At 41.1% G+C, this 72,089-nt stretch overlaps 2 protein-coding genes and 1 long non-coding RNA gene across 7 annotated transcripts in view; 2 read left to right on the forward strand and 1 right to left on the reverse strand.

The window, feature by feature from the left end:
- The first annotated feature begins 16,381 nt into the window (after nt 1-16,381).
- On the forward strand, nt 16,382-59,513 carry hs3st1l1 (heparan sulfate (glucosamine) 3-O-sulfotransferase 1-like1). Of its 4 annotated transcripts, XM_034681291.1 has the most exons (3): nt 51,021-51,222; nt 51,316-51,407; nt 58,016-59,480. In XM_034681291.1, exon 3 carries the CDS (start codon nt 58,200-58,202, stop codon nt 59,139-59,141), a length of 942 nt encoding a protein of 313 aa, XP_034537182.1. In that variant the 5' UTR covers nt 51,021-51,222; nt 51,316-51,407; nt 58,016-58,199; the 3' UTR covers nt 59,142-59,480. The 4 variants fall into 4 exon arrangements, with proteins under 4 accessions (XP_034537181.1, XP_034537183.1, XP_034537182.1 ...); XM_034681290.1 differs by lacking the exons at nt 51,021-51,222; nt 51,316-51,407 and adding an exon at nt 16,382-16,709 and having other exon boundaries at nt 58,016-59,513; XM_034681292.1 differs by lacking the exon at nt 51,316-51,407 and having other exon boundaries at nt 50,946-51,033.
- Nucleotides 59,514-70,754: 11,241 nt separating this feature from the next.
- On the forward strand, nt 70,755-71,535 carry LOC117811779. Of its 2 annotated transcripts, none has more exons than XR_004631063.1 (5): nt 70,755-70,895; nt 70,967-71,032; nt 71,154-71,215; nt 71,301-71,432; nt 71,513-71,535. It is a non-coding gene; the product is annotated as an uncharacterized LOC117811779 (long non-coding RNA). The 2 variants fall into 2 exon arrangements; XR_004631064.1 differs by having other exon boundaries at nt 71,154-71,210.
- Nucleotides 71,531-72,089, reverse strand: part of LOC117811778 (putative nuclease HARBI1) — a 1,381-nt gene continuing 822 nt past the window's right edge. The window contains exons 3-4 of the mRNA XM_034682246.1: nt 72,058-72,089; nt 71,531-71,974 (exon numbers count right to left, since the gene is read on the reverse strand). The exon at nt 72,058-72,089 is cut by the window's right edge and continues 80 nt beyond it. Coding sequence (XP_034538137.1) covers nt 71,718-71,974; nt 72,058-72,089 — 289 coding nt within the window. The 3' untranslated portion in view covers nt 71,531-71,717. The remainder of the gene's footprint in view (nt 71,975-72,057) is intronic.

Below are 72,089 nucleotides of genomic sequence, written 5' to 3' on the forward strand. Positions count from 1 at the left end.
CCAAGACAATGTCAAGAGCAAGAGTGTGTATAGATTGAAATGAGGCAAAGGATTTTAGGGATTAAGACTAATACCAGACCCAGACAATGTAACAGCAAATGCAGGTAGAAATCAAGTCTTGAACAAGACAGGATTGTGTTGAGAAAGTTAAGGGACCTAAATCATGGTAGGGCCAGACCAGGGAAACCAAGGACAGAGACAGTCCCGCCTTCAAATTGATCTAAAAAAAATCGACCAATCAGGAGTCCTTTTAATACACCACTTCCATTGGCTTACAGCGTGTAGTGTTTTACTTTTTAGTAGCTGAGGCTTCAATAAGGAACTTAAACAGATGTCTTATGATATCAATTTTTTTTAAATCTAATCACATCAAAAGCAACAACTGGTAATTCAAAATAAAATTACTTCCTGTTAACACAGAAAATGTGACTCAAATGAATACCTTAAGCTGGTTATCACATGAATTGCTGTAAACCATGTAAATAGTGTTTCAACATTTCTTCATAGTTCGTTACACTATGTAACAAAGAAACACAGTACATTGTAACCTCTCTAACAAAACAATTCACAAAAATTACATTTACAGCGTGAAATGCTTGAACTTCATTTTTGCTTTCTTTTTCCTATATTGTAAAAACGGTTCGCTCTGTTTTGTTGTGGAGTAACTTAAAATTAGGGTCAGATAGTGAAACAACTTCTTTAATCAAATGATTCAATATATCTCCAATCATTAAGCATTTCTTTTTAAAGTTCAAAGGATGTATTATCTTGGAGCCCAGGTAAGTATATGAGTATAATTCTGTCTTTTAAGGTGTAATTACTTAGCTTCTTGCTGTCACTTTGAGTTTGTTGTTTTTCACTGACTCAACTGATTAATTCTCATCATCCCAGGTACTGCCATCAGGTATCCCAGCACTAATTCACCACTTCTTTTGATGTCCTCCATTATTTTGAAGAGCCTGACAGATTAATTGTGATTCAGCCGTTCAAAAAGAGTGTAGGCATCTGGCATGCTAGTACCATAGGACACAACTCTATCTGCCAAGTTTTTCAGGACACCGTCCACTCCATCAGGAGCACCTTTTCCATGAGATGCCTCCGTGAAATCTCACGTTATATGATTAAATCCTTGCATGAACGGCACTGTTGAGGATAAAAGTTGGTTCTGCTGTGATATTTAGATGTAGGCCCGTCTGTGACAAAGCTGATTTTCTTAGCATTTGGGTGCTCCTCTTGTATGCTCATGAACCACATCATCATCAAGGTCACGGTCGATGTTTCAGTATATACTTTTGGTTGATGTAATGTGTCCAGAGAACTTTGAGAGGTGATACAGTGTGAGCTCTACCAGCTAGTGGGCCCATCATTGCATTTCTTTGGTACATATTTGGTGACGCACTCCTCCCATATGATGTTTCCTTTTGTTGACAGATCCAGTGTTGTGTGAAATGTTGTATGCTTGCAATTGCTGCATGTCCCCTACATACAGGACATGTTGTCATCGCTACACACACTGGCCTGTACAATGTCCCGTGGGTATGAGGTTTCTAGCTGGTGCTGCTTCTCATCTTTAAGCCAAACTTTTCATGCATTTTGCATGCACAAGACTCTCTCTGACTTACAATCCAAAATAGTTTAAGATTAAAGAACTGAGCCTTGGAGAGGTTGTGCCTGGGATTCTCAGAAATAAATCTTCCATGGTGTCTGTTTAGGCTCTCTTACAGAATATCTGGCCCTTATTCCGAATTTCTCCAGAATTCCTGTTTATCACAATTGAGACATCATTTTGATGCAGAAAGTGGCTAACAATGTGTCTCAAAAAGCTGATTTTCCACATGCAGCAACTTTGACCTAAATTTGACTGTTTTCTTTCTTCTCCTTCTCGTTTTTGATGATTCCTTTGGGGTAGATGTCTTTGACGGTCCCGATGTCTGTACTGTTGCAGTAATGAGAACTTCAGCATAAAATGCAATAAAATACAAAAAAAAAAATAATTCACATGTTGAAATTCGTCTTTGTGGATGTAGAGAACATTACCTTTATTACGAAATGTTGTTATATTAATAGATAAAATATTTTATATTAAAATAGAGATGTTAACAATGAATCGAGCATTGATTAATTAATTGTTAAGAACTTACTTATACACGCATCACGTGGAACAAACAACATGTGATCTTATATTACATTCAGCTATCAGGGAGGTGTTTCACATTTAAAGAGGACAGCAGAGGCGCCCAGCTGGGGGCTGTGGATGTGCACGAGGTCTCCACAAGTTAACTTTACTTTTCTTTGGGGAAAAAAAATAGACCCAGTGATTAATGAACTAGTTAATCATAACTACATGAATTCATTAATCTTTTCCTACTTTTGTATAGGCATCGGCTTTTCTGTGATTCTCCACCTATAGGATTATTTAGAGCGGTCAATTCATGAAATACAGCCTGCAATCAGATCAGATACCAGATGTGAATGACAAAAACAACCCGTACTCTGACCCTCTTCACCAACAGTGTCTCTGTTTCTCAGAAACTGTGCTTTTACAGCAGCATGTACTTACTATCCATAATCCTCTGATAGTGTTTTTTCCTGTAGTGACGGCGGTGGACAACATCTAATTATCCAGTCGTGGATAATGGCTCCTTTGATGGCTGGTTTCCTCTGTAAATGTAGGTTGTAGACGTACACTTGCTGGAAAAAGGATGAGATAGCTGCCTGTGTGACATCTGTCTGTTGTATTTCAAGAACCTAAACATCTGGGAGGAGGAATCTGTGATATATCCTGTCATATGAACTTAAATTACAAGTGCTACTGTTAAAATATGAACTGAGTGCAAGCAATTAAGGACTCATAAAAGGATATACAATCAGGGATCATTTTGTGTGCAAGACACAACAGGGTCAAAATTATGCTTACCGCAAGACAAGAACATCTCAATCTATAACACACATTTGACTTAATACATGGCCTTTGCAACGTGAGAAAGATCATATTAATTTTGTTCTCAGTGGAGGAGTATCTTGAGGGTAATTTCCTTTCCATTGTCTTGATATTCACTTGGTGTCATTTTGATCTTCACAGCAGAACCCAGAGAACCCAAAAAGTGCACTCTGTACGCAGAGAACTCCCTGAGGCCCAACTACCATCAGTGTGTCTAAAATGTGCTACGCTGCATAAAAAAATTGAAGCAAGGCACAAAACAAAAACCAAATCTTACAGCGAATAAAAAGCTATCACACTCAGTACTTTTCTTTGCCTCAGGATACAAATAACTTCAAAGATCTGTCAGGAAAACAGCAAAGACCAAGAAAAAGAACCTGTTCCCCCTTAAAGTTCTGTTTTTCAGCCTTTTCTGCTGCTTTCATTTCCAGGGATGAGGGCAGGGCTGAATGCAGGACAAAACCACCATGTTTGGTGGATCCTCCGCTTTCATGGTTACAGACCTAATCAAAGTTATTCTAGACAGCTTCCGGCACCACCGTGAGAACAGTTTGACCGAAAAGGAACAGAAGAAAGAAAACATTTACCGTGGGCATTCTGCAGCTGTATGTGCAGGCACTTAGGCTTTGGAAATCATGTCTCTCATGTAGCCAGAATAATTATGATGCTGCAGGCACAAATCCATCAAAGACCTCCGCTCTGTATGTTTGCATTTACATTATGTGTTGTATATTGTGTTTTTAAATTATGGGCTGCAGAGTGAATTATAGGCCTTATGAAATGAGTGATAAATGTTCAAGGAGTCCATTTGCAAAAACCCCGTACTTCCCCATAATCACAACTTTATTGAATCCACTGTGAGCCATCAGCAGACTTGTCCGCTGAGCCCTGAAAGCATATAAATATGCAAACACAGCATATCCAGAAAAAAAAGCCGTTATGTACCATTAAATATTTAGACACTCTGCATAAAATGCTTACAGACTATGAAAAGGATCCACACAAATACATACATGTTAACGTTTATTTAAATCCCTTTCCATGCGTAATAACAAATATCATTCTTTTCTACTTGTACACCCACCTGTCTTCCAGCAGTCTCTTCATCTATGCCACCTCTCATATGCCGAAGCAGACATCATCATCATTATTAATGCAGCAGGGTTACATGGGCCTCTGACAGACTTCTACTTCAAACCAGCCTCAAATCAAAGAAAACCACACAACTGTCATCTTTACCACACACTGTGACAATGTACAGCATTAGCTCTCTTTAATGATCCCTTCTTTTAAGATCAAATCTGGAGCCTGGTGATCATTTTTCACAGCAAACATATCAAATATGTCATGAAGGAATGATTACTGTACACCTGAAAGGGGATTTGACTCCTTCCCTGATTGCAATGACAGTCTCTAAATGTCATCATGCATTGAAACAAATCTGTGCAGTCGCTTGTTGTCTGCTGACTGCTTGGCAACAGTAAAGGTAACGTGAAAGAATGTATATCAAGCTCTGAGAAGAGATCGTTTAAGACACAGGCTCTTAAATGAATTAATTGGCCATCAACTTACAAGAGTGCAGGCAGAGAAGATGAAGCACCAACTACAAACCATTACTTTTCTGAAGATGGGTCTGGAATGTCCTCGCTACTTGTTTTTGTGTCAACTAAATGTGACACATTCGGCATCTGCACATATTTGAAATATGTCAAATGTGAGAGTACTAGTGCAATATGATTTGTGTTTTATATATCTTTCTTGCACTATATCACACAGTACAATGTGTGTTTTTAAACTATCTTCCCTCTCCTCCTTTGATTGACCTACTTTTTAAAATGCTAATAAAACAGCGAGGAGATGTTTGGTGTAGGCCTGTCAGATTAGCTCACTGTGGGCTTACTACACACTCCTGTCAGCCTCTTTATCCTCAATGAAGTTGGTTTTTTTCAGAGTGGCAAGGCAGCGCAAGGAGATGGAGTTGTGTCATAATTTATCTGATTTCTACTCTTTCATTTTGGAATCAAAGAGAAGCAAACAAATCTAAAGGATGAACACTTGTAATGAAAGAAGACAAATTATTGTTGGTATCATTAGCAAGGTTTCAGTTCAGAGTGTAAAGTGCATCATTCAACCAGCAGGCTTTAAAGGTGCAGTGTGAAGTATTTAGCAGTAATATTCACAAGTATGTTTAGGCTAGTGTATCATGACCTGAATATAAAAGGGATTAGGTTTTTGTTAACTAAGAATTAGCCTCTTCTGTCTACATAGGAGCTGGTCCCCTTCCCCGGAGGCTGCAATCTTGCACACCCATGTTTCCGTGGTAGCACAGAACGGACAAACTATGGGCTGACGCAGCATCTTTAACAGCCAACATGCACCTGGTGTGAAGGTTGTGACAATGAGTGCCGGAGCTGCCACGTGCTGCTGCAATCATACAGCCAAAACGTGACCTGAAACAGACCTAATAGGTACAATATTTTTTGAATAACATTTTACCTTGTACTTCAGCAACAAAACTGGCTATAATGGCTGCAAAGTGATACCTAGTGGCAAATGTGCTGTATGCTCTCACATCTACTGAAAGTGCTTATAGTTGCCACCTACAGGTCTTGAAACCAGAATCAGCGATTGAGTCACTATCTTCTAAGCTGAAATATTCTTTGGACAAACAAAGTTAGTTTGACTTGTGGGAATCCAGGGTTGCTTGTCTAGTTTGGTTAATTTTTAGGCCGCCTTGTATAAAAAAGTTTGTGTTTTGTATCCAAACCAACAGTGTCAAATATTTAAAAAGAACATCACAAGCAAATGTACAGATTTAGGCAAATAGACCAACAGACAATAAAGGAACAGAAGAGCAACAGTTTATACATGTTAGTCATTGAGATCACAAAAATATGTTCTAAATAGGGTCTGCATAACAACCCTAGCTTTCCCAGTTAAAAATGACGAACTGTTATTGGGAAGGTTATTTTACTTTTGAAGGAAAAGTTTGGATCCATTCACCTCATCCTTTTCCAAACAGTGTGTCTAAAAATAAAGCCATCTATCACACACTGTGTTCCTGTGGAGAGCCGATGTAGGCGAGTGAGAATGACTTAATCTTAGAGATGTGTGGTCATCTGATTGTGCAGCCAGTCTTTGTGAGAGAAGTTCACATTCATCTTGAGTGGGGTCTTGAACTCGCTGTTTGCTCTCAGAGTCCAAAAGCCTGATAATGAGCTCTGGCAGCCACGTTTTACATCACAATGAAATGATGCACTCCTACACAGTGAAATCTACAATTTCTCATATCAAATACCTCTCGTGTATAAAAAATGTACTGATATATTAAGAGCTAAAGCAAAGCTTGTAATTTTTTAAAAAGTTGACACACCTAATCCTTAACAAGCCTTTTGCAAAGTATCTCTGATCTCAGTGTCTACTATGGGAGAAGTAATGTGTAGCAGAAATTCTATGTGAAAACAACATGGCAAGTACAGGCAGAGTAATCTGCACACGTTTCACACGTTGGCAGGTGGTAAAGTGTCAGCTGTGAATGTGTGAACAAAAGCACAATTATAACTTTCCCACATCACCTGCTCCAAATTAGCTGGGCTGATCCTCAAATTCTGCCTTGGCGATGGATGCAGGGCAGAAACGACAGCTTGGAAAGACTTTCTGTCACACACAAAGTGGATCATTTAAAACCAGACATTTCTGCTCCACTGTACTGCAGCTGATGATACATTACATGATAGAACAAGCGACACACTGAAAAACAAAGACCCAAACAGTTGTTTCATATTTATAGATTAAGTTTAAACTGTAGTTAAATAGAATCAAATTTAACAAATTTGACTCTGTATTGAGGAGATATTGCTTTTAAATTCATCTTAAATAAAATAAAATTTAAGTAGATTTAAAGCTCCCCAATCTTTTTTGAACAACAGGGCTAAAAATGTAGCCAGTACAGATGTGTCAAAATCTGCAATTGCTCCGATGGCCACTTGAGGCTGGCTTTAAAAAGTGGAACTGTCCTCATAGAGCCCAATGGTAACATTAGGGCAAGAGAGATTTCCAAGTGGTTAATGCTTGTGTTTCCATGAGGATTAGATTAGAAACTTTGATGTCCTCCAAGAGGCATGTTTTTTCTAATCATGAGGATTGCTGCCGCATATCTCAACTCTATCACAGAAGACTCTCTCGGCTCTGCTCCACTAAAGATACACGCTTCCTCTCTGGTTGCGCATGTTGGAAAACCTTGAAGCAGCCCTGCAGCAGAGACAGTGAGACTCGTGTCACAGTGAAAGCAACTGAGTGGGTCATTATGGACTGCTGTGATGATGTCATGTAGAGATTTGTTGGAGCTTGGTGTTCCTCTACAGTTCTGTGGATTATCAGTGAAATATAATAACTATGCTGCAGACTCAAGTCATGCATTACCATAAAAAAACTGCCAAAAGATCTGCATCATTCACTCATAGTTTCGGTCTCATCTCCTGGTTGAATCATTAACAGCGGGTGAAAATGTAGTTTATGCACTAATATGGAATTATTATGTGACTTCAGCACTGTTATTTGAGAAAATAGTGAGCATCAATGCCAACATCCTCTGTCGTACTAGGTGAGCCATTGATTGTCAGTAATTCTTAGGTAGTACTGGGAGACTAAACATACATTTCCCAAGTGGGGTGTGTGCCAACATCCATTTAACTTAAACAAAGTGCAAATGAAGCTGTCTGAGTAGTCTTGTGTTTGCAGCTAATGTGGCAATGTTAATATTTGCACACTGATGTGGGTAATGTCACTGTTTTAGTACTATTGGATCAAAGTGCTGCTTTTGATACAGTGGATCATACAATATTGTTGCACAGATTAGAGAACTGGGAGGGACTCTCTGTAATGTCTTCAAGTGGTTCAAATTATATCTTCATGATATAAAGTACTTTATTTCGCTTGGTAACTGTGTGTCCAATGAAATGGCAATAACGTGGGGTTCCCAAGGGCTCTTTTTTGGGACCCCCTGCTATTTAATCTCTATATGCTCCCCCTGGGCCAGATCACACAAAGTAATAAGGCTATGCTGATGATACACAAATATACATGTCAGTAACACCAGGAGATCGGGGACCTGTTAAATCTCTTGTGTCAATCAATGACTGAATGCAACAAAACTTTCTCTAGCTTCTCTAACAAAGATAAAACAGAAATGATAGTCTCCGGGAAACGTAAAGAAAGACAGAGTCTCAGCTCTCACCATCTCTCTCCCTTGTAGCTAAGAGCCAAGCAAGAAGTCTCAGGAGTTATCGGACTCAGATTTAGAATTCCAGGGTCACATCAAATCAGATTCTTCTGCTTTTTACCATTTGAAGAACATAGCTAGTCAGAGGAATGATGTCAAAGACAGACCTTGAGAGGCTGGTACAAGTGTTTATTTCTAGCAGATTAGATTACTGCAATGTTCTGTTCACCGAACTGTCGAAAAAAAGCTGTTCAGCAACTTCCAGTGTATTCAAAATGCCAGTGTAAGCGTCTTGGCAAAACCTAAGAAGTATGACCAGCTTCCTATTCTTACATTGGCTACCTACTGGTCTATAAGTCTCTCTGTGGCTCACCAACAAAATACATCTCTGATGTGCTTTTGACATTTAAACCCAGGGCTGGCCTACTGAATGCCCCAGGAGTCAAAACCAAAAACGGAGAAGCAGTGTCGTCTTATGAAGCAGCACAAACCTCCTGGAACAACCTCCCAGACAAGGCAAGACCAGCCCAGACTCTGACCACTTTAAAGTCTAAACTAAAAACAGTCCACTTCTTTTCAAAGTGCCACATTTAAAATTTGAGTTTTTTAATAACTCCCCTGTTTCAGACAAATAACTTTGATTTCTTGTGGTTTATTTTACTATCAGAGTTCAGTGAGTCTGTTACAACTATTTTCCTGGGCAAAGTATGTGTATTAGTAGGAAGGTAGCATGTTTTTTATGTATTGGATTTGTTGTTGTGGCTCATGTATGGGAGTAAGGATTTATGCTGCCTTGTTTCCTGCAGAGAAAAAACAGCAGGTTGTGTACATGAAGACAGCTTCTTTTATTTAACCTGAATTGCTTCTTTCACATGCTGATGGTTTCCCACTCAAATGAGTCTGAATGAGTTTGAATCTCATTCTATACGAAACAGTGCTTTTGACTAACCAGTTAATGAGCTGGCCTTGGGTATTGACTGTAAAGCCTAACATACATTTTAACATTCATTAAAGAAGTGGGATGGAGACAACCACAATGCCAGAAATGAATGATATGGTTATGATAATAGATGAGCTAGGCTTCTCACAAACCCCAGTCTCCCTAACGTGATTTGACTTTGTTCTCTGTAAAATCACAGTACTCACATTTTAAACCATCAGTTGTGGCTCAATGAGCAGTAGAGTGGGAGGTTACAGCTCTTAATACCGTCCTTCAAGAAAATAAAGTATTTCTTTGCCTTCCAAGGAATTGATAGGGCGGTCGTACTTCTGTCACCATGGTGATTGAGCAACCTCACACTTTGTGGTGGTTTCCACTCACAGAGTTGTTCCCTTCATACTCGGTGAGAAGCAGCAATCACAATGAATGACCTGGAGTGTTGGCTTTTCCCCTTACAGAAAATCAAAGTAAAAACCAAGCCAGAAGTCAGAGTCTCTCATAAAGCCACAAAGGAGCTGAGAGTCATTTGAAAGGTTCATGTTCTTTTTCTGAGCTTTTTAGACAGCACTATGTGCTAAAGGTTCCCACAGACAGGTTCAGACATCTTTGAAAGGTAGAGCAGTTTGAGAAGAAAGGCAGACAGGGACTTAGATCAGACAGAATGGATGACGCTTTCCACATTTTTAAACCATGTTTAAGTCAAATGACCATGTATGTCTGTCAGCCTTATCGCCTTCATCCCAATACAATTAAGATCCAAAAGGGATGCTTTTTTAATTGCATGTTATTTTGTCCCTGTCAGCGCGCCATGGTTAAGCCTCAGCAGCATTTCCCCGCTCTTGCTGTGGCCGCGATGGAAAATAACGACACCACTGTTCTTGCAATTCTATATTTCACCCAAAAAACACCCAGGTTTACAAGTCAAGAGTAATATGCACTTTGGGTCGAACAGACTCAAAACATCACCAGAGTAATACCAACTAAGAGTTAAGCAGTTACAGGTGTTCCTAACCTGTCTGAAGTGCCAGCTAAGTGGGAGGCAACTGACTGCAAGCCAGTCGACAATGTAGAATGAAGGAACAAAGGAAGAAATGAACGGACAAACCATCCCATGTGAAATTATTCACTGACATACTCACTGACAGTAAACCACAATATCATCATCAAGCAAACTTGAACCACACCCAAATAATGACACACCATTATTACCCTTAAATCTACACATGTACTTTATGAACATATACTTACATACACACTAATATACATCTACATTTATGCAGATGGCAATACAATATGGAATGACTTAAATTTTTCATTTAACTCAAATCGCAATATTCTCAGATTATTTAATCTTGAGGCTCATCTCTATGTCTCCCAGTTTTAATATGTAGTCGTAATCTACAACATCTTCACTTTGCACATACTGATCTCTGACTTTTAGGTAAATTATACTTATTTTTCACATGTATAGTCCTTCATAAATAAACAATAATTTCTCACTTTTGGCTTCAGTCAGATTTCTTGTATATTTCTTGTATATCTCAGATGGGCATGGAATTTGAACTTCTCTTTTCTCCACACTGGCTGCCTATAAATACTTATCTATAAGTCCACATTCTTCTCCTAAATTAAATATTTCTGATGCCCATACACATCTTAAAGATAAATCCCATGAAATATTTTACAGGCCACTCTCCTGGGTGGTGACCTCAGGAGCCTTTTCATGTAGGAAACAGAAAAAACAACTTGAACTCCTGAAGAGTGCAAATGCAGAGGCATTAACCGAGGATCATAGGGTGTTAGTGAGTATTCAAAGTGATCTAAACTGGTTAGACTTGCTTTATGTTGTCAATATGGACTTTAAAACTGTTTTGAAATTTAAAGTAATACAATTTTGATCATGTGACTTTAAATGTGATTAATCACTATTGATTATTGAAATTCAACTACCAGGCTTGATTAAAAAACAAATTAATTGACATCCCTAATGTAAGTGAATAAAGACATTGTCGAACACCAAAGTCCTAGGTTCATACTTGTAATGGTTTGACTAAGCATCTATGAGGTGCAGATTGTAAAGTTGCACACACTAAATAACAGCAACCATAAGATGTGGCTTTAAAATGTTTTAAAAACAGTGATTTGAATTTTTCAAAGTTACTTTTTTTTATCACATTTACAGCAACATTTGTGATTTTTTTATTTAACTTTTTCGTGAAAATGTCTACATATGTTAATATTTGGTTAAATTTAAATGTCAAATATAAATCTTGAAGGTTACATGCTAAATCTAAATGTTAAACGTGTTGTCTAAATGTTAAATATGAATATAAACATGAATAAAAATGTGTTTTAAATGATAAATATTTATATAAATGTTAAATGTTATATCTACATTTTAAATATAAGGGAAAATGTCATAAACCATTGGGGAATAAAAAGAGTAATGAACCCTAACCACGACTGAGTCGACAGAATTATTTAGCGAAGAGTAGAAGTGAGCCAGGATTCTTATACTGTTGCAGATGAGGAGATAAGTAGCAGGTGTGTGACTCAGCCAGGTGCCTGTTTGCAGGCCCTCCATGGAGACACGAACAAACGCACTCTAAAAAGACAGACAGGATGAGGAGGAGGAGACACAAGGTAAACAGGGACACACAAGGACAATTCAACACAGCCAGGCCAGAGACTTGACCAATGCTCACGTATCCGTCTGTTGTTTGCCTGGTCACTACCACAGCAGCCGTGAGGGGTTCCACTTTTGGTTTTAGGCCCCATGAAAATAAATCACATTTAGTCCCACCTCCACATCCCAATACAATTATTACAGCCTAACCTCATAGGAGACCCCAGGGTAGACCCAGGACTGGCTGTCAGGACAAGTTAGACCCTAATAACTGTGACTTAGTTGCGCATATGGAAGTAAATGGATGGAGTGATGGGCATTAATTGACATGATCTGTGATAGAAGTAATGGACTGGTCTAATGTTGGCACAGAGGCTGTTCTGATGTTTAACTGTTTAAATCAAAGTGAAGCATAAGCTGCAGTGGCAACATTTTGGCAAGACTCACGGTGCCGAAAGCTATGGAAACATTTCACATAGTGTTTTCTCCAAAATTACAATATCTGTTCTGGGCAATGTGAAATATGTTGTAGCCTTTCAAATTACTGAAAATGCAGACAGAGGAAAAGGCTCATTGACAAGATCTGACAAATCACTGAACATATCATCATCTGTGTCCTTATTCAAGCCAAAAACAAATCTGGACTATCTCTATATGTTTGAATCAACACTAACTCTTAAGCACACTTTCCCATCAGGTTATAATAACAAAAAACAGAGCAGTCAAACAGAAATATTTTTCAATTGCAATTAATCCCTAAATTTCAATAATTAATGATGATTAGCTGTCTGATTAGCTACTCCTGTATTCTAAGCTAATAGGTTGAAGCTCAAACTCAAAGAACTTCTGTTTCTGTTTGACACAAAGTGCATATTACTTTTCATCACAGCAGCAACAGCTGGGAGACACAGCCGAGCCTTAACTTTGGTGCGCTGAAAGGGAAATAAAACAGTAAGCAATAATTTTGGACCTCAGTCGCATTAATGTGTTAATGCTGACAGCCCCAGTAAAAACTTTGAATCAAGATGCATGAGGTAAACTTGAATATCTGCAGCAGCAGGTATTAATACTTTCTATTATTGAGATTAAAGTAACCCTTGATTTTAGAATATCTGCATTCATATAGAGCAGCTCAGTCCCTGTTGGGCTTTTCTTTGAAGTTCGTCGTGTTTAGTCAACTCAAGCAGAGAGCAATGTTGTGTTAGCAGCCAAGGGACAACAAAATATGCTCTGACGGAATAGTGCCACACTGACACTGAACAACATCTCAATCACACTGCATGTATTCCAGAGCCTCGGTGCACCTTGGGAAGCATCATCCTCAAACAAAATAGCTCCACTCAGCGATCAAGACATCAAATCCGCTCTTAGTGGGTCTTGATAGAATGATATCAGTACAAGCTGATGCAACTCGCTGGGGAATTATGAAACTGCGCTCAGCTTCATCTGCTCAATGAAAATTTCATCAGCAGCATCTTTTCCAGGCCAGAATGGGACAAGTCTGAGCAGCAGGGGTGCAGCTCTCCGGTTGCAGATTACTATGAAAACTCAGCAACGACAAACACAGCACACTCAAATAACAGCAAAGGATATTTGTCTTAGATCTGCAGGCAGGTGCTTAAATGCATGTACGGGTTGGTGTCACTAATAATCTGTCTGCAAATCATCTAGTGTAACACAGAAAAAGTGGATAGTGTGAAATACCCATTAAATAAATATGACAGTTATGAAACCCTTTTTCAATAAATTCCAGCTTGCAGCAGAGATTTAATGTAAGATTATGCCCTGAAAAGTTAACAGTACTAAGAATGTGATTTGAAGTATCACCCTTATCAATCAGAATATCATCGAGTCAGCATGAAAAGTTCATTTTGAGCTTCAGATCCCGTGACTCAAGGTGTCTTTCCGGCTGTGGGCTGTAGGTTATCTCTGCTGCTTGGGGAACAGGCGCCTGATAAATTATCAAGTACATCTGCAAAGTACAGCCTGCAACTATTCCATCTCTTACACCCCAGTTCTCCTCAAAGTAGGGTCAGAAACCCTTGGGGTCCGAGATTTTCCCATTTCCCAACGTTTTTTTATCTAGCACAGCACTATATTTTATTAAGAAGGACAGAATTTGAGTTTCCACTGCCCAAACTGTTGAAAGGGCTCTTTTGTGCTCAATTAAAGCTAAAACTGACTTTTTGGATTCCCATGTCAGCTTCTCTGGTGCTGACTAGGCAGCAACGTATTCAATGCCCCAATTTCTGCTCTACACGAGCTCCCATCTTTTCTGAACAAACACTATACATTTTTAAGCATTAAAATATGATCTCTGTCAGTCCCCTCTCTCTAAATGTGAACCGGGCTGCTGAAATATAAATGCGACCTTCACTTACCCTCTCTTTTAGGCATTTGGCTACAAGAGCTAGGATTCTGAGCAAGTTCCTAAAGGAAAAAAGTCAGTGTAGTGGATGGGGATGTTAGACACACACATGCACTTCCATTATGAACGGGGATTTTGGTTCCACATGTCGCTCCCAGGCATATCTGACCCCATCGTTGTAAATGAGATTTGTCTTTTCCAGACATTATGTCCCACCTGTGGGGTGAGAAGTCTGTTTTTAGAGCAACTCAGATGTTAACAGAGGTGGAGAGACCCATTAGAGCTATACGCTATTACACTACCAAGTCAACATCGGTATATAATGGCTGTGTAGTGTAGGAAACAATTAAAATCTGTGATATTTTCACTACACCTCACACTTATGATTTGCATAGCTATTTCGCAGTTTATCTTAGCAGCTTTTAGCAGGTGTTTCCAGGCTTTAGCACTGTTTGTTGCAACTCAATTCCACGCAATCCTAGCTGATAGGCAAGGTGCTTCTGTTTAGATTGAATAAATTAGTCCTGCTGCTGCTGATCGTTCACTTAATGGGGGTTGGTAATGTTGGCTAGTTTGTGAATGTGCTGTTCGGTGAACTCAATCTTTTCAATCAGGAGGGACAAGATTTAAAGAATGAAATGTTATCAATTACAACTTAATGAATAATGTAACTTGTCAGAAGATCTTTAGTCTAAGAACTCTATGGGGATATTTTGTGAGTGTAGAATGTCTGATTTTGTCAGCCAAGGAAATCCCCCATGGTGTCCAGACACTGGTGGTGGTGGCTGATGACTTTCTAGGACTGGATGAAAACTGAAGACAGAGACCAGGAAGAGATAGGGAGGTGGACGGGTGTGCACAAATCAACAGCGAGAAGGGACTACACAGCAGAAAAGTGATAGGCTGACAATAAGGGCATGTCACTGTGCTATTGGATGAGAGACTATGAGTGCTACCACTGATTAACCAATGACAGTATGCAGGTGAGAGAGGGTGAGCTTATGCGCAAGGGCGAGGAGAGTAAAACCACTTCTGTGAATGCAGGTACAGTCTTCCTGTCTGAACTTTTGCTAGAGCTACATTTGTCTGCACACTCTCCAGAGGCAGGGACGGTTTCAGCATCAACTGAATGATTTGACAGTGATGTCACTGTCATAGCAAGGAGGGCATGCCCACTCACACATACTTTCATACGAGGATCTACTGATACTCAGCAGTTGTAATAAAACCCAGTCTGAGCTGGTCTGTGTTAGTCTTTGTCTGGTCTTGATGTTCACATAAAACTGAACATATCACTTGAAGTTTGTAGTCTTATTTCATTAAAATACCAAAATACAGACATGCAAGTCTTGCCAGAAACCAGTGTGAGTGATTTCTCCAGCATTCAACAGGAATCAAAAAATGCAGAAAGTGAACATGGAGAGGATTTAATCAATTCTCCCCACTGACAGTGGATATCAGGGCTTGATCTCTTTACACCTGTTATAAGAGTTTACTTAACTCTTTTCACACTGTCTTATGATGGAGTGAGACTGTCTGACAACTGTGATTCAATGATGACCTTAGAGTTCTTTTCCAGATGGTCATATACTGTGTCTACCAGGCTTAAAGGTGCAAATGTGTGTAGATTTGTTGGATCTTATGTCGATACTGTATAAAAGCTCATTCTAAGTTAATAAAAACACAACAGTTATATTCAGGTGTTTGTACACTCATTTAAACATATCTGAATAAATTCCATTTAACTCTGTTCTGTTTAATGCTGCTAAATATTACACACTGCATATTTAAATTGTGTTGTTGACAAAACAAATCTTCAAGTAATGAAAAATAAGGAAAACTGAAACTATATACTTTTCATGTTTGCATTAAACATGACTGTCAATGCCATTAAAAGAAGAAATTCCAGGGCTCTTTTGAGCTCAGTAAGTTTAATAACTCATCATGTAGGCTAAGAATAAACCATCTGAAGCAGTAGAGCGGTTTAATCAAAGTTTTCACAAATTTTCAAAATGTCCTATTGACTGCTTTGGTAGCTCTTGTGTTAAGCAGAGCTAATAATGACCACCTGACCACAGGTACACACAAATAGGTTACATGAGCATGCAGGTAGTAGAGACGACATTGAAAGAGCTGTTTCCTTTGAGATCGGGATTATTGTGTAGAGGTGTGAGCTGCAGCTCTCCTGCTGGGAGTGCAGAGCGTCAGTGAGGAGAGAGCAGAGCACCTTGCCCCGATCATCTGACGGCAGACGGCCCCTCCCCGCTCCGTCCGCTCCCTCATCCAGTCTCTACGCAAAGCAGCGACTCGGGCACAACTCTACTCGCGTTTCTGCACACAGGCTGGTCTGCGTGAGCCGGAGACGGAGTCGAGTTATCCACTTTGAATAAACACGGATCGGTCCCTCCCCCCTGGTGTCTGCTTTCAGATGAACCAGTGATGAGAGTGGCCGAGGGGAGAGACGGACGCTTTTCTTCTGTGTGGACCAGCAGTGCGCAAAAGTGCGCTCCGTGGTTCAGCACCATCATCATTAACATCATCATCAACCTCCGCTCCTGAGATCAACCCGAACCCGAGAGGCGCGCGGAGACCCTCACCCAACCCACGCGCGAGGTAACGATTTTCTCCGTAGATTCCACTTTGTCTGTGTGAGATATCACTCCTGTCTGGCGCTCAAATGGCTTACACAATGGCTCACAAAAGCATGTTTAGTGCTTTTGAAATCACGGATGATTAATTCATCAATAATTGAGCTGGAATAAATGAAGAATCGGCTTGCAGCAAGCAGGATCTCTGCAGCTTTGAAACATTGAGTCGTATGAAATAAATACCTCGTCTTATCTCAGTAGTTCACGTTTAAATGATCTGTAATAGAATATTGATCAAACTAATTAAAATGCTTCATCCAATAAATTAGCTTTATAAGCTCCCACGAGGTCAACCCTCTGTAGATCCTGCGGGCTGTGCATTTTGAAAGCAGCTCCACGTTTACTCTTTTCATAGATTAAAAGTTCTGGTTAATGTTTTTCAGTTTGTGTGTATGAAATAGATCCAACAGTCATTCACAGGAGTTGAACTCTGGGCTGGAGACTGAAAGGTCTCTAGCTGTATCCTGCTCATGTCAAAGGGCAGGCATATGCCGCCAGTGGTAACTAATTCTTGTTCTAGTTGAACTGTAGCCTTGATGTAGCAGCATCACCACTGCTGTATCTGTTATCAGAGCTACCTACTGAAATTCCAGCAGTCGGGGATTAACGTCACAGGATGCAGATTGCCACGGGCAGTGCAATTCACCTTTAATTATGAGCATGTGGGTGTTGGCTTACGTGAGCCGGTGATTCTCCTGGCTGCATGATTTCTCAGAGGTATAAGCTGTGTTTGCCTGGAACAAGTTCTCTGGTCAAATTTAAAAACGAATAATGCTAGATTTTTTTTTAATTTCAGCTCGTTAATGTTTTCACAGTTACTGTAGAGCTGTACATAGTCTGAGAGGTGCTTTTAAGGTTAGGACCATGTTGGCACTGCGAAATAAATCAAAATGTCATATTATCGAAATGTGAGCTTCACATGAAATCTTTAAGTCTGAATTCAAATAACAAAATTACAAAACAAATATTACATGTTAACAAGCAATTCTTCTCAGTCAGCATCCCTATGTGTTTTACCTGTTGGATGGAGGCCTGGGTATAAAAGACATTCATTTGCATTATTTTGAAGCAGTAAGATGAAATTGGAGCTATCCATCAGCTACCCTCAGATGAAATTCCCAAGTGAGAGGTGAAAAAAAAACTTTTTTGACTTATTTCTGATTCAGGAGGGATAGGTTTGAATACAGGTGTTGGGTAAAACATGAAGAGCAGCAGAGAGACATAAAAGCTGAGTTACAACCAATAGGTGCTCTTTAATATTCATCTCTTTATCCTGCTTCATATTACTATTGCAATACTGAACTACGTAATCACACATATTTTGTCATATCATGGAGTCATATACCAGACTGTAAAAAACAATTTAAAAACATAATTTTTTTTAGATATTTATCATACATTTTAGAAGCAAACCTCAAGAATGCCCTGAAAATAAAAGTGTAAATAAGATTAAAACTGTGATAAATGTTTGCATATTGAGTCAGAACTGAAAGGCTGTTGCTGTAGAGAGAAATGAAATTGGAAGAGAAGTGGAACATGGATGGACAATGAGGGGTTAAAGGTCAATATGAAAGAGAGGGTCGCCCTCGTTATTTTCATACCCGACTAACCAGCATGAATGGGGCGCCTGTTTATCCATATTTAAACTGGGACAAATACTCATTTTGCTTTTATTTGTTCATAAAACAAAAGTCTGAGCAAAGGTGAAGAGCGACAGGAGACAGCAAACACGATGGTCTGAGGGGTTTTCCTGACAGCGAGTGTTTATGAGTCTGGTTGTAGAGATGACGGTAGTCCAGGGAAGCGTCATGATCTCCAAATGCCCCAAAGAAAACTCATGGTGTCTCATTGATGTATGACTGGACAGACATACAGGGCCGGTGGATGTTCCAGCATCATATCCGCAGAGTTTCATGTTGTAAGAATAGAAAGAGGAGGGAAAAACAGGGAGAGATACTGTTTCTCATCAACAGTTTCCTGCTATGATGTTTTGTTTGATGGTGTTGGCTGCAATAGAACAAAGAGGGGGGCAAAAGAAAAGAACAACAAAACAAAAGAGCATCGTCTTTTCCTCCAGTTTTCTAATCAAAAGCAATCGAAAATAACAAGAGAAATGGATAAATATTTGATGAGGTTATGTTTGTTGAATTAAAAGAAAACTATTAGCTGAGGCACACAGGGATATTCGTTAAAAATGCAAATTAATTCCAGAGTTTTTCCCTTTCTTTTTTCCTGGGTTGGTTGGTGTTCGTTGGCTCTCCCTCAGGAGATAAAAGAGCTTTTATGAAAGAGGCAGAGCTCTTGCTCGTTATTCTTGATGCAATCTCTGGGCTTAAATTTGTGCATTAAAGTCTAACCAAAACTTTTTTTTTCTTTCTCAGAAATTAGACCAATTGTTATCTTGGTTGTTTGCATGGGATTGTGTGTTAAAATACCAGGAAAAAATATGTATAAAAAGAAAAAAGTCACTATAATTGTATTGATGCAATAAATGTGGCATGTGATAAATAATGATCCATTTAACATTGTGTTCCTAAAGTGTGTGGAGAGCAATGATATGGCCACCGCAAATATATTCCAATCACAGAGCTCAAAATTGTAAATCTTGCAAAGTGTCTCACAGTCAAATGTGACTTCAGGAAACCTGGCAGACAATGGGCAGGAAGAACCGGTGACAATCCACAGACTGCTCAGCTGTCCTAGATGCTAAAATCAGAGACTCGGACATCATATACCTGATTGTTCAGTGCGCTGCAGGCAGAAGAACAAGAATGTGTTGTGTTGTAGTGAAAAACTGAATGGGCTATTTGATAGCAAGTTAAGTGCTGGCAAATTTCCAAATAAAGCGTACAGTTAAACCGGAACTAGTTCCTTGGTTTGAGTTTGTTAAAATCAGATAAATCACACGACAGATCTGATCATGTCTGTAGTGGTTGATAGCCTAGCCTCTGATCCAGTTCTCCGGACAGTTTCTCAACAAAGACCTCACAATCCCTTTAAATATCTCACACTTCAGGAAGATTTTAACAGATAATATGTAGCACCATAAAAAACTCAGGACTTTGCTTACTTACAGAAGAGGGGAATCAGGCTCAGATTAGCTTGATTATACAGTGTGAACCTTACATTTCATGAAGTTACTCAAATGAGCACTTATTTAAAGCCAAGCCGAGACGAAAAAGCTAAGATGTTTCATTCCTAAAGTGTATCGGTTTTGAGTCTAACCTCAGTAGCTCATTTCTTGATGCTAAATTAACACTTGTTTTGCAAGTCTAATTTTGGGATTGGATAGCTCAAAAGAGGTAGGAAATGTAGAATGAAGTAGAGAGTGTAGGATGTCATGGGTTGAGACATGGGCATGGAGTTCATGTTTTAGCTTTTTGGCTAAACCAGTGCTCTGAATGTTACACTCTTATTATAGAAAACTAGAATTTATGGGGACAAATTCAACGTTAGATCAACACTGCACTGAGTGTGGGAGAGTAGCTAATGTCTGTTAGTTCTTGAAACAACATGAAAGAAAAGCGACTCCATCATCTTTGCAAATTTTATCAAGCCAAGTAGAAAAGGGGGGAGCTAGCTCCTACTTGGCAAATGAATGCAAACGAAGAACTGTTGTACTGCGGAGACGTCCTGGCATACAAATCTTAATTCTTTGTTTAAGAAAATATGTTGTTAGGCTATGGACCCCATAAAGACTGTCATCTATTTTCACATATCATAAGATTTGTGGTGCAAAATGATAAATCCCATCAATCATGTAATGGAACACAACCATATTATCAGCTGAAAATAAATGCAGTATCATTATTGCTGTACAGTGCAGATTTCTGTGACGCTCCCAAAAAGACTCTATCCTTTTTGAAAAATGCTCAGTACCATAAAAGTTCTCATTTCCTTACCCAACAGGGAGGAGAATTAAAACTTCAGTAAATATTCCTTTGTTAGAAACAAGCAGGCCTGCTGGTTGTGGGACAGCGTGCTGGAGCAGCTTCTTCTTGTTACCATAGCGACTGGGCTCATTTGGACCAGGTAACATAATTTCCTGTGCACCCTGCTAAATAGAAGCTGTCAGCTGTCATGAGTCCGATGATTGACTTTGATGTGAGTTAATGATCGCTCTGTTCGTCTCGGAGCTGCGGGACTCATTCATTATGCTGAATTGAACACGTGTTTCATTTTAAGACTGAACTGTTTGACCAAGCTCATTCTCTGTCCTGCTGGCTCCATGATCGTGGATATTTGCACCAAAACTATTGAGTTACCCGAATGCGATCACTCATGCAGCATTGTGATGGTAATGTCATACAAAGGCTAATTTTTGTGTGAGTCTGTTGAGTTGGCTGAATCCTCTGTCTGCCTCCCTTGTGGACTGATTCCCGATCAGGCTAACATTTCATATCAGCCTTATGGGGGGAATATTAGAGGATTAGCAACAACTTTATGCTTATTCCCCTACGTATCTTCCAGGCCTCTAAATCCTGTGGAAGCCATTGTTATTTTAAGTAGCTTGGCAATTGAGCGTGGAAGCAAGCTCTAATTCTCCCAAGTGTTTGGTGATGGGGAGCGGCAGAAAGAGCTTGCTTTTTGCAGTTACCTCCCCAGCTATTCATTCTCTTTCATGATGTGAAAGTGAGCAACAGAGAGAGGGCCGTGAAGCCGCCTGCCAGGACCTCTTCACTCCAATCCTTGGTTCATGCATAATAGATAAGTCACTGTAACTTACAGTACCAGGGCAGAACTAGGCTAATGCCCAGATTTGCATATTTGTGCCGAATTCCATAATTCATGAGTGTGCAGCAAGCAGCAATCCATGGTGTAAAGAGCCACTGTGGTCCATGTGTTGTATCTCAGGGCTTGTTACTCGCTGTGTGCACCAACAACATGGTAATAAAGCCTTGGGCATTTTGGCTTGAAACAGAGAAAATGCATGTATGATATCAAAGTTGACAGTCTCATTAAGCATCCAAAACATCAGAGTGAAAATAAGAGTTCAAAACTTTGTGAAAAAAAAATTCATTTTGTTGTGGAGACCGCTTGTGGATGTGTGGCCAAACACATTTTGAGTGACATCCGTCTGGTTTTACACACATGGATGGAAGGTCTTATCATTTAGTTAGTGCGGCCCTGAAGTCATCAGAGGAGGGAGCAGCCCAGCTTAAAATATTCAAGTCAATTTGTCACTTAACCGTGGTATACAAAATACTATGCTATTCCATATCATAGCTGCCAATTAGAAAACACTTGCAACATGAGTTGAGACTTTACCAGTTGCTCTGAAGGAGGAACAATTTCTAAATGAGGGCTCAGTTGTGTTAATTTGCGCCTTTCTACCCTCCTTTGGTGAAACACTCATGACTGGCCATTGGCAGTGGACCCTTCCTGTAACTTCCAGCCACAAATATAAAACCATGGACGACACCCCTGTGGCCATATTTATTCTGTCTACAGATAACGCTTATTCCCATTGTAAAAAGTTGAAAGCTTTTGTGTATTTTCTATGGATGAATCACAGAATTATGACATCATAAATACCCAAGCATAGCCACATTCCTTTCATACCAAGTGTCAGCCTCTGGTGTTGAAAGATGAAACCATGTAGTGCCAAAATGCCAAAAACTACATGTCCCTGAGTGTTCACTTGAGGCTGATTTCTAAAACCAAGAGGTATTTTTGTAGTTTTATTTTTTTGAGAGGGGTTTTATGAGGTACTTTTCAAATGTAGGTGTATTACCCACAGCCCTGTTATTGAGAACCCAAAGGGAAGCTAGGGTATCAACCGCTGCAGACAGGGCCAAATTGTGTCATTTAGCAAATTTGAAGTCCAACCCGAACATTAAGGTCATTTTAAAATTTCCGTGTAATTTATTTTGCCATCAGGAAGCCTCTTGTTGAAGTGTTCCTCTGTCTGCTGTGTCTGCTGATCAGCTGTTTGCATCACAGGGCCTCAGATAAGACAGAAAATCAGAGTGTTTTTTAAGTGACAATGACATGCCTTCAAACTATCTGAACTATCCCTTTAAAATGTGTATTCATACTGCAGACTTAAACATGTTTACAGTCTGGAACAGAAAAAGGGTTTGACCTCTATAAGTAATTTCTTTATATGTAACAACTGTACAGTAGATGCATTTTTGTTATATCACTAGTCCATTTTGATTATATTAAGGCGAATAGTTATGCATCATTAGGCGTAATCAGGGGCGTCACTGATTGCTCTGACAGGTGGGCACGCTGTAGCTGCTTGCTGGGTGGCAAGGTTTGAACTCCATTGTTTTGCTGGTTTCCTAATAAGCTGGAAGCTATTTGGAGGCAGCACTTTCAATATGGCGATTTCCATTGTTGGGCTTTGTAACAACTCTTCAGAAACTAATGGGTGGGTGCCACCATGACTCCGTCCATGATGAATACAGTCCATAATTTGGAGGTATGTGTAGAATTTGGCTGCATTTAGCAGAAAAGACATGGTGTGATGGAATATAATATTCATAAGTATGTTTCAAATAGTGTATGATCATCTGTATGTATTTTTTATTGTGTTTTTGTTAACTTAAAATGAGCCTTTTGTATCTACGTAAGAAGTGGGGCCCCTTCATGGAGGATGCCATCTTGTACTGCCATGCTTTTACTTGACAAACCAGTGATGAAATGTTTTTGTATTTATTGAGAGGCCATGAGAAATGCACAAGTTAGTGGAAGAAGAAGATTGTTGGTGGTTGTTTTGCGCTATGAATTTGTATGGTAAAAACTTGAGTAATGGAGCATCATTCTTATCACACATCACAGCAGCTTCTTGTCCTCAAAGGCCACCATCGCATCACTGATGAGAGAGAGGAGTCTGACCACTAGATATCCCTAAAGATTACAAGTTCTACACACTGTATCTTTAAATCCAGTACCAGTTAGTCAAAGCCACTTCATTGACGTATTTCAGAGTTTCAGAGTTTGGACGTTCACTTACTTCTGATACTTTGTGTATGTGTATTTTTATCTATGTGAGAACCTGTGTCACATAGTTAGTAGGCTGTAGTGGATTTGTGTTTCCAGTGGCTTTAAAGAGCAGCATTGAAGCTGTTTCGCGAGCTGTGTGTTTGTCATCAAAAGCCCCCGCGTTTGAACTCAGCCCTGGGAAAGCCTCATTAAAAGCACACAGGATCTGATGACAGAACGAGACAACAGGCTTTTTCCTGCTTCATTTGCTGCCATTCTGAGATAAACAGGCGGGGGAAAGGGAGCAGGGTGAGGGAGGAGGAGACGGTGGAGGATGCTGACACCTGCTAGTGAACAGATTTCATGGGCAACTTTTTCATCAAGAGGTTCAAGAAACCTTGACGCCGCCATCATGGCCAAGCGTTATGAAGTAGATTTATCATTCCACTTGATGACTAGCCGAGTTATTTATTCATTACCTTTGTTCTCTGCTGCCTCAGATGAGTAGACACATGCCAGCCACATTGCTCACTGTGTGTGTTATACATCCTGTTTTTTTTCCTCTCACACCCATGTCTCGTCATATTTGTCGGATGGATGGTATCTGCCGTTTCAGAGGGATCACGACCCCCTCTGGTGGAGTGAGATTTGTTTTGATTCAGATGCCTCTGCTCTGCCATATGTATCAGTTTATCTTGTGTGGGTGTGTGTGTGGTTGTGTGGAGCAGCAGAAGGATAAGTAACAGATAGTGGTGTATAAAATTATCACTTGTTTCTGCTCCTGAAATATGCTCCTCATCTGAGAAGCAGAGAGCAGAATATTTAAGGAAGATTTTAATGAGATGATTTCCTGGGAAGGAGGCTTTTTCTCCATTAACGTGGAGATATTAAGATTATCAGGGATGAGATGGGACATCATTTTAAGGCAGATTTATGAACATTCTGCATGTTCAAGGAGTCGTATTACCTGCTGGATCAAGTGTGTGTCAGTCTTATAGAAGAGAAACTACTTTCAGGGCAATGTTAATTCACCTCACCTTTTCCACCCTTTCGTCTGCGCTCTCTTAGCTGTGCACATCATCGTGAGTTATTTTGAAAGAAGATGAATACTCATGCGGAGAAAATGTCAAGCATTGGTCGTTTCTTTTGGCTCACGCTCTTTCTGCCACCAGAAGCAATATTTGACATTTGTTCTGAAGACTAAGATCTGTGTATGTCTAAATATAAAAATGTGATCTCTGGAGGCATTGATTTTAGGTGTATTGCCTGAAGGTCAGACACCTCACAAAGTCAGCACAGAGACAATATGTGCTTTTATTTCCGAGTGAGGAGAATAAAAAAACTCAGTGTCCTTTGAATCCAAAACTTAAATCCTTATTGTGCTCTCGACAGAACTTCTGAGGTAGAAAAAGTTATTAAGGAAAGGTCTAACATATCTTTCACTGGTAAAAAAAATATACTGTTAACATTGAAAATGTATTTAACAAAGACTCCTACACACATGGATGAAGGACAGGCACAAAGTAGTCCCCAGAGAAAGCTGTCCACCCCATGTTAATGATGCCTCTGTCATGCTCAGTGACAGGGGCCTCAGCAGTCACATCTTCAGGCTGAGCAGGGAGCTGTCCACGGTGCTGAATGAGACCGTTCATCTTGGTTTGCAGAAGAGAGAAAGCCCAGAAAACACCTCTCTTTTTTCCCCATCTGAAAAGGAGAATACTGTTTTCTAAAAGCTGAAATTGAACTTTGAAATATGCTTTTACTCTGCCCAAGATGTTTTCCCCCTTTTGGCCGAGCACAGAGTGGATGCAAAGTGTTGTATGTCTGTTGAAAGACTGCTAAAAATAGTCAAAGGTACAATTTATTGTGATTGTGATTTATTGTGGGGACTACTTTGGATTAAATAGGTAAGGTTATCTGGGATAAAATGCTGCATTTCCCATGAGCACCATCACCCACTGTCATAAAGCTGAGGCTTTTGCTTCTGTGTGCAATTGTTGTGCAACTGAACAAACACAGATCTTTTAAATGCTGGTTTTGGTTGCTGCTCTATGTATGAGTTTCTATGTTTTATTCTTGTTTCTCTCCCATTGCTGCCCTCTAGCACTCTCAGATGATTTTTGTATGTGCTTGATCTTACATTTTATTTGCTCTGCTGTATTTGCTCTGTTGTCTCTACCTCAGCACCATTGTAAACAAGGATTCCCCCTCAATATGTTTCCAGAGGATTTACACAAAACGAAATTAAATTAACGATCTGTAGAAATTAGGTGTTTTAGCCAGGTTTTGTCAGGCTGCAGAGATGATGTAATGTATTGATTTTGTTGCTGCATACAATTTTAACTTAACAACAAAAATTTTGATTTATTACATTAGTTAGCTACAAGATTTACCAGTTTAAAATTACTTGTTAGAGCCCAGCTATTATGATGTGTGCTCCTGTGTCCCAATAAATGTCAGAATAATGTATACAGCATATACTCAGGGTTTAACTCTTTTGTCCTCAAAGAGCAGTGAAGCATTCACAGGCCAGCATGAACATTAAATCTTGTTTATAGCATTTTGCTCTTCTACTGACCAAAGCCCTGGTTGTACAGTTTTTTTGTCTGCAATAATACTTCATCAGAAAACATACGTCTTTTTGATAATCCTGCTCCAGTATCAGCGATGAGTACAACACATTGTGTCAAAATAGGAATCAGAGGCATCAGTATAAGAGTGAGACTATTTGAAAATCAGTGACATACTCCTCACAGTCCAATTTTTAACTGTTACAGACAAACCACATGATTTATTTAACATGAATTTACCAACATGTGATCACATATAGTGAAATGTACAGAGTAGATGTATCCCCATTTATGCATACATTTCACATGTACCTACATGTGTTTTTGTAAAAGTGAAATTAAAGAAAAAAAGAAAACATAGGTAGAAAGAAGAGTCAAAGAAAGCAAAAACAGAGGCCGTAAAATCCATCAGCATCTGGAAGGAGAACATGTTTTTCATTTATTTTAAAAGTTTTTTGGGGGGATATTCCTCTATTATTGAGGACAGCTGGAGAGAGACAGGGAGTGTGAGGAGTAGAGAGTAGGGTATGACATGCAGCAAAGGGTCCTGGCCAAGAGTCAAACCAGCAACCACTGCAATGAGGACTAAAGCCTCTGTATTTGGGTGCGCTTGAACCGCCAGGCCAAACCATGCAGCGCCCCTGTAAGACTCTGTTTTAATGGGATTCATGTCAATGAGCTGCAGCTCTCTGCTTTCTGTGTGCTTTTGGTTCAGTGTTACAGTGCTCATTATAAAGTATTCTTCTCAGATTTGTTGTTTAATAAATCAGACACTGATGGTACAGCATCGAGCTGTACCGATTTTCATCAGCCCTTTGTTGTCTGCCAAAAATAACTTGCAGAGGTAAGGGGGTACTTGGATGAAAAATATATTGAAGGAGGTACACTACTGAAAAAGTTTGAGAACCACTGTCATGGACATAAATATAAACAATGTACAATGACCATGCCGTTTCATTACATAGTGCACAATGAGACCATTGTACTGCTGCAACCATGTGGAAAGTCCTGTGTTTCTGGGAGATGGTGTTTCTAAGTTTCACTTCAGTCCAATGTCTCAGATTTGTAATGGCTTATTTATCATATTTTTAGATGCATCAGTCTGTTTTTTATTTGCTGCAGTGTTCTGCAGCTGTAGTTCCATTATCTCAATATGAAAAAACATAATTAACATTAATGTGTTAATAAAGCCATGATCACTCAGATTCTGCTTCCTTTTCCCATTTTCATATTTGGTGTATTTTTCCATTTCCCTTGGTGTCATATTTGTTTGCTCATTTAATCTTGTAATTATATCATTTGTTGTTTCCACTGATCTACAGTATGTGTGTAGCAGATGTTCAGTCATTTCTCATAAAGTGGTTATTGTTTGACCAGTTGATAATTACAAGTAGTGCTAATTTGGGTTTAAGAGGATAATGAGGAATATTTTCATATTTGCTGGTAGTTCGTTTTTTTTTTTTTTGTTTTTTTTTTTAATCATGGGAACAAGTGAGCCGAAAAAAAGCCAAATTATCTCTCAAATTGAGATTTAGCAAAATGACATTTAATAACCCACAGCAGCTTCATCTGATTTTGAGGTGATTTGTGTAGAAGGAGCATGTTTTCTCTCTTTGTTCTTAGTAATGTTTATAAGTTAAAGAGGATGATTCATTTGTGCTGCATTCTGTTCAAAACTGAGCTGCAGTATTAATGCATCGCTGTAAATTAACCCACTTACCAGCCATCATTTCAGCACCAGGTAAATATTTCATGCATGCAAAACATTATGTTCAAGTTATGCGTGCATATTCTATTATTGAGAATGATTTTGCTGCGGGGGTTTTCTCATACGAAGCAGACAAACAGATCGGTCCAAACTAGCTCCTGCAGTGTTTTCATTCAGTATACATCCACAACAAAGTTTAAGAATATGTTAGAACAGATTTTTTAAGGATGGTTTTTACATTATATCTTCATATTTGTTAAGAACTTAAAAAAAAAAGTTGAAATCGTGAGTGTGAAAATAGCTGTCCCAGTTATGGAGATAACTGCTGGCTGTAGCTTGGCCCAGTAAAGATCACAGATTTCAGGCCTCACCTCAGTATAAGTTTTCATCACACAGCGAACTCTTTACATCATTTCCACCTAATAAACTGCAATAGGATTACAAGTGTGGGCTGTGATCTGCTCCACAGGTCTGGAGCACAGTAGAGATTAGGTACGCCATTTGATGTCTGCGTCTGAGGTTCCAAAGGATAATTCATCACCCTCATTTCATCACCATATGTGCCAGTACAGAGAAGGTTGCCCTGGCTATTGTCCAAATGCAGCACCGAGGGTGAGCTCATGTTGTTTTTTGATAAAATGTAGTATGAGCTGAAATGTTCAGTGGATCAATAGATTTGTTGATGGATAGAGAATTTATTTTCACAAACATTTCAAAAGCTGCTTGGTGGTTAAATTTATTCATGCAAAAACACAACAATTTTTCTGATTCCATGATCTCAAATGTGATTAATTCTACTTTTACTAGTTTTTTTGTGGTGGTTTTTAAATATTATTGGATTTCTGATTGCAGATCAAGCCTTTTAAAAATGTCTGCTTGAGCTGTGATGAAATGTTTATGTTAATTTTACAAATATTTTTGACATGATAAATAAATTACCACTGCATCAAACAAATGTAGAATTTTTTTTGGGGGGGGGCAGTGAATTTTCATCAAAGCTTTAGTCACTGGTTGGAAGATGAAGAGGAAGAGAGTGGTTGTTGTGTGCAGAAGAATTTGTATTGGAAGTCATATTTGATGGTAAAAACTAGCCGAAATGAAGATCATTTACTGGTCCTCAAAGGGATGAGCAAGGGAGTGCTTCAATCTAGAGTCTGACCACTAGATAAGGTCTGTACAGTCCACAGCAGTACAGATCCTTGTGTTAGTGTGAAGCAGACAGTCATGGTTGTAGAAAGTTAAAGGATAAAGAACAGTACAGGACCTCACACTTGTCAACAGAGCTGTCAATCATTACATCACACCTCCCCTTTTGCCCCTTTTAGCATCAAGCCAATTAGAAATTAACTCCTCTGAAAACTGAACACGTTTAGTTAGCATGACACAGGCTTACTGCGACGGCAGAAAGAAGGTTTGAGAAAAATGTATTTGACATGTTTTTAAATTGTTTCTAGTTTGACCCATGTCCAATCTGTTATAATGGAGGATGCACGTTTTTTAAACATAGTACTGCAGCCAGTCACCAGGGGGAGCTGTAATTGTTTTGGCCGCACTACTGATAGCTGTTGTTCTGGCGATAGTTTTCATACTGTCCATTGTAAGAACATCAAAGTGTTAAAGCTTTATTCATGAGTAATTACAACTAAAAGATAAAATGTGTTGTCATTTTGAAAAGGGGCTGCAGTGTGCACGATAAGTACTTTGCTTTAGGTACTTTACGTTTATTTTGATGCTTTTACTATTTTATTAATCACATGCATCATCATATTTCTTCAGTGTAATACTGCTTTTATGAAAATAAAGAAAAGGAAAAAAAGATGAGAGTATATTTTCTTCACCTCTGACATAGAGTCCTCTCTGCAAGTCTTAACTCATGTGTTGATGTTCAACACATGTTAGGCATGTGAGTTGAGGATTCAGTCCTCAGTTCGTCTCAGGTGCAAGAAATCAAGCAGAGTTCAGACCTGCTTGTTAGTATACTGTAAGGTATGTTTGATTGCCTTTTTTCTGCTGAGTATGTGTGGCTGTGTCTGTGCAGTAATGATTCCCAGAGCAACAGATGCAGTTGCATCAGGCTGTGATTTAATGCAAGGAGCTCTCCACTTGGGAAAACTCATTGCCCAGCAAATTAAACCATTACCTCCCCAGTTGGAGTTAAATATGGAGAAATGACTCATTTAATGTCTGATTACTGCCTAATACAGTCATCCAAACAATGGCGACCAGTCATTCCCACAAGCAAATTCTGTTTCTTTTCAAAATAAGGGCTAGCAATTGCTTGTCAGGGTCACAGAGGAGTTTTTATTAAAAGATGCACGCTAAGAACACAAAATAATTCATCTATTCGGACTCATTATGACACGGCCGTCCGGTCCAAAGATTCGTCTTCATTATCCAGCCAAGCACCAGCCAGATAACGCCGCCTCATTTGCTTTCCGAGCCTCATTTTTCCCCAAACGATAATGCAGCTTCTCTTTTGTGTGGCTGTTGTGAAGACAAGCAAGCCATTTTCAATATGCATGCAGGATTACAAAGGTTAATCATCAATTTAAAGCTAATCTTTGTTAAATACCAATAGAGGCATGGTGTGTGCTCGAGACAGATATAATCAGGCAAACCCCAAAACAATCCTCCATCTAAATGAAGTGAAAGATGGTTAATCTAGGCTCTGCAGCGGGGGTTGATGAGCCAGGAAAGAGGCCGAATTGCATCACACTTCTCCACTAATGTTGGGCTATTTGCAGAATGTAGTTGTTGAATCTTCTGGGCTAACTTTGGAGACTGTTCCACTTGGATTAAGGGTTGCATACAAAGCACGTTCATGCAGTGCTTTAAAGAAGTCCTCAGGGGGAAATTTAAAGAATCTGTATTGCTTCATTATTGCCATGGAGTCAAAATAATTATGGAGTGTTCAAGTTATGCAATCAAGAACAAGATTCTCCTCCCCTCCGCTCTGTCTGGGATAATGAGTAATTAATTTTCCCCTTTTTTCTCTGTTAATATGCAGGCGACTGGGAACACAGGATCCCAGTCATTATCTGGTCTGCTCTGGTGAAACATGTCTGCCAAGTTGGCTAATTAAAATTAGAGCTGGTTTTCTTCCATCCCACCCTGTTCCTATTTGACAAAGGTGTCTATTCCTGATATGAGTATACCGTAGACTTGTGTATTAGAGGTATGCTGGGCCTGGAAAATTTTGTTCTTTAAATAAAATACTTGGGTTCTATTAGTTTCTACCCTTCTCATGCAAATAATTAATAACACAATTTTGATGTGCTGTTTTTTACTTGTATTTAGCTTGTACTTTTTTATATTCATAATGTACAAGTTTTGGAAGTGTCCACTAAAGGGCAACATGCAACGCTTGAATATAAGAATTAATTTCATCTTAATTTTTGCGTGCAATAAGAAAGTTATTGATTTCTTTAAACTATCACATTTTAAGTTTTTCACATATCCACTGAGGTAGGGATCCTGAATTTGAATTATTGACTTGAGTTTTAAAGTGCGTCTGTGTTGTAAAGGGAAACTGGGAGAGCATGGATTTGAGTGTAGATTTAAACTCTACCAATATAAACACGTTGAATGAAATTTATGTAACACCTTGCACAAAATACATATTTTGATAAACCTGCAAGTTTTTATTTCTACACGTGATTTTTTTTTAATCAGCAAAGTCTCACAGTTAATGTTAATTGTAATTTAGATAAAGCCAGTGATGCATGAAATCCTGTTAAGTGAACAAAGGAATAAGGCTAAAAATCAACAACATTAAATCAATACTTTTTGCTGGTGATTCAAGCAATATAATTGCTTGAATCACCAGCAAAAATCACCTGCGAGGGTCTTCCAAAGATTTGTACAACATTCCTGAAATACATGGCATTTTCTGTCGGCCATCTTGATTTAGAGCATGGATTAAAGTTATCCTTCAGTATGATGAATTTCAATTAATTTCAAAAATTGGATGACTATGAGCATTGTGTTTCTGACAGAGTAAAAAACAAAGAGAAGAGATTTGATGACATGAATATACTGCTGTTTCACTGCCAGCAAGGTAATGTTAGTGATGCTGTCACACAAGTGCAGTAATATGTTTCTGTGAGATTTTGACATGACCATAAATGTTATCTCATCTGATACGAGATGTCGGGTTGAGATGGTGTTTGTAAGCTTTTCTTTTGTTAGCATTGCCCTGTCATGTCTTTTTGCATTTTTTTACATCTCCACAATTTGCTTTACCCAGTAAGAAAAGTATGAGGTAATAACTAGCTAACTTGCACAGGCATAAAATGTACCTGACTGTTGGCCACTCATACAGTAGGCCGCCACAGTTAGGTTGTCTCTGTAGTCCTGCATCTGGAAGAGAAAATGTAAGTTTTTCCAAACAACATTAAACATAATGAGTGCCTATAAAATCCTCTGTTTTTGGCTATAATCCCTGTTTTTAGGGATTTGTTACACCTACAATGGTTGGCCAGTGGGTGACAGTGCATAAGATGACTTACTAACGTCTGCTGAAGTGGGTGGTGTGAAACCATTCCATCCAAACCAACACTTTTAATAGAAAACTGTTTTTGAACAGCTGTTAACTGCTGTGACCACAATGTCACAAGGGTTAAAAGCAAAGGAAATGAAAGTTGTGTAGTGAAATAACTTTTACTTCCTGAAATTGTTGTATTATAGCTCCAAAAAAACACATTGCATTTCGTATTGCCCTAGGCCATCTCAGTCTCCTGGGCATGAATTTACAATAATGGGAAATAGAATCAGCTCACCTTAATGGCTCAGGCAGTAATACTATTGACAGGGTAGACTCCTTTAATAAAGATAAGCCCCGCAGAAAATCAATAACCTGAACTAATTTCCAAAAGGACTCAGACTCGTCTAGACAAACAGGGCTGTCACACAAAACCAAACAAGCCTCACAAAGCCATTTTAGAGCCTCTTTTTCATTGGTATTACAAACAAACCAACTCTGTTTTCTCATCTTTGCAACAAGACAAGCAGGCCAACAAGCAGTCCTGCAGACGCCTTTTCTGTGATTCTTTTTATCCCCCTATTAGGCCTGTGACGCTGGGTCTACAAACTTCTCTAATTAAGAATTCGTCTTCAGCAAATTCATCCATAAAGCGTGCCTGGGTGCAGACTGTGGGGTGATAAAAGGAGTTATTGGGCCTGCGACCTCCTTTGCTTCTTATCTCCCATAAACACTTCAGTTGGTTTTACAGGGCCACGGAGGCGGCAGAACGAGCAATATGCCAAAGGGGAACAGTGGGGGACTGATGACTTATTCATGAAGAACGGAAAAACAAGACGGCACGGATGAAATTGACAGTGAGACGTCCTCACACTCTAAGTTGTTGTGTAGTTCTGATAAGACTGTCTGCTAACTGGAGATGATTAATCTTTGGCCTGGGTTTCATTTCAATATGCAGCACAGTGCAGCTTTAAGGATAAATTATGTAGTATGGAGCCCTTCAACCCTCTGATAACGGATCCCATTCCCAATTTTTTTTACATCATCCTGTTTAAACTGCCTCAAACAATACTTGTTTAGCTACAGCTCCAGTTCTTTTACCAGTCAAATGAAAATACCTCTATTATGTTTGTCATTATGTTGTGTGTTGGTCGTGTAAGTGAACTGGTGGTTGCCAGACATGAAGTCGGGGGTCCTGCTCACCCTGTTGAGATTTTATTTTGCATCCATCACCACTAGTTCACTATACCATTTCAAGTTTATACCAAGCTACCAGCTATGGACACTCCTTTAAATATAAATGACACTGATGTCAACATTTGTTCTGCTGTCTCTACCACTTATGGCTAAAGCTACTCTGCTGCTGGGCTATATAAATGGCAGCCCCTTAGGCCAAATCCGGCCCGCAGGCAACCCCAGAGTGGTTCCAACCTGACCCACACACATGAATCCAATATATGAAAAATTATGAGCATCACAAACAGTGTTCAAGAAAGTAGTTAGGGAGTGAACCATCTTACTACATTCCAATCTTTGACGTTGTACATGTGAAGTACTGATCAGAACAGAGGCTTAAAGAAGTATTATATCAAACATTCAAACCATATAGTCGTCAACATTAAATGCCAAAATAGTGCAAAATAAACAACAATGACTCCTCAGTTTAACCCTGCCTGGACTGCAGAGTATTTATTTGTCTACTGCCAGCTCCATACACAAAACCAACATGCATCATTAGCAATCAATGCATCGCAGTAAGTATGTTCTAACTCATCACTTTAAAAGACACACAACTTTCTGGGACCAGCTTTCCAAGGGGATCACAGGAGAAGAAGGCCAAAGTACAGAGTTTATCTGCAGATTATGGATGCAGACATACAACCCTGGTGCTGTTCTGCACAGCCCAACAGAGAGCCACAGCAGTTTCCCATCATGGGTCATGGATCTTGGAAACATGAAGTGACTATTCACAGACTACAAAGTAGTGAGAGAATGTGTGCTGGCATTGTGTTAGATGATGCCAAAATTAAAGTTAGTGGGGCATCTGCTATTAAAATGTGAACTGAAAAAGGCAGAAGTCATGTCTACATCAGTCAATGAATAAGGCACAGCTTTATGTCAGGTTTTCTACCAGACATGTAACCGAAAGGGTTCGATTTCAAATGTGAAATAATAAATATTCCATTTTCCAACATCCAAGTCTACCTTTCTTTGAATGCTGCTGCAAATGCCCATTTAACTGCCCCGGTCCTCAGATCTGGCCCAGTTGATAGTGTAACTGAACAGCCTTGCTGTACAGCAGCCTGCAAGTCAGAATTAGAGATACCCTCCCCAGCTCTGTTACTGATGTCTGGATTGATGGACGGGTTGTTGCTTCACTTTTCTCCACCAGCGATCATTGAGGTTCAGTAGCTCCTCAGGCTGCTCTCACATCTGTTCCAGTTAACTGTCATTATTCCCTGAATTTTAATCGACCAGTGCCAACCAATTACCAATTCAGAAAGCTAAAAGACACCAATATTTTTGTCACAGTGTCAACAGGCAGAACTTCATTATGATGTGTGTGATCTAGTTTTTCCTGGAAATGCTTTTGCTTGGCATTTTCATCAGCTTATGATCAATCAGAGCACATCTAGCTACATCTGGGTGTAACGGTACGTGCCACCAGAGCTGTAAATTGAGACCAATACAAAGTTATGCCCCGTGCATCCTTTTGACTTAAGCCATGTTTGCCTTGCACCTGGGCATGTCATTGACACCTGGGATGGAGCAGGAATAAGCCTAGAAAGTTAGATATCCAGGGTGAAACAAACAAAAAAGTAATGGTCACTACAAGAGAAACATGCGGCAAGTGCTTCTTCTTTACAGGAGGAGTTATGAAATTACATTTCATAACTCCTCCAGTGAGAGAGAGAGAGAGAGAGAGAGAGAGAGAGAGAGAGAGAGAGAGAGAGAGAGAGAGGGAGAGGGAAATGTTAAGAAATGTTTTGTTCATGATTCTAATCTGGAAATGTTAAACATCTTCAACACTTTTGTCAATATTATGGCTGAGGTTGTTAGGACTGTAGGGATGTGAAGAATTGACAGATATTCCAGAATTTTACATCTTAAAAGGTAATAATAATATGTGGACTGGCTGACTCATTTTCATTGAACAGTTTAGAGGGTTGAAGGTCCATAGAGTAATAATGCAAACTCATTAGCTTAAGCACAGCTCTAGCATTAGCTGGTGGGTTTAGTATCACAGTAACAGAGACAAAGCTCTGATCTAGCAGGTAAGTCGCCGGCTTCAGTGACATGGTGTTTTATTCCTTCTATCTTCCTAACCCGATTCTGTCACATACCCAGAGCTGCACATGCTCGGATATTGTCATTAAAATGCAGACAGGTCTTTTACAGCTACTCAAATAAGCTCAAATTCTTCACATGAATCTCACCTGCCAAGCTCTCTTTTCCTTTTCATGTGCATTAAATTCTGTCCAAGTTAGTGATTGTTTTTCCCCCTCACACCTCATCTCAGTTTGTGCATGCTCCAGTGATTTAAACTGATGGCTAATCCCACCTTTCTATGCAGGCTGAACACAAGGAGTGCATGCTAGGATTGCATTCAAACTGCTTGCTTGTCTAATGTTTGCCAGGAGAAAAAAAAAACAAGGGGAGAAAGTCTAAAGTAACAGAGAGTGCCAATACGTGTGGTTAGCCTTCCTTGAAAATGTCTGTAAACAGAGTGGGTACTCGGCTTGGAAGCAGATGTAAGGCCCAGCTGGCACCAGAGTTTTCCTCTCAGGCAGAGTAGAAGTTTTACACTGAGGTAACACCGACTAGCTGCCCGCTGCTATGCAGGCAATGATGTGAAGTGTTGTAAAGGCAAATGTTGTAAACAATGTAATGATAGAGCGTCCGACAGCTGCCTGGAGCTCTGATGGTTTACAACCCGCTCTGCCTCTGCCCGGTCAGACCTCTGAAGCTCTCACTGCCACAGAGGCAGAGACTCCACACAAGAAAATGGAGCTACAGATTGTTATTATAGATAAACACCTCCCTTACGCTCCAGTTTGCTCTGCAAGTAGGAAATTACAAGGGTGTTGCTCAAAGTTGAGCACAGATGCAGCTGATGCGATTTGCCTTTGAGGTCACATTCTAAGCAGTTAGCAAATAATGCTCAGCGCAGCAGCGTTAATGTTGTCAGCTATTTTAGATTATAATCGTAATCTGTAGATGGTAATGCAAATTAGTTTAATCACAATTTAGTTGTTTTTGGTCTTTATAGTTTTAGTCTATTTTCAATTTTAAAAAAAATATTATTTTTTCAGCATTACTTTCATTCCAAACATTTCTCTTTTCAAACTAAATCAATTATCCTTTGGAAACTGGTATTGGTAGTCTGTAAAGCAGATAAATGACAAACAACACCTTGCCGGTCAACCAATTCCATTAGCCACATGAATGCAGTGCTTGTAGTTTGACAGATTAAATGCACAATAGGGATTTAAATCCCACCAGTGTCCACCAGCCGACCTCTAACATTTAAGTTCAGCCTTGTCTCGTAAACAATAACTAAGTCAGTCTGTTTTTGTTATCACAAATATATATCACATATTTTTAACCATCAGCATATTCTCTTCACCATGTTTAAAAAAGGTTGAACATCAGACATTTGTTGTAACAATTTTCATTACCAAAACTAACACTGAAGAACATTCTGTGTCCCTTTGAAAGTCATTTTGATGATACATTTATCGTGCAAGCTTATCAGCCTTTATCAGCTGCTCACAGATATAGCTGTTGTTGTGTAACAATTTTATATGAAATAATTTCTTTAGAGAACATTTATTGCAGAAAACAATTCTCAAAGTGATTTAGAAATGTGTCATTTTACTCCATCCATCAGAGTGCACTTTAACGTCACAGTTTATAAAGGTCCTCTCAGCACTGTATGCAGCTGAGCAGACAGTGATCCTGACAACTGGTTGACAATAACTAGATATTCTACAAGTTCATTAATAAAGTCTTGTTTTAATAAAGCAGGTGTACAAGTAACCTTTCAGAGTCATAAATGTTGGAAAGCCGTGCATTTGCAACACAGAAAAAAGGTCTATTTTATCTGATATCAACTGTCTAACCTCCTAAAACTAAATGAAGACTAAACAGACATCTATCTATCTTGTTTGCTGCACATAAGTCTTCAAGTAACATACTTGGACATCTTGGACCACTTTCTCAAAACTTCAAGCCAACTGCTAAGAAACTCAGATGTTGTTTTTGATTCCAAACTCTACTTTGATATTCAAGTGAAGAAAGGTCAAAGAAAATTTGAATCCTTTCTCTCTTTTGACCACTTACAGAGGGTTGTTCATGCTTTTGTGTTATCAGTTTAACTTGCTTCTCTTCACTGCCTACAATGGCTCACAAAATACAATCACATAAGCTGGATGTTTGCTTCCTTGTATAGCCTTCCTGTCCATTTCTGTCCTGAATTTAATATTATTCGGACTAACTTATAGAGCTCTACTTGATCAGGACTAGATTTCTATCATTGACCACCTGCCCCACTATGAGCCAGGGCACCCTCTTAGTGCTGGTTGTACCCAGAGTCTGATTGATAAGAAAGGGTTTCCAAACTCTGAAATGAGCCGCCTGCATATAATGAACTTTCTATATAATGCCTGCTTTTAAATCTCTTCTTAAACATTTTTTTTATTAAAAGCTTTTATCCGTGTGTGAGTTTGTATTGTGATTTTTTCGTTTTTATTTATTTATTTTATACATTTATTTCTGTATTCAAACTGTTTGTGAAAGAAGTAACTTTAAGAAAAGTGTGCTTCATCAAAGGTAATTATTATCCTTGAGCTCTAATGAGAAGATTTGCTGTCTTTGTGTCTTGTTTTAAACTGAACCTCTTGGATTAGATGATGGTCAGACAAAAAACAAGTCATAATAGGATGTCACCTTTTCCTCTTGAAACTTCTGATTGGCATTTTTGAATAATGTATGCCTTCAGTTTAATGGTTTAATTACAAAGTAAGCCCATAGCAACAGCTTATTACAGGTTAGCCAGCTAATATCCAAGCTCGGCCTGTACTTCCTTTTCTTGCCCTGATCTTCATCAACATGCTGACTCACAGCTTGAGTCTACTAAATAAAGTCAGAGGTGAGAGGTGACAACTATTACTGCACTGTTATCTGCTTCATATGCAGCTATATTTTGAAAGAGAGTAATAAAAAGCTCCATGTTGAAAGACTGTTAGCTCTCCACGCAAACAGTTTCTCTGCGTTAAATCATATCCGGCTGATACATGATTTGTCAATACTACTCAAACTTCAAACACAAACTTTAAACACAAACCAGACTGCTCCTGACACCAAAACATCCACTCTGCTGTCCTCACATTCTGCACTCATTTGCAGAAATCTGTTTATAGAAATGATCTGGAGAAAAACTGTAAACCAATCTTTAATCAAACGCAGTGGAAGTGTCAGATACAAACCCCACTCATTAAAATAATGACTTCGCAACTTTCAGACCTCTACACTGATAAATGAGTCAGCCACCTCAGCCCACGCAGTCCGATGCCTCTGATCATGTTCCAATCAATGAGCAGCATGTGAAGCGACAACTTGAATTACTTATGCAGATGAAGAAGCTTGATACTGTGAAAGTTCTAGTTCAAGGTTGTCTGCTGCGGCTAAATGACATTTCAAGAAATGTGTTGCTGTCGGTGTCGGTCTGATCCTCCTTCATCTCTGATCTGCATATCACAGTTACGCTCCACTGATTTGTCATTCACACGTACTGCACAAACAAATGAAGCTAATCCTGGCTGCATATGAGACATGTCATACTTACCGGAGGTCAGCTGCTCTCTGACTTCATCCGACTCCATCACCTTTTTCATTGTCTGTAAAAACATCCTGGGTCCAGCACTGGTTTTCTGTGCTTTTTATTTCATCCTGGCTTCTTGGGAAGGTTAGACACTTCATGCATAAAGAATAATAATTTTCTTAAAACAGAAAGTAGTTTGGAAATATAAATACTTTCATTTGGTGACACTGGGATTATTGCACAGCACAGTAAAGTCAACAGAGTGCAAAAAATAAGCAAAGCATTTCTGAAAGAAGACTGGTACTAAAAAAACAACACACTGCAAATATCTAAAAGTGTTGTAATTGTGAAGTTATCCATCACATCAAAAGCTCTTAACAGTGTTGCATTTGACAACTTGTCTTCTGTGAAAAGAGAAACATGGCCTGCATTATAATTAAATACAAATATAGGAAAACATGAGTTAAAGTTTTTTTCATGTGCAGGAATTCTTTTTTTGTTTCTTGTTAGCTGTTTGTTCTTTCCAAACTTTGTTTGACTTTGCTCTTTGCATGAACACAAAGATTCACAATAACTTCTTCCACATTAATGTTCAAGATTGGACTGTGAAACCTCTGTCACACCTTGTCTGCCATGTAAAACTGACAGAGTGGAAATCGTGAGGCAAACTTTTGCCACTTCTGAGCCGGCATTGGAGCTAGAAACAGAGCGGTGTTTAGTCTCAATTCCACAGTTAGCATGTGCATAGTATTCTGTGAGCATCCACTCCAGGGCTAACTTGTACCCAAATTGGTCAATCTATAGAGAGCTCTGACGCGCATCTCAGATCCGTCCCAGAGGCAACTCTGCACTGCTTTGCTTAAAATGTACGCCATCTGTTTTTGTCTTTGGTGGTGTTTTATTTTGAAATTTCCCCAATGTTCTGTGTCGTTCTTGTGTCTGACTGCCTGTCCAGTTTGATTTGCATTGTTCAGCCAGACGCTTGCTGGACACAGGCTCCATCAGAAAAAGACTTGGCATGTATCTTTAGCAAAGTGAAGCTTCTGGGATGGATCTGAGCGCTGTCTGTGGAAACACAAGCATTGACCAGACCACCGAGGATCAGCTCTGGAGAGTGTGGCACTCTAGAAGTACGGCACACACGCTTGCTGTAGAACCTATGGGTCATGCTTATGCAACACCAAGTTAGATCACACACTGGGACACTAATATTGGCCTGTTGTGGGGTTCAGTAAGTACATAGGTGTAGGGATAGCAGAGCTCTGTCATGGCGCTGCTGCAGAATCTCAATGTAAAAAGGGTTGATGTCTCAAAGCTCCTAAGCTGCATGCTAGCTTGTTGATATTGCTAAAGTTTGTCACATATGTATGCTACATTGAAACTACTAACATCATTGAGCATAAAAATCAAGCTTGAACCTTGAAATATAATTCAATTTGATTCTTCTACTTGTGGCCTCAGGACTGGCTGTAGAATGACTCGTCAGAGATGGCTGCCATCTTTTTCTGATACTGATGAGTGTGTTGTGGTTTTGCTTTGACTACAGTACATGGAACAAAAAAGTGTCTGTTGTGAGACAACTCTAGATCTTAGTATCATTTCTGAGAGCATAATTTAACAAATGAGCATTTCATGAGGCAATCTATTAAACAGCTCTATTCCAAAAACTGACATAAGGTAATACAACTTCATCTTTTATTTGAAGAACCAATAGCTCTAAAAAAAAACTAAAAAAAAAACATATGAATTGTATTTACAACCAGACATTTGGAATGAACACGAAAATGATGCCAAACCTTCTAAATATTTAGATTTTTTATAATGAAAATGTTGTCAAGCACATTTCTGTTTGCCGTCTGAGTCATTGTACAGAGAATGACAACAAAACAGATCCCTCATGGATAATGCTCGGCTTTTAAATCTCAGCACAGCAGAGTATTAGGGAGAAAAAACAGTTTTTGGCTGTAGTTAAAGTCTTACGCAACATGGATTCACAGTATAACAGATTCTTTTTGTGTTTTAAAGTTGCTGTAACCCAGTGAGTGGGCCGTCTGCCATGATAGGTCCTTTCATTGATGACTTTGTGAAATGGTTCTGGCTGAATTTTAACCTGTAAAAAGAAACACAAATCTCAATTTTACAATGTAGAGTAAAATCTGTATTATGATGACTTGCTCTGTTTATTTCATGTCATGTCATGAACTTACAGGCTTATGAAAATGTGGAGGGAGAAAGGTTTAAACTGTCTTCGTGAGTTCAATTTTTGTGCAACTGTGAAGCTCTTTGTTTTCTTTGAAGTTATAATTGTGGGGGGCATTCTGGCCTTTAATGGACAGGACAGCTGAAGAGAGACAGGAAATACAGCGAGCAGAGAGAGGGAGAAGCCATGCAGCAAATGGTCAGGGCTGGGACTCGAACCCACGACCGCTGCGATGAGGACTATTGCCCCTTTATATGGGGTGTGCGCTTAGACCGCTAGGTCAACGGCACCCTGTGAAGCTCTTTCTAATACCAGTTGTTTTTGTCATGTGGAGTTCACAATTCTGCTAGCTACCAGTATGGTAGTTGACCTCAGCCAAATGTTTGATAGCTGTAACGTCTGAACCCAACGCTTGCAACAATTTGCCAGGAGTCCCACCACCCACCTCTGTTGGTTGCCTTTTGGTTGCAATAAAGATTAATACAACGTATTCATTTCCAAACTCTATCAATGCAGGATTATGACCTAATGAGGGACAACAGTTATACTAAAGTGGCGCCATCAGCCTGGTTCACATTTCTATGTACCCCAGAATGCTATATAAACAAAACAGGAACTTTCATTACTCAATGAATGGGGGTCAAATCGGAATTGAGTTAGGATACCAGTGGTGGATGTCATAACAGCACATGTTACAATGTCATTTAGCAGACAATGTTACAATGTCATTTAGCAGACGCTTTATCCAAAGCGACGTACATACGAGAACAAGAACAACACAAGCAAAGATCTAGACAAGAGGAAACAAGATCAGTACAAGTAACAAAGTGGTTCAAGTCAATTTGGGTGCAGGTACTGCCAAGCAGTGTAAAGGCAACATCTACAGTGAAGCAACCAAACCATTTAAGACCTTCCATTATCATCATCAACAATTAACATCACCACAATAATGGTCCGATCCTCGGTTACGGAAACTGGCTTTTGGGACATGGAACGTCACCTCTCTGGTGGGGAAGGAGCCGGAGTTGGTGCGGGAGGTTGAGAGATACCGGCTAGATATAGTCGGGCTCACCTCTACGCACTGCTCGGGTTCCGGAACCAACCTTCTCGAGAGGGGTTGGACCCTCTTCTTTGCTGGAGTTGCACCGGGTGAAAGGCGGAGGGCGGGTGTGGGCTTGCTCATAGCTCCCCAGCTCTCTGCCTGTGTGTTGGAGTTTTCCCCGGTGGACGAAAGGGTTGTTTTCCTGCGCCTTCGGGTCGGGGAACGGGTCCTGACTGTCGTTTGTGCTTATGCACCGAACGGCAGTTCAGAGTACCCACCCTTTTTGGAGTCTTTGGGACGGGTGCTGGAAGGCGCCCCGACTGGGGACTCCATTGTCCTGCTGGGGGACTTCAATGCTCACGTGGGCAATGACAGCGTGACCTGGGGGGGCGTGATTGGGAGGAACGGCCTGCCTGATCTGAACTCGAGCGGTGTTCAGTTGTTGGACTTCTGTGCGAGTCACAGTTTGTCCATAACGAACACCATGTTCGAACATAAGGGTGTTCACAAGTGCACGTGGCACCAGGACACCCTAGGTCGCAGATCGCTGATCGACTTTGTAGTCGTATCGGCTGATCTGCGGCCGTATGTTCTGGACACTCGAGTGAAGAGAGGAGCAGAGCTGTCAACTGATCACCACCTGGTGGTGAGTTGGATCAGGTGGCGGGGGAGGATGCCAGACAGACCTGGCAGACCCAAACGAACAGTGAGGGTCTGCTGGGAACGTCTGGCGGAGGACCCTGTTAGGTTGGTTTTCAACTCCCACCTCCGGCAAAGCTTTGACCGCGTTCCGGGGGTGGCGGGGGACATGGAGTCGGAATGGGCCCGGTTCAACGTTGCCATTGCTGAGGCGGCTGTCCGGAGCTGCGGTCGCAAGGCTGTTGGTGCCAGTCGTGGCGGTAATCCCCGAACCTGCTGGTGGACACCAGAGGTGAAGGGTGCCGTCAAGCTGAAGAAGGAGTCCTACAGGTCGTGGCTGGCTTGTGGGACTCCGGAGGCAGCTGACAGGTACCGGCAGACCAAGCGATCTGCGGCCCGGGCGGTTGGCGAGGCGAAAACTCGGGCGTGGGAGAGGTTTGGTGAGGCCATGGAGGAAGACTTTCAGTCGGCCTCGAAGAGGTTCTGGCAAACTGTCCGACGGCTTAGGAAGGGGAAGCGGCCCTTTGTTCGCACTGTTTACAGTGTGGATGGGGAGCTGCTGACCTCGACTGAGAGTATAGTCGGGCGGTGGAAGGAATACTTCGAGGATCTCCTCAATTCCACCAACATGCATTCCGAGGAGGGACCTGAGCCGGGGGATTTGGTGGTGGGCTCGTTCATCACTGGGGCCGAGGTCGCGGAGGCAGTCAAACAGCTCCGAAGCGGCAGGGCCCCGGGGGTGGATGAGATCCGCCCCGAGTTCCTCAAGGCTCTGGATGTTGTAGGGCTGTCCTGGTTGACACGCCTCTGCAACGTTGCATGGACATCGGGGACGGTGCCTCTGGAGTGGCAGACGGGTGTGGTGGTCCCCCTTTTCAAGAAGGGGGATCAGAGGGTGTGTTCCAACTATAGGGGGATCACACTCCTCAGCCTCCCTGGGAAAGTCTACTCTAGGGTGCTGGAGAGGAGAGTCCGGCTGTTGGTTGAACCTCGGATACAGGAGGAACAATGCGGTTTTCGTCCTGGCCGTGGAACACTGGACCAGCTCTATACCCTCGGGAGGGTGCTGGAGGGGGCATGGGAGTTTGCCCAACCAGTCCACATGTGCTTTGTGGACCTGGAGAAGGCTTACGACCGTGTCCCCCGAGGTATCCTTTGGAGGGTGCTCCGGGAATATGGGGTGGATGGCTTGTTGCTACGGGCCATTCAGTCCCTGTATTGTCGGAGCCAGAGTCTGGTTCGCATTGCCGGCAGTAAGTCGAATTCGTTCCCGGTGGGGGTTGGACTCCGCCAGGGCTGCCCTTTGTCACCGGTTCTGTTCATAACTTTTATGGACAGAATTTCTAGGCGCAGCCAAGTGGCGGAGGGTTTCCGGTTCGGTGGCCTTGGGATTCCGTCTCTGCTCTTTGCAGATGATGTCGTCCTATTGGCTCCATCGAGCGGTGACCTCCAGCTCGCGCTGGGACGGTTTGCAGCTGAGTGTGAAGCAGCGGGGATGGGGATCAGCACCTCCAAGTCCGAGGCCATGGTGCTCAGTCGGAAAAGGGTGGCCTGCCCTCTCCGGGTCGGAGGGGAGTCTTTGCCCCAGGCGGAGGAGTTCAAGTATCTCGGGGTCTTGTTCACGAGTGAGGGGAAAAGGGAGCGGGAGATTGACAGACGGATCGGGGCGGCGTCTGCAGTGATGCGGGCGCTGTACCGGTCTGTCGTGGTGAAGAGAGAGCTGAGCCAGAAGGCAAAGCTCTCAATTTACCGGTCAATCTACGTTCCGACCCTCACCTATGGTCACGAGCTGTGGGTAGTGACCGAAAGAACGAGATCGCGAATACAAGCGGCCGAAATGAGCTTTCTCCGCAGGGTGGCTGGGCTCAGCCTTAGAGATAGGGTCAGGAGCTCAGACATCCGGGAGAGGCTCAAAGTAGAGCCGCTGCTCCTCCGGATCGAGAGGAGCCAGATGAGGTGGTTCGGGCATCTGGTTAGGATGCCTCCCGGGCGTCTCCCTGGGGAGGTGTTTCGGGCATGTCCGACTGGGAGGAGGCCACGGGGAAGGCCCAGGACACGCTGGCGAGACTATGTCTCTCAGCTGGCCTGGGAGCGCCTCGGTATCCTCCCAGAAGAGCTGGTGGAAGTGGCCGGGGAGAGGAGTGTCTGGGCTTCCCTGCTGAGACTGCTGCCCCCGCGACCCGGACCCGGATAAGCGGAAGAAGATGGATGGATGGATGGATGGACAATAATGACCAAAGTCCCAAGTGCTGGGTCACTCAAGAGCTGAACACAGATTCCCAGAGTAGAGCAGGACAGTGCGAGTCAACTGTAGCTGGAACATGTCTTGGTTTTAGTTTAGCACCAGCTCCTGGATAATTTACAGTGAAGTGATGAAATACCCTTTTGTATTTTTCACTGGTATACTGGTCACGGTGGACAACAGGATGCAGCCCACTTCCCAGATGAAAAGAAAAAATCTAAAATGCATCTTAAACACTGAATTTTTTTTTATTTAAAAATGTCTACCATGTGTTCTGCTTTTGGATGGCACATTGAAGTATCTTCAGCATAAAGCTGTTGTGCTGTATGTTGTTGTATTTTGATACACTGGAAAGGGAATAGCAATAAAGACTGGCTGTTCAAGTAGTTTGGGGCTCTAGCAGAAGCAGAATTATTATTTTTTTGGAGCAATCCAAAATGCAATTACCTCCAATGAGCAGACCAGGTTGTGGGGGGACAGTGCAATGTAGCAGCCTCTCCTGCTCTCTGTGTCTCTGGCCCTGTACTGTGCTCCCTCTTGTTTGTTTACCTTATGTGTGTCTGTGACATCCTCCTGCTGCAGGGAGCTCCAAAAACCAGCTCAGACACATCTAAGTGAGTAAACCCCCTCCCTCTGATTTGTGCAAACACAGGACAGCCCTGTGGGAAACAGCTTTAAGTTGAATGAATTATTATCAGCTCGCTAACTGCAGCCTGCTGTTGAATCACTTCAGCGTTTGGCAGACGACAGCACATCACAGAAGGTCCGCACGCTGAACCTCCAGCTCTGCAGTGCTGAATACATATTTGCAATGGCAGGCAAAGCACCAGCTGATCTGCCTACCAGTAGTATGCCAGGGTGAGAGGAGTTTGCCAAGTGATGTAGAACTGCACACACCAGCTGTAGTTTGGGGAAATAAACATGAAATATCTAAATTGACCTCGTGGAAGAAATCAGCAGGCCTCTAGTGTGCATACACCTTACTTATTATGTATTACGTGCTTTGCCCTGGAGTACAGCTCGCACTGTGGATAACTCCATACCCGGCTGAAGTGAGATTACACTCTATGTGTTACATAATGTTGTCTGTGAGCTGCAAGATTGATGCCGTTTAATAAACAAAACTACAAGCTCTTAAAACTCTCTAAACACGGTGCGTTTTTCTGCACTTTCCTCATCAGAGCTCTGATATCTTTGTCAGCACCCAGCAGGCCCTCCATAGTTTTACTCATTAAACTATTCATCACATCGGCCTCATCAAACATTAAGAGTATCCTCACAGTTCATTACAAGATGCCCTCCTTTTTATTTGATGAAGTAATTCATCCATTATGTATGTGTGTTTTGCAGTTTGCAGGATGCCTGCGAGACTGGAGAACAGCCTTCCAAAGGCTTACATCCAAGAAGAGAGAGTAAAGTTTGTGAATTTGTTTTTGATTAAGTCTGCATTTCAGAGCGCTCCCTCTGCAGCAAACTGTAGAGCGATTACTAAACACGGAGAAGATCAGACTCATTGTGATAACTAGGAGAGGTTTGATGGGAAAAGCTTGATAAGAATTACAGCAGCATTGAATTAGTTTTATCTCTGCGTTGGTGATGAGAAGGCTGCACGTGTTGGGAGATTTGGACGCTGTGGGAAGCAGAGGTGCTTTATCAGAAGTGGCAGGCTGAATGAGGATCATCAGGCTACTCTCTGATTAAATTCCTGCTCATAGTCTGTTGTTGTTTCTCAACGACCACTGAATGCTTCCCTGTGTGAGTCAGCTGCTCTGGGATTGGCTGCCTCCACTCATCCAAGTGTGATGAGCAAGTCAGCCGGTTTTATCTGTGAAAAGGCCTCTTGGGAATTCAGACAAAGTCAGTTGATGCTTGAATCTCTGAGCATTGACAAATGTCAGAGCTAAACTAGAGGAAGCCTCAGTGAGGGTGTCCAGCTGGGAAACAGAGACTGCTCAAGCCATCCTTGAACAATAGTGTTTAGACTTACAAACTGTAGGGGGTAATGCTGTGGGAATATGACAGGATGCAGCTCTGTACAGCTTTGTTTATTGTACAAAAAATCAGGAAATCCATCCTTGGTGTAATACAGGTTTGCACATTGTAGTTGATGTTAAACGAGCAGCATTGCATCATTAAACCATCATGGTGTAGAATACTATTTTACAGTCACTCTCAAGTTTTTACTTCCCTCCATGTTGATACAGAGTTAAGCTGGGAGAGGCAACACAAGAGCTATTTCACTCTGAGGTTTAATGAGAGCAGATATTTCTTGAAGCAAAGTGAGACGTGGATGTGGATGGTCCTACATCGACACAGTGATGGAACACAATTAGGAGGGGAGTTTAAACCAAGTGGCAACCTCCGGTCTTAAAATATGAAGCCCATGTGGAAGTGCTAAAAACTGCAGTTCATTGAGCGGCTTGAGGCTGGCTACAGAAACACTGGATCCCACATACACACCCATTCACCCATACTTTTGACAAGTACCTTACACAAACCAGCTTTTTTAAAAATGATGAACTATCCCTTTAACTTCTTGATAAAACAGCACAAATCCCCCCAAACATCCCCAGTGATGGCCCCGTCATAAGCAGAACAGATATCTGTGTTGGTTTGAAGTGGGCACTAAACATTATGGTGATGTTCAATCACACTTGTGTGAGCGTTTGTTGCTTTTTTTCTCAAGTGTTCCTTCTCTTGTCTGCTAATGTGGTGCGAACAGCACCGCAGGAGCCACATTTGTCAACAGAGCTGTCAGTCATGACGTTATACTCCACTTTTAACATCAGATAATTAATAACGACTACAAATCTCAGAAGAATTAATCCTTGGACGTAGATCAGCATGCTATAGTGAGTGCTCAAATCTTTTGGCTTGCCTTTAGGCCAGCTGTCATGATGTCAGTCTTTTGATTTGGTCTGTGGTGCGTCTATATGCCTCTGGGTTTGGCTTCTTGAATGTTAAAATAAGCTACATTTTCAAGATGCTTATGGCCAGAAACAAGCCCCAAAGTGTCAATATTTCACTGTTAATGAGCCACATTGCATAACAACCTGCTGTTCAACATGAAATGTTTTGTCTCAATGCCTATTGTACAGTGTATAATGTTAATTTATCCATAATAGACTAACTCTGGTTTACAGTACCAGCTCCAAAAGCTGGAGCTCACTGGTTGATGTTTGTTGATACATATCTTTATGCAGATTCTGCTAATGTAGCATAAACATACATTTGATGAGCCTTTATCGAGTTTGGTGGCTCTGGTTCCACTCGAGCACAGATGGCAGTGGGCAGAGAGATTGCTAACTGGAGATTCTGTTGCACACTGACGCATTCTGCGGGTAAAAAAGAAGCTGAAAAGATTTCTATACTGTGACAATTTAAGTAGATGTATAGGAGATCACTGTTAAACACTGTAATCAGCTGCATGTATTGGGGCATGCAAGCAGATTACCTCCAGCTGAAGTCCCTAATGAATACCTTTGCTGATGTGTGTGTGGATTAGGTCATCGTCTTACTCATGTGCTACATATATCTCGCCATCAGAGTTGCAGCGTGATGTCTTATCAAAACAAGTACGTGTTCAATTCCATTTATGGTAATTATATAAGTCCAGATTGATGACAAATCATGTTTGCTTGTCTCTTTGTTGCAGACTAAAATACAGCTTCCTCTAAACCTAACTGCGTGAAATGCAACTGAGATGTGTAAGGTCTTTAAGCAACTGATCAGATTTAAGGTTGAAAGTCTATTCCAAGTTTGCATCATTATTTGTCCAATCAACAATAAATACTTTTTAACCTGTGATTGAAAGTTTATCAGTTGGTCTAACACCTTCCCCTCTGCCAGACTCACACACTACTCAATACTCACTCTTCTTGTTTGAAGTCTTGTTTGCATTTTTAACTCATAAAGAGACATTAAGTTATTTCAGTGTTTCAAAATGTTCTGTCAATACAGAGGAAAAAAAATTCTCAAGGAAAAAAACATGTAAAAGGAAAAAATAATTTCAACACTAAAGTCATTGGAAGAAAGCACAGAGGAGGAATGCAAAATGAAGCGTTCTCAAGTCTCACGTTTGGTTCGCTTGCCATCTCTATTGGATGGTAAAATGGCACACTGCTAGAGAGAGCAAAGACAGAGCTGCAGGTCACACTCCAGTCCAGCAGGCGGCAGCAAGGAGCAAGAGGACTGTATTGTTAACTGTAATTACAGCTCAAGGAAAAGAAAGAAAACAGAACCCTGGGTGCTTCTCAAAGCTCTTAACTGCAGTCTCCTCGCTCGAACCGGAAGTACTTGCTGACGCACCATTTTAACTTGCGTCCCAAAGCTCTAAACGTTGTTGGAGGAGCGAGGAGCGAGGAGACTGATCAGAGGAGGGATAATCGAGGAAACACGAGAGCAGACTTCGGAAGTCTTTTCTGTGACAGACACGCCCCATTATCGAATATCACTCACTGATTGGATGCTGCAGCGGCTTCTAAACAGTCTGTATGGGATGAGCTGAGATTAAAAAGTGTTTGATGTGAGTTTTAAACACAAAATACTGAACGCAAAATCATAAATTCAATATAACAGAGGATAGATTATGTTATTTCAGTCAGACAACTCACGTTTACTTAAGATAAATTTATTGCAGCATACAGTATTGTGTTTGGCATATGGGCTCCGAACCTCATTACTCCTGATAGATTATTTAAATGCAGACATTTAGGAGCAATGAGATAGGACTAACCCCCTTGGAGCCCGCAGGTGGAAGCCGGGGAGGAGGTGGGTACAAAGTTTTTACACAGCACTGAGCAGGACAGCAGGAGCACTTGCAAAGCAGAGGCAGAGACAGGGAGACTTGCAGCTTAAATAGACCGCCAATGAGGATGTTGAGATCAGCTGATAGGGAGGGTGATGACGTGTCAGTATGAATGAGCGCAGCTCAAGTTGTCTGCCTGAACTAGCTTGCAGGCGGCGCTCCATATCTGATTGTTTTGTCAGATTCACTGTCTAATGAAATAGAGTAATAGAGTCTAATATCATAGATAAAATATATATTAATGATCAGTTATTTCTCCTGTTAATGTCCCCGTTTGCTCTCGTTTTCTTCATGAAGAGAAGTCTGACAGTAAAGTTTGTCTGTTAGTAAAAACACATTTCCTGTCAGGTTAATACATTTTCATATGAGGCTGATTATTAATGAGTACGGGGTTTGAAAAGAGTTGCATGGTTTCTATTTTCCCTTAAAGTAATAAATAGTTTAATAATGAGGCATTTTACCGGTTAATCGATCCGTGATGCTTCAGGACAGAATAAACAGAGAGCAGATTCTCTTCATGTGTAGGTGTTTGTTAAACGTGTAAACACAGAGACAGAGCTCTGTTACTTTTTATATTTATCAAAGTTATTACAGTGAACATGTGTGCAGACACAAACAGCTGTTAAAGCCGTCATCATAAACCGACGTCGCTTCACGTGATGCTCCGGAGGAGAAGACGTCTCATTTCTCTAAACACAAATCTCCTCGTTCCTCTCTCCTCTGGTTTCATTTCCTCGCATCTCTGGTGGGAGGGACTAAGACGCGAGGAAGAGACGCTAGGAAGAGACGCAAGGATGGACGTTTAGAGCTTTGAGAAGCACCCCCTGTTAAATCATCAGCTAATCAAGGTAACTCATGACACCTGCACAGACTTTCAGTGTCTCAGCAGGGGGGACAGAGATGCTGAGAGAGACAAAGGAGGAAGGATATTAAACTCATGTCTTCACTAAAAGATGCTACTGTTATGACATGAACTGTTTTTAAGAACAGTTTCACACGTGTTTTTGGTGTGGTAATTCCAGTGAATGTCACATTGTGTAATAATAATGTTGCTTACATGTAATGAAGTCAAGTATAACAGTTAGTTAATCTTGCTTAGTTTGATTGAAGCCCATTTGTTTCTGAAGCAGAATTCTGAAGCCTATTTTTGGCGGTTGCCATACTTCAAATGCTGAACTCAACCTAACTTGCTGTCAACCTGGGATGAGGCAAAGAGGTGGAGGTGAGTCGGGCCTTTAGCCTTGTCGCTAACAGCTAAAGGGTGCCCGTCTGTCAGTGAACTAAACAATGCCCTTAATTACGCAAAACTTATAATCTTGATATCTTAGAAAGTAATCCAAGTCAAGTCGCACGTTGGGCATGTAACATAATTTCCCAATAGTTAAACAGCTAAGTGTGCTCTATTATGAAAATGATGTATTCTGTATGTCTGCAGGAATGCATAATGTATTTGCTGTTGTGCCAGATGAACTACGAGAGTTATTCAATTTTTCACAATCTGGTTGTACTATGTGAAGAATAAACTTTGAACTAGAAATTCTGACTGCGAAAAAAAAAAGTCTATACTTGTCAGTGTTCACTGAAAATGTATAATTCTGCTATGTTAGTTTTAAGATATAAGTCAATCAGAAGCAGTAGAATAAATTGAATAAGTTACAATTCCGTGCTGAATCTGTGAAGGACAAAAATCTTGAAACAAGTCAAATGTTAAAAAATCAGTTGAGAAGAAATATCTAAACAAAAATATCTATATATAACCTCTGATACCGCTTTTTGCAGGGTTGTAGTCTTCTGGATATTGCAAGTGGTTGCAGTAGATCTCTCAGCTTTTATCCAGGCAAAGTTGGTCTCTCTGCTCAGTTGGGGGTTAAATGCCTTGCTATTGTGCAGCCAACTGAAGGGCACCTCTGTTGTAGTTCTGTATTGAAGGGGATCATTTCTCATTCCCCTTCTGCATCAACCTTACCAGTGTAGAGGTTGAATAAGGCAACTCTCTCTTTACGTCTACCACTGCCTCATTATTTCTTCTTATAGGCTAGCTTATAGGGAAGATTGGCATGCCCAGCAGTGCTAACAGTGAGTGTGCATGAGGGATCAGAGAGTTTTCTTGGTGGTATGGACTGACGCTGCTTCTCTTCTGGAGTAGAAATCAAATGCCTCGGATATTAAACATGATTGTTTCTTTATGCTGTGTTTTTATAGTGAGAATATTCAGGAGGTTAGGAGAGCAGGAAAAGATCATGTCTCTTATCTGTGTGTACATAAAGACTAAAGTTGTTGCAACCAAAATTAATAAATGGAGCAAGTGTGAACCAAAAAGCATCCATAATTTACAAGTCGTCTTGAACGTGGGAGTACAATCTCAGAGTTACACTCAGATGTGTGGGAGGGGAATATATTGATGCTGGTTTTTAAGGGAGAGAATGACTGAGGAGGAGAGGAAGGAGTGGAGGGGAGAATACAGGAGAAAATAGAAAGGTGAGAGTGCTTCTGTGATTTTATTTTTTTTGGGGTGGAGGAGGGCGATTGGGTTGCAGCATTTTACGAGATCATCCAACAATGTTGCGAGACTGTGAAACCAATGCACGAGACAGATATTCTAAAAAACTGAATCTAAGTGAGATGTCCTCATTCCATGTCTATGGACACACTTGTTTTAAACGTTTTATCTATTGTAATACTTATGTAAAATTATTACAATAGCAGGGTCATATATATTTTGTTTTTCATCAACACTGAAAAACTAATTTGTCAAAATAAATGCTGCACTGCTACACCAGTGTGGTCTTAAAAAATGTGAAGTCCATATTCTTATCAGTGTCTTCATTAAGTTTCATCCACAGGTCTACAGCGATTTTTACGATTAGCTTGTGAGTGGTAGCTCAAACTTGAAGTACTTTGTTGATTTTTGTCTTAGCTGGAGGTACAAAAAACTTCAATTTATATAACTGCATTTGTACTTATATGCAAGGAAAATGACTTGCTACAGTGACTAAGACCTTAAACGTCCTCATTTGAAATCTGTCAATAGTACTTGTAATCAAGCTTTATCAGTAATAATTATTTCGTACTCATATCTCCATTGAGCGGCCATCAAAAAAACAATGTTGTCCTGTCAGATCCCTGATGATAGCGGGGGCTGCTGAATATGAATGAGCGTTTGTTCTGTGGATGTACATAGCCGGCTGTTTGGGTTAATTAGTGGGAACCTGGTTTCCTGTGATACCTGTGGAGCCCTGGTCTCAGCCTGCTGGGATATAATGAGCGGTACAGATCTGTTGGCGGTGCTGTCTACTCTAGCAGTAGTCTGCTCCTTTGCCCCCGTGCAAGGCCAGTTTTAAAGCCTGGATAATGTTCGGCAAGTGTAGCTCTCATGTGTGGAGGCTCTATATCACAAGTTGAAGTGGGAACAGCACAGAGTGGATTAATGCTTTTGTCTATACCAAGTTCAATTTTCATTTCCACTTAGTCATAACCAGGGTCAAAGAGGGGCTGGAGCAGCATGGTGTGCAGGCAAGCGAGACATCTTATTCATGTCACTGGCCAATCCCAGAGTGATTACACATTGAACTGAGTCATGATTTTGTTGATGTAGTTGATGACCTGGCTAGGATGGCTTTGCCTCCTGTCACAAATTGATCCTGCCTCATTCACACAGTGATTAAACTTGAGCTTCAAATTACTGACGTATCTAAATGTCAGCCCATTTTAGAAACAGGATGGAAATTAAATGTAATATAAGAGGTATTGATTGCTTATATCAGCTCAAAACAAGTGATCCAGCCCTTTTTGTCTCCTAATACCAAATACAATACCTCAGTGCTCTGTATTTGCTGATCCAGATTGGTTATACCAAAATGAGGCCGGAGATGTGTTATGACTGAAAAACTTCAAGTGATGGAAAGATGTTTTTTTATCTCTCTGACAAAGAAGTATGAGACTCGGCAACAGAGGTCCAGTATCATAGACTTGTGTCCACATTCTAATGTAGCTGGGTATAGTGAGTGGAAACACATCAAATAAAGTAACTATAAAGTTTATGCTAAAAAGTATGCTGTCTAAAGTATTTAAACCCTATCTGCATTTCACCACAGTGCTTTAAACAGCACCCTCTGCCGTCATTGTACAAATGTGTGTGAATGGGACTAGTTTTCTGTTTATTTTTTTTCCCCACCCTTGCCGAACGAAAAAAAAAAACCCCACTGACACTTTAATCCAACAAATTAGATTTAAAGTTTTAAATGAATCACTTCAATTATTAATTTGATGATGCATTGTGAGACAGCACCTCAATGCCGACCTGCTGCACTGAAAGGCAGGAGGAAAGAGAGACACCTGATAATTTAATCATCTACCACTGTTTCCAGACATGTAGGGCTATTGAGCTGCCATAATATTTCATATTTGTTGTTACAGTGCATATGTTATATCACATAATGTGTGACAGAGAAAATACATTCATTTTAATGTTGTCACTCAGTGTGCTGTTCATTTCTATAGACTTCATCCTGGTCAGCTTGTCGGAGGCTGTAACTCTGATCAATGCTGTTCTCAAGCACTGTGGATTCACTCACGCCTCTTTTGCTTCAGATTATTATTAACCCTCCTCTCGATCGTGCAGGGGGCATCTTTTTCATCATCCCTCTTAGACAGAAGTTGAAGTTTAGCAATGTTTCCTCTCATTCTCTGAAAATCAATGGAGAAGTGTTTTTCTGCTGCATGTTGAGCAAACTTGACAGCCTGACGGTTTCCAGGTCTCACTGTTATCTCTGTGCTTCTGTCGATCAATAAATGTGACGAAGGGCATTTGAGTGAAGGTTAAAAAGTAAATCAAGTGCTTCCCTGCTCTGCCATGAATATGTTAGCATGTAAAAGTGTAGACAAGTCTAAGACTTTGACTTATGTATTTCAAGGGGAAAAAGCTGTGTAATATTGAGACCAAAATGGTTATTTATTTGTATCTTTCACAACAGATGTTTATGCCGATGATGTTTCTGCACTTAAAACGAGCAAAAGCTGGTAGAAACTGGTTAATGTACACCCTGGATGTGAGTAAAAGGGCTTTGAGTGATCAGAAGAAAAGCTCTATATCAGTCTTTTTGTAATTTTACCATTCATGATTATCGGATTCAACTACTTCTTACTTCCAACTTGCAATAGTCAAAAAGTTGTTTAGCGGCAGTAAGCTTCAATCAATGAAGCTGCGTTCCCCCCAACATCATTACCCAACACTGTCCTCCATCTGACTGATATTGAGCCATAAAAGTCAGGTGTCATGGTATAAAGAAGAAGCTAAATTCTTCTGGGACTGTGGTCAGAGTTGTGAAAGACGAAGCCACTGTACTTGATAGATTGTTCGTGAAAGTGTTGGCTGACCACACCTTCATTCACACACCCGTAGGGTTTCAAGGTGTTTACTTGGCAGAGTCCCTGAGGTGAGATGCTCTGAAGCAACACATGCAAACTCTATAAGCAAAAAGAGAGACCAGAGCTTTAACATTTGGTTGTAGACTGATGAAGCTGTGCTCACACAGATGCTTTTCCTGCTCCCAGTCCTCGATTAGGTCCCCCCCCCTCCCCCCCAGAAACATGTTGTGTAACCTTCCACCTGCCCTACTTGCTTCGTGGAAATAATCTGAGTTTCAGTATCTTCTAGTTACTAACTGCTGTGTGGCTGCACTGTGCAGGATGAAAAGCTGGAAAGATATGCATCAAGTGCTGAATAAAGCAATCCAGCCCAGTGGAATGTGAAACAATGGCTCCTTCCAGGTGGTGATGTGCTGTGAGAGGAGTGGGGGAGAATTGGAAGAGACAGAAAGCTCGTCTGGCTGCCTGGCTGTTAGCATTGGACTTGGCAGCTCTCTGCCAGGGAAACGCTGACAGGCAGGCACGCCTGTCACAGCACATAAGTGCCTCCTTGCACAACCCTGAGCCCTGTAGGGCAGGTCAGCTCTCCTGCGTTCGGCTCACAGCCTCAGTCTAACACTTGAGCCACAGGTCGGAGAGCGAAGCGGGGGCATGTGTCATAGCCTTTATATGGTTGAAAGACTCTGTAAGGTTGAAGAAAGGCCACCGGTGACATTGTAAAAATGTGTTGTGCACATTAGTGGACCTTAACTTGACTTAATTAAAGAGAAAACTTTTGTTAACACAATGCACTGGAGGTATTTCTGCTGACAGAGACTTAATTAATAATAACAGCTGCTCACCGGAAACAACTTGTGCACACAGATTTCAGCAGTTTTTTTTATGCATGCCTCACAAATTGATCATCATCTTAAAATCTGTTTATAAACAAAAAAATCAAAATGATTTATGAGTCTCTTATGAACTTTTAAAGTCTGTCTTGTAAATTAGCCCCTTTTTAAAATATGTTTACTATTTATTTTTGATCACTAACTTGCTATGTATTCACAGTTCACCGGTGGAACTTATCGTGATTTTTTTTCGAGGGTTCGTAGGAAATTTGAATAGAAAACACTTTGAGGAAATATTGAAGCCTGCTTGCAGCAATAAAATTCATGCAATATGAATAATTTAAAATGTTCCGTACTTCTCCTTTAAACCCCAAAAGACGTAATTACAGTAGCTGCCATCTACATAAAGTGACTCAGGGATTCTGGTAGAGTGCACCTACTGCATGCTAAAACCCCATAATCAGAATTTACTCCCACAGAAGCAGACAAGTGTGGATAATATATTCTTACCTATTTATGGCCTAAAGTAAGAGTGATAAATAACATGTGCTGAACAAAGTCTGTGTGCTGTATGCATCCAAAAGAGTCGCCTGTGTGTGCGTGTGCGTGTGTGTGTGCGTGTGTGTGTGCGTGTGTGTGTGTGTGTGTGTATGTGTAGATTACCTCACTGTGACCTTTGCAGTTGAAGCTGATGTTTGCATAGCCCAGCCCTGTTGTTTTGACTAGCTCAGAGTAAGCAGCAGCTCTCTCTCGCCATTGTTTTCCTCGTGAAGATAACTTGAGACTTTTTAATATTCATTACATGACATTTCCAAGAAGAACTGGCGGATTCCTGCAACAGAGCAGGCAAACAGTTTTGTTAACATATGTTATTTCTCAGTTAAGTGAAGACAAATCATTTGACAAATTCCTACTGAAGGCAAGACAACAATGCAAATATTTAAATATTTAACACCATTTCTTTTTTTTAACAAAAGATAAAGAGATGAGGTAGAAATAGGTTGATGTTTCCCACGCTTTTGAGAGTTTCTTCAGCAATATTACAAGTCCAAACTAATACCCTTAATCCATCTGAGTTTCATTGCACCAGTATTGATCTCTCTTGGCATGTATAGGAAATCAAAGTCACCTAGAAGTGGGAACTCATCTGATTTCCTGCCATAAATCCGTCTTCATAAGTCTCAGATTGCTATGATTTCCAAGATCCGCTGGGATTTCTATGTGTATTGATTCTATTGTTGGATTCTGACCTGGTGAAGAAAGACAAAAGAACACCGGCTCTGTCTGCTGTCTGTCCGCCACACCTGCATATCTCACATTTTCTAACAAGCTGTCCGACTAAATGCTTTTCAGCGGCAGAAATTACAGAGTGAATTGAAAGTGACTGTATGGAGTTAGAGGAGAGAGCAGATGGAAAGAGGGAAGATGAAAAGAGACTCAAAGAAAGATGAATTGAGATTATCCTTTTGAGATGATACACTTATAACAGACATGGATTGTATTTATGGCTGGATTGCTTTTTCAGGGGAATGAGGAAAGTGCCATTTCAGTATAATACAGACATTTATTCTGCTCTTTATGCCTGAAATCTGAAAGCCTTTTCTTCTCTTTTTTTCTTTGTTCTTTTCCACAGATGTGCTGTGGACTGCCGATGATTTCTCCTCCTCCTCCTCCTCCAGGTCAAACTCAATGGCAGACAAAGACTGCACTTCCCGATGCTCTAGTTACCCCTGAGCTCAGAATGACAGATCTCATCCACAGCTAAAGCGCACCCTTCTTTCTTCCCTCTGTCTCTTGGTGGACCTCCACTCTTTACTATGGCTCGTCTCCTGGTTTCTGCCTTTCTTCTGGTTCTCCAGACATATGCTGCTCCACCTGAGGTTGTCCAAGCAGGATTTGACATAACTCTGGACCCAATGGACTCTGATCCTGCCCTCTCTGGCAATTTCTCTGGAGCTCTGCCTTCCTCTCCGCCCCCTGGGACTAGTAAAAGAGCCCCACACAGTATCATCATCGGGGTACGCAAGGGGGGCACGAGGGCACTGTTGGAGATGCTGGACATCCACCCTGAGGTTGCTGCTGCTGCCACCGAGGTGCACTTCTTCGACTGGGATGAGAACTATGCTAAGGGCTTTGAGTGGTACCGTGAGCTGATGCCCTACTCTTACCCACATCAGATCACAGTGGAAAAAACTCCAGGTTACTTCACATCAGCCCTTGCACCTGAACGCATCTGCGCCATGAACTCGTCCATAAAGCTGTTGCTGATCTTGCGAGACCCTGCAGAGCGGGTCATATCCGACTACACCCAGGTGTACTTCAACCGCCTCGAGAACCACAAGCCTGTGCAAGCCATTGAGAATCTGCTAGTGCGCAATGGAGCCCTAAATACCAGGTACAAGGCCATTCAGAGGAGCCTGTACGATATCCACATGCGGAACTGGCTGCGTCACTTCCCCCTGGAGCAGATACACATTGTAGACGGGGACGCTCTGATCCGCGACCCCTTGCCAGAGCTTCAGAAGGTGGAGCGCTTCCTCAACCTCCCCCCGAGGATAGTATCCTCCAACTTCTACTTCAACCAAACCAAGGGGTTTTACTGTATCCGCAGTGATGGTCGAGAGCGTTGTCTGCATGAGTCCAAGGGGCGCCCTCACCCGGCTGTCAACAGCACCGTCCTCCAGCAGCTCCGCTCCTACCTGCAGGAGCACAACCGAACCTTCTTCAGGCTGGTGAAGCGCACCTTCGACTGGCAATAAGTCAACCGAACACAAACCAGACTCAATTGAGCTGCGGCCTTGTCTGTAATGAGGACAAAAAGGGGCATAAAGCACTTTACAAAATGACATTTGAAAACCCCTTTGTATAGCCTCTTAATAACCTCTGTTGTGAACTCTGGTTTCAGCGGAGCAGTTCTATAATCACACGATAAGGCAAAAAAAAGAAGAAGACAAACTGTAACTAGAGGGGCAAGATTAACAAGAAGAATCTCCAAGCTTAATAAGTCATGCTATGTTTGCTCGATCGCTTACATGATCGAATCGCAGCAAAAACAGATTTGTGGAACTTTTTTTCTTCTCTCTTGTTTGATATTCTCGTACTTGATAATAAATTGTTCTGCTTTCAAATGTACCTGAACCGCAGCATGTTTCTGTCTCCCTCTATTCATACTGGCCATCAACCCCCTCTGAGCCCTCTAACCTGTGTTACTTAGGGAGTACATGCAGGTAGGCCAAGGCATTAGAATAAGCCTTTGATTTGCTGAGGTAGAGGTAGACATTAATGCAAGGAAATGGGTACCCTGGAGCAGCGCTTTAGTCGTACAAGAATCACTAATGGCTTTGGACACTGAAGGTAGCCTGTGCCTGCAGCTAAATCAGTCACATCTCCATAGTCAGCAAGCTTAACTCCAGGGAGCTGCTGGTGAATTTTGCTGCAGCTCTCTTCAACAATTTGCTCAGGTGTTAAATGCAGTCATTAAATCATATGCTTAGCAGTGCTGTAAAACATCTACAAATGCTACTGTATTTGTGTAAATGCTGCTCTTTTTCTGAATCACACACTTGGCACACAGTTTTTCCCAGAAACATCTTGTCGTCTCCGCACATCAGTTAGACTCGGGTCATGTTTCTTTCATTGATTAGGCTTTAAACAGCAGCCAAAGCTACAGCTCCACTGGGATGTGATATTCATGTGATCTCCTCGCTCTGTCTGCTGGAATAAGCACTATAACTCTCCTGAGGCAAGTAGTCATTGATGCTACATTGGATCTATATCCAGAACAGAACAAGGGAGGGGGGCATAGCTTTGGGCTACACAGAATTATGCTGAATATTTATATAAATAGTTCATCTGAGATCTGGGGTTTTCAAGTATAATTAGACAGGGAAATGATGCGTTTTTCATGTGTGTACACAAGATGTGTTTGATGAAAAAGGCAGCACTAAATCCCCAACAACTCATTCCTCTCTGGGACTTTTCTAACGTCTGCTCACCAGGGGGCACTTTGACTCCAGAGAAACTCACGAGGGAGCAGAGTGAGGAAATGAGTCTAGACATACTCTCTCTGGGATCCCCTCTGTCGGAGCACACAGGTGAAGGGCCTGTGACGGTTACCTCCTGACCCAGGTCGAGGCCTGTCTGCTCCGGTATAAATCAGGGAGTGAACGGCCTAAGCGGCCTTGCTCTGCTGCCACAACACACATATATTTACACACACAAGTTACCAATCATTGCTGGGTTGTTACATTGGTGTAGCACATTAAGCAGGTGTGCAGGAAGGACAAAAGGGCATGTTTTACTTACAATGTGAGAGAACAAGCTGAACAAATTCTCTCTTACAGTCCTCATTTATTTGAGGAAAAGTTGACTGAGTGTGCTTGTTGTTTTGCAGAATCACTAGGACCTGCAGAGTGCATTTGTAGCTGTCTAATGTTGAACTGCAGTCAGCACTGAATCTGCTAAGGCTAAGGACATTCGTATCAGCAAATCCTCTAAAAGCGTTATCATTGCAATGATACCAGCTGCATGAGTCTTACAGAAATAAACCAATGAATTGGCAGTTTTTTCTTCTTTTTACAATAATCCAGTGTTGGCTTTGGTCTGTTGTAAAAGATGTGTTGGGATAATAGAACTACAAATGCTTCCAGCCATGTGTTAATTGAACTGTTAAGTCATCAAAATAAGGGGATGGTGATGATCAGTTGGTGGAGCAGACGCCCCATGTCCAGAGGCTTTAGTCCTCATACTGGTCATAAGTTGGGTTCCTGTTCCCAAATGGATTTAATGCATCACAACCCAGACTCTCTCCCCACATTACTTGTCTCTATTGAAATAAAGTGTAAAATATCAAAGACTTCAGAGGCATGTAAACAGCCAATGACAGGACGCCAAACTTATTGTAGTACAATTGCTAATGTGCCATTATCCGGCGTTATTAATGTTAAACATATCTGGACGATGCCTCCAAGCTCCCATCACTATAAAGTTATTTCTAACACATCAAGGTGGCGCCTTGCAGAGCTTAAAAAACGAAACACTTTTATTCAATACTTGCTGCCAAGACGTTACCAAGCAGCCGCAGCAGTGGCAACATCCGCTCGATGTAACAAGGCATCCTCCACTGGTTAAGATGCTGCTGTATGGAGCCCTAAATTTCGCAATCAAACTGTCCCCATCTTGTTTTTTGGGTTCAGATGTGACCATATTTGGACAAGATCCTTCCATTTTAACTTTGCATGCTTATATGACTCAGGTCCATTTTGATGCAGGCAGGAATTCCCTCATAACAAGTGTTTATACCACTTACACCACTTTTACTATTTAGAATGTACACACATTCTACCTGACACTGATCAATGGTTCATCCTTATTTAGCGATGTAGAGAGGAGGGGGTGTATTTCTTCAGGTTTTACACTATTCGTTTTTAGAGACAATCATCTACTATCACACAATATCAGGCCCCGAAGGGGTTCTATGTCCCATAACTACCTGCTAATCACAAATTATCCCAGTTAGTACCCAGCTACTAACTTAAAATTCAGACACGTCGGCAAAACCCCTCCACTTTGCGTCATGGTCTTGTCACACCCTGTTGGGATTCAGTTCCCCATAACTACCTGCTAACCATACATAATCCCTTACTTAAAACAGCATTTATTAGCACACAGGACCAAAACGCAACTTATTGCAAACTCTGTGCTTTCAAATCAGTAAAACCTGACGTACATGAGGCTTGTATGAGTTCTGTTCCTCATGAGCATCTTAAATGAAAATACCTACACAGTTTACCTCTTTCACTGTTTGCAGATATCAGCGTCAAGGTCCCCTTTAACTCTTTCATGACTGTCCCATAAAAAAACCATACAGACATGGAATTCACAGATTCAAAAACCACTATTCCTCCTGATCTGACCCACACTTGAGGATCTAAAATCCCTTTCAATATATGAAGGTACTAGAAACTTATATTTTTTTTAAGTTGTATTTTTTCTTCTGCTTTTATGCCTTTGTTCTGTGAGGATAGGACAGTGAATAGAGCAAGAAACTTGGAAAGAGAAGGAAATGACATGTAGGAACAAGGTAGCAGGTTGGATTTGAACTTCCTGCTTGAGGACCATGGCCTCTGTATGAGGGGTGCATGACTTAAGCACTTCCCGTCGGGGTCTTGACCACCCTGAAGGGGTTCTTTTTCCCGTAACAACCTGCTAACCATACATTATCCATTACATATTGCTTTGCTTACAAAATTAGCAACACTCTTGAATGAATCAGAACTGAATCTATTCTACACATGATTTTCTGGCAGTGTTCGAAAGTTACTCTCGTGTTGGCTCTAGAGAAAACTCATCTGCCAAGTCAGTGGTTTCCGTCCTCTGAGAACATTAATTGTAAGTATTGAATTTCATGACAGCCTATCACAAACTGGTTCAAATATTTCAGCTGACATATTGCAATCAATAGAAGCTGTGATGCAAACTTGGCTAAAAGCTGGGATTGACAAAAACTTGTTTCTATTGTTAAGTAAACTAAAACGAAGCCAGGTTTTTTCTTGATAGCTTGCAGATGGGATGCTACAACACAACAATCTACAATGATGCCAAATTAGAGCGCTGCCATTAACTTTACAATGTTTTGAACAGCTTCAAGTTTGCTCATTGGCTTATAGTATCTTGGTAATTTCAGATTTACCTCTGTTCTTCCATAATAGCACATGTTGGTTTGATTCTCCCCAACAATAATGCAAAGGGAAGTCATTTAAAACCCTGACACTAACAAGTTGCTTTAACTAATGGCTGCTATTGAGTGAGTCACTTATCACGGCATGTCTTTGATAACTGCCAACCTAGGGCGTAATTAAAGGTTTGAGAGGTGGTCTGAAGCAATCTGCTGTAGATGCTTCGGCTGCTCTTGTCATCCTAGAAGCCTCTAATGATCTGTCTGGGATTGTGATTGATGAAGCACTTAGCATCGAATCAAAGCGCGAGGAACGCTGGCTGCTTGCTAAGCTGTTTGCAAACTAACAGCCACTGTATTTGCACGATACAAGTCTATTACGGAGTTGTCCTTGATGTGAATTAATGACCTGCGTGTCAACATTAACAGCTAATGCTCATTAAAGGTTGACTGACATGGATCAGCAGGTGTACATAAGCAATAAACAGTATGGGTCACTGAGTCAGGCTGCGGCTCAGTACAACACAATATTTTTTTTTTTTTCATTTTAAATTTTAGTTCATGAACACAGCAGCACCTGCAGTATCCCTACAAGCGATTAATTACAGCCTGAATGGTGAACTGTTTTAATGATGATACAGTGCTTTCATAGGATTTCAAAGATAACCTTATTGCCTGCTGAATGAGTATCACTGTGTTTATATCTCTATTAAATACAGAGGTACTCTGCACAGCTGTGCACACAGGTGTGACCATCTGGACGATGCCTCCAAGCTCTCATCACTATAAAGCTATTTCTAACACATCAAGGTGGCGCCTTGCAGGATTTCAAAAAACACTTTTATTCAATTCTTGCTGCCAAGACGTTACCAAGCAGCAGCCGCAGCAGGATGTCTTTAGTTCCCTGCTTCTGGATCAAATGCAAAAAGCCTGTGGGGACTGATGCATACTATATTATCCAACAATGCCATATACAAAACCAGCCCACTGAAGCCTTTTAAACATCTTGCTTGATCAGAAAAAAAATGAACATAAATCTAATGAGATCAGGGACTCGGAAACCAATGTGTTTCCCAAAATACACGCTGGATTATCGCAAACACAAAAGGCTCAGAAACATAAGAACAGTTGAGATAAAGCTGTTTTTCCACACATGATTTAAAAGCTCCTTGTATTTTTTTTCCCTTTGTGATTACTTATTCATTTGTTTGTTGATTTATTTTTCATTGCCTCAGGTGCAGAGGGCATGTGTTTGATACTCTCATGGAAGTCTTTACTGAAGGGGAAGGAAAGCTGCCGCTGCATTCAGGTCAAAGGGAGGAGAAAAAGACATGTCTGCTTATTTGCAGCTGAGTTATAAAAGCCGTTGATTAATCCTTTGAGGCGCTGAAAAGAAAGGACGTAAAAAAAAAAAGCTGAGGTGAGAGCAGTGCCACGCAAGCAGAGCTTATTGTGGAAACTGTCTGTGCAGGCATGTGTTAGTGGAGACAAAATTAAGCACAACTCCCTCATGTTTGTCGACGTCCTGCTACTCTGCAGGAGACAGAACGTCAACAGAGTCATTGATGCAGCACTGAACATACTCCTTTAATGCTGCAAATATGCACAATCCAATTTAAGAGACAACATTTAAGACAGGAGCTTCCAACAAGGAACGTTGGCTGACTGTGCAGTATGTGATTTTCACTTTCTTAAAATGAGCCAGGATGAACAGCTGTCAGAAGTCTTAGAACAAGAACAAAAAACTTGAAATACATTTATAGGTACGAAGAGCCACATGGAGGGTTTACTTTTCTGTTTCAATCATCTGTGAATTCAGAGCTAAAACAGTGATTACTGGTGAGGCTGATATCAGGAATGTTGAGCTCAATTAAAAGTAGTCTTCCATGACTATGCAAAGGTTTGGAGAGAGCTTTTTATGTTATGTGTAGTGACACTATAACAACATGTTTGTTTTAGGCCCACACATGGCTACAAATCAGTCAGGCTCAATCGTCATTCCTCCTCTAGAAAACACAACCATCACTGTGTGACATGTGAGGCAACTACTCAGGTACAAGACCAAATGATGACTGCTTTAATGGCTCCGACTATGTCAGTGCGTTAAACTCTCACACCTGTTCATCAATCCACCAATGTTTGCTCAAAACAGGTCAGACCCTTTAGTTTTAAATCATACTATGAACCTATTTTTTGAACACTCCTATTGCTCAGTTATGACATTCTATGGTTGCTGCTGCTGCTGTGGGAAACTGATTGTGGCAGTGTTGTAGTCAAACCTCAAGTTTGAGTCAAGCCTCAAGTCCCCAGAGTCCAATTCTGAGGAAAGGAGTGCACTTCAGGAGCCCAAGGGGAGCGGCAGAGGAAATCAAAGAGATAATCTAGATTTTCATTTTAAATTCATCCTAAACCACAATTACAAACTAATTGATGAATCAATTTACCGCTTGCCAAAAGCCTTCTACAAAAAATGAGTTAAAACAACAAATGAGTCAGAGTCCTATAAGAAAACAGTTCTTTTTACCAGACCCAGGTGTTTCTATTTTTTACCTTAACAAACTTCCTGCAGTCTTCTTGAGTTATACAATGTTGTTGAGATGTTGTCTGTCAGCCGATTTATAGAGGTGTGGTCATCTTCCTGAAACGGCAGGGCGACCACACCCGCTGTTGTCCAACAGTCTTAAGGCTGATCTATACTTCTGCGTAGAATCGACGGCGTACCCTACGCTGGGGTCCACGTAGCTCCCATACCTACGCCGAGGCCTACGTATGTAGCTGACGTGCAGCTCCTCCAAAATGTAATTACCCGTAGAGCCGACGCGGACCGCAAGCCCTGTGATTGGTCTGCTCGGCGGAATTGTCTTTCCCACATTTACAGCACTCCTGGGATCCCAGACATTGGCCGCACACCGACCGTGTATTTCATCTCCTCTCTATTCTTCATGTAATCATATCTGCATGATAAACAGCAACATGTATCAGCTGTAGAGTAACATAACAAGCTCTGAACCGCTGTGGAAAAGTAAACAGAGATCGTAGCAGGGCCGGAAGCAGGCGACCGGCTATCAGAGAGACCACACTGCCCTCAAGCGTTTCGCCGGAGAATTGCTTTGCGACACGGACGTATCGACGCACAAGTATGTGGTGCTCATGTCCGTGTCAGCCCCTGCTGCGTAGGAGAGACGCAGAAGTATAAATCAGCCTTTAGGACAACAACCCAGGTGAGTGACAGCATGTAGGCCTCCACATCATGGTTTACTGTCCTCTAGGCCAGCTTCTTGATCTCTACAGCCTTTTCTAACACTGGTATCTGTTGCTCTCAGAGTGAATTACCTTGGCTTTTTTACCCATGTCAATGTAAAAAAGAAAAAAACACTGGTCTAGTAAAAATAACTGTTTTGTTGAAGTATACGGTGTCAGACCTAGTGAACCCTTAAAGAAGAAGTCAGAGTCCTCTTCTTTATCTTCTAAGTCCTACTGTAGTCGATGCACAAGTCCAGTTACATTGTTTCTCACACATGGTTGGGGCCACTCAATTATATGTCAATGCATTTCAATATATTCACATTCTGTGGGTGTAATAATATAAAAATAAATTCAAAGAATACATTAAACACCTTTAACCAACATTTTGCTGTATTGTGAGAAATACACCAAAGGAAAACAGTTTTTGGTCATTTCCTCACTGTGGACACTAGCAGCCATGCCTAGTCAAGAAGGCTTTTCATGTTTCTGTTTCCCAGCAGCCCTTTGCTTCTCAGCAGACACACAGCTTCAAAAGATTGTTGAAGTGCACTTTAAAGTCAGTCTACTTGACTCTTTTTCCCTGCATATCTTTTTAAGCTTTATGTTGTATCACGGTTGTATAGGTTTGGTAAAACTGGAACATAGAAAGGAGTGAACAGAGGTTAATAGTTCTATAAAGCATCGTGAAGCTTAGAAAGTAGCCCTGCATACCTCCTAACATGTAGAGTTACAAACATACTCCATCAGTGTTATATTTGTGCTGCTTGCTGGCTAAGATCTAACAAGACATGCATCCTTTCACACTCAGCGCTCTGTTTCTCCATGTGTGTGAATGCTGAAACAGCATATAGACTCTGTGTCTGCTCTTCAGGCTCCAGTCACTCCTCTCCCTCAGCCTCTTTTATCCCTCAATCCTCCCCAGCAGCCCTTGTCTATCCAAATCAAGGGCTGGCGGAAGAGTGCCAGAAGGCATTTCACTCTGGAATATGAAATCTATTCTCCTTTGGGTTTACAGTCGAGCCCTCAGTCCCTGCTCTGATTCCTTCACAGCCAAACAACAACAACAGCCTGAGTGCAGCCACGGCAGAAAGCATCACATTTTACTGCTGGATTATAGTAGGCCGGGCCCACAGGAGCAAAGTGTCATACAAATGCTATTTCCTGCCACAGCAGGGAGGGGCAAGAGGGACCAGACTAAAAGAGGAGGATCTCTTAGAGCTCTCTTGAAGTATGTCAGTCTCTCTGTCTTCTTCCTGCAGCTAACGTCTGAATATTAGCGCCTTTTTCATTCAGTCTCCCTCTTTTTCTTTACTTTTTGAATACTTCATTAGCTGCAGTTTCAGGAAGAAAGGTGACATTCTGAATCTGCTCATTTTTAAAGTGTCCCTCCATCGCTCTGTGGATTATATTGTTTCAGGGTCTACACTCCAGGGTTATATCAGGTTCTTATTTTTAGAACATTAATTTATGTTATACAAATTAAGCATGCCTCACCAGTGACTCGGGCACCTTTCTATTGCTAATTCATTTCAAAGCAGCCCCTGTGTGTTGCTCCATTTGCAGGCGAGTACAGAGATGTGAAGATAAAGCGTGTTCAAAGAGATAGCACAGACTTCAGAGGGAACGATAACATCAGCTCAGTCCCCCTCAAGTCCTCTGTAAAGTGAACAACCTCCCCCCGGGGGCGTTGCTAATCCACTTGCCTTGTGGCAGCTAAAACAGGTAAATAAGCCAAACGGAAGGAGAAGAGAGAGATAAACAACTTCTCAGCATAATGCTTTGAAAATGATTTCCAACATTATGTCTTTTAACACTGACATCTGTTTGAGACTCATTCAAATGTGATTATTTTATATTTGGCACATCAGCACTTGTGTTTACAGCACAGGTGGTCTGTGTGTTTACACTGCTGAATCTACTTGGAATTCTTCCCCTGCTTAATTATTATGCAGAACAGGACACATTATAACACTTAATGTATTTAGGTAGACCTATTAACTATGAGCTTAAAAGTTGCTCATTAGCATGCCTATATAAGTAGTATTCCAATTTTTTTTTATGTACTACCTAAAGCAATCATTCATGGATTATTCTGCATGAGTGTATCTTACAACTACTGGGCCATTCAGGAAAGGTTTTGGCCTTGCGGCACCTAGATTGAAAAGTGGCTGAAGGTATGCCGCTCCATGTGCCACTGCATGTGCTGATAGCTCTGTGCCATGTGTATTGGCCAATCCAAGCCATGAGGAGCCAGAAGCACATGTGGGTGTACATGCATACATCCATATATTTATTCATATATAAGTACTGAAAAATTGTCCACTTAATGAAACTTCTAAGAGGCCAATATACTCAACTGAGTTTTATCAGAGTGCACCACAAAGTGCAGCAACAACAAAGAGACCCTTATTACCCCTCCATTGGCGGCTCCCACTTCTGGCATTACCCAAAATTAAACTCTGCTGTTAGATGTGGCGACCTCTGCGTAATCTCCTCTGCCTGCAGGACAAGAATAACTGAAACCTCAGGTTGAAAAATAAACTGTCATCTTAACAGCAGTGAGCGAGTGATCCATCTACAGAGAGCCGGACTCATCGATGTTGGACCTTTTGCCTCCATGTCCCTCTGGTATCATAAAGAGTCTCAGAGCAGCAGGCTGTCCTGAGCTGTGTGAGGTTTATGGATGTTGTCTGCAGCATTTTGGGGGCAAAGACGATCAAACAGTTCTAATACTTTTATCTGTTGATCCTCACAGAAACTTCTAGCGTCAAAAACATATTCACGAGGTGCGATGTGGTGGAATGCAATGATGCACAAATAATTTACACGAGTATTTAATTTTTTTGAAATTATTTACTTCTACCAACATCATTTTATCACAAATAACTGTACCAACTACTCCTTTCTATTTAATTTTCACTCAATTAAACTGTCCCTATTTTACATTGTCTAAACAAGCTTGTTATTTTAGCTTCAATAGATTTAAAGAGTTATCTCCTATTCTTTTGTTGCAACACCACCCCAAAAATCAAGAATGATTTCATTCTTAATGGACAGAACAAATCAGACATTTCTTATGCCTTTCCATCAGTGTCTTTCATACATACTTAAAGTATCAAGAAAAAAACAGGCAGGAGAAGGAAACACGAGCACAGGGATGTGTGAGCAACAGGGAGAGCTTCAAGCCACATGGATAGAAATGAAGCAGCCAACGAGGTATACAATAAGCAGCAGATTCAGAACAACACATTCTCTATACAACTGATTTACAAGTTGGAGCACGTTGTATTTTATATTTGAAGCTGGGATGAATTCAATGTAAGGGCCTGTGTCCCCTAATGACATTTGCTCAGGAATTAGTTGGTTGTGCTCTCACAACCTGAAAACATCTGCTTGAATAAGGTGAGGGGATTGCTGGATGGAGGGGAGGAGTAAGCATCATAATCACAACAGTAGAAAATGTTAGACAAATAACATGAGCAGTAAAGAGAAGCAGAGCAAGTCTGTGTAATGTAAGCAACGTCATCACTGCACCAGGGGTCCGTTTCCCAAAGCAGGTTCAATAAAACTCTGAGTCTAACCCTGAACTCTTAGTTGATCTAATCTGAGATAGCAAACTCTGTGTTTTCGGTTCCACAACAGCTGATTTGAGTTAGTTAAATCAACTTGGAGTAGTTTCACCTGGGGTTAAGCGCGTGCACCACAACTTTAAAAAGACAGCATCAATGGAGCCCCGATTCGACGAGTCACCATGGCAATGGAGAAGAAGAGGGTGGCATTTTTCACCCCACAGGAACTGGACATACTTATTCGCTCATATGGAGAGTATGAGCATGTTTTTAAAAAAAAAAAAAACACCGCTGCAGGTGCCAAACAGAGGGAGACGGCATGGGAGAACATTGCGGCTCGGGTCAATGCGTACGTTTAAATGTAGTCCTTTGCAATCACAGGGGGAAACTGCTTGAATGGTAGCCTATTAATTTATTTCATTTAGGTGCAATCCCGCGGGGGAGAAGTGCACCTGGCAGCAGCTTAGGATGAAATATAAAAACATTGTTCAAACAGGTAAGACCTCGGCATAATACCATGGGGGTACCTCATTTTGATCATGTTTTACATTGTAAAGTAAATATTAAGTGGCTGTTTGACTGTGCAGTTGTTTTATCCCCAACATTATGCCGTTTTCACACACATGCATGTATTTTCATCTATATCATGTTCTGTTAAAAAAGTATGCCTATTTAAACTAACACAGACTTCTACTCAGCCAACAGAAAGAAAGCAGATGCCCGTAAAACGGGTGGCAGCCCAGCACCGCCACCTCTAACGGAGGCAGAGGCGCTGGCCCTGAGCCAGAATTGTGGAAGGCCAGCGACTGAGGGAACCCCTGGAGGGAGCTCATCCTCTGAGCCCACCCCCCAAGACACAAGTGCCTTTATAACATGTAATATTCCTAGACCTTTATATCTTTTTTTAAGCCTATTCATACAAATATTTATTTCTCTTTCATGTCTTTTTTTTTCTCCCAACTTTTGCTGATGGTGCGATCTGCCTGGTGGAGCCCCCTCACGCCACAACAGACCTTGTAACTGTAAGTAGGCAATACTCCAAAGATGTTGCCAAATGGTGGTTTAAGTATACTGAGACATATCACTCATCTAGGATGAAGAGTACGAGGAGACTTTGTCTGCTGCCTTCACAGAGGGGGAACCAGAAAGGCCTATAGAGGTAACATTTGATATGTTATTGCTAGTTCTCTTCCCATTCACATTTCTTAACATTCTGGTGGAAAATAGTGTGACATTTAGCCTACACTGAAGTATTAACACATTGTCATCCTTTTTAACAGGGCATGGCTGGGCAGCAGCAGGAGGGTCCCTCAACTTCAACCGCACAGATTGACACAGTGAGGTGGATGTTCAGTAAACACCAGAGGTGCAATCTGTGGAATTCATGTGCAACTGTATAATTTAATGTCCTCCTTATGTATTCCCAGTTACCAGTGAAAGACATCTATAAAATATTTCTGCTGAAAAAAATTGAGAAAACCGACAAAGAAATTCAGTTCTTGGACCGCCAGATGAGAAGGGCAGATCTCGAAATTGAATTACTAGAGCACAAGTTAGAGGTGGGTGCATGGTCACAGGTGAATTATGTTAATTATGTTAATTACGGGAACATTAACTAAACTATCTCTTGTATTTGTAGGAAATAAAGAAGACCAAATGAAATTTGTATTATGTTTTTATTTGACTGCTGCTGTGTTGGTGGTGGTAGTGGTGATGATATTGTCTTAATCTCTGAAGTGGATGCGGGATATGGTGTCTCTGACTGCTCTGCTATCCTGCATAGCTGGCAGGTGGATGGGGTGCTCATCATCAGCTTCTATTTGTAGGGCAGGGTGTTGCTCTCCTCAAATAGTGGCAATATTATGAAGAACAACACATGCCACAATAATATCACAGGCCCTCTCAGGGGTCACCCTGAGGTGACGTAGGCACTGGAAACGGGCTTTCAACAGGCCTATGGTCATCTCCACCCGGGCTCTCGTCCTGCAGTGAGCCCGGTTGAAGTTCTGTTGGGGGCCTGGTTCAGGGTCAGGGTAAGGGGTCAGCAGCCTTGGTTGGCATGGGTAACCCCTGTCACCCAGCAGAAGGCCATCAAACTCTCCTGTAATGTATAGTGGATACATTAGAGTATATTAAAAGAGGGAGACAAGTGAATTATATTATGCAAATCTTTAGGCTGCTTACCACGTTGCAGTCTGTTGCTCAGGTTAGACTCA

This window comes from Notolabrus celidotus, chromosome 4, assembly GCF_009762535.1.
Source record: "Notolabrus celidotus isolate fNotCel1 chromosome 4, fNotCel1.pri, whole genome shotgun sequence".
NCBI lineage: Eukaryota > Metazoa > Chordata > Actinopteri > Labriformes > Labridae > Notolabrus > Notolabrus celidotus.

Coding starts and splice junctions, on each gene's coding strand:
- hs3st1l1 (XM_034681290.1), top strand. CDS start 58,200: ATGGCTCGTCTCCTGGTTTCTGCCTTTCTTCTGGTTCTCCAGACATAT.